The 60,948-nt window shown below is 44.7% G+C and overlaps 1 protein-coding gene across 1 annotated transcript; it reads right to left on the bottom strand.

The window, feature by feature from the left end:
- Nucleotides 1–1,264: 1,264 nt before the first annotated feature.
- SGCB (sarcoglycan beta) lies at nucleotides 1,265–37,999 on the bottom strand. Its single transcript, XM_077279783.1, has 6 exons — nucleotides 37,851–37,999; nucleotides 19,556–19,762; nucleotides 17,600–17,785; nucleotides 9,213–9,404; nucleotides 5,047–5,178; nucleotides 1,265–4,280 (listed from the first exon to the last, which is right to left on the bottom strand). The coding sequence occupies exons 1-6, from the start codon at nucleotides 37,965–37,967 to the stop codon at nucleotides 4,080–4,082; spliced, it is 1,035 nt and encodes a 344-aa protein (XP_077135898.1). The 5' UTR covers nucleotides 37,968–37,999; the 3' UTR covers nucleotides 1,265–4,079.
- Between the last annotated feature and the right edge of the window lie 22,949 nt (nucleotides 38,000–60,948).

The raw sequence follows: 60,948 nt of genomic DNA, 5'->3' as shown, positions 1-60,948 counted from the left end.
ACCATTAATTTAATCTTTTTTGTTTAACTACCGTATTTTTCGCTTTATAAGATATAAGTGCTAAAGCGTAGAGTTAAGGGAAGCATTGTAAGTAACATGAGCCATGTTTGAGAATAACATGTGAGGAGAAACTTTAGTCCTCAGGTATGGCGCTCTTCTAGCTGCCAGGGAACCCCAGGAATTCCACATCACTACTATCAGTCCCTAGGAAGTTCAGTTGATCTGTCACTGGTGTCGCTCTCTTCACTGTCACCATACCATCTTCGGTGCCATCTAAGTCATTTGCTAACTCCACATTTTTGGAATGACTTTATACCTCCTTCACCATGATGTTTTCGCCGACTCACAATCTTAAGTGATAGTGGGTCTCTTCATTTGTCCAGAAGGTGCGAGATCATGATTGCTAGCAGCCATCCATTTGTTCCATTCTTCTCACAAGAAAACTTTAAAATGTTTATTGATTGAACTGTTAAGAGGTAGCAGCTGACTGGTAAGCCCCCCTAGAATTACAGCAAGAAGGGTCTGCACTTCTTTTTTGTGGTTTCACGAACGTGTGCTCTAAACTGGTCAAGCACTAACCTTTTTTATAAGTCCTCCAGGAGGTTTGGACCACAGTCAACCCCCAATCCCATTCTCGTCCATCCTATTCTCATGAACATGCACAACTCCTCCTCATGGGACAGCTTCTTTTGGCACTTTTCAAAAAAGTAAAACATAATATTGGTGGCAGTTTTGTGCCATCACAACCGTGTAATGTTTTTTATTATGTCCTGAAGTTTTTACCATTATGGGTTTGGCACCATGTACATTGTCCTGTAGGATGGCACATCAAAGGTTAGAGAGACTTCGTCCATATTCCCAATCTTGCCCATTTCAAAATCATTTTTCCTTCTGCTGTCGAGTACAAACTTGTGGAAAGACAGGATCTTGGATTCATATAATTGCAGCGTTTTTTACGCAATTCTAGATTTGGTGCTCATAGAAAGGCCACATCTCCTCATGAATCTGTAGCACCATGATGGTGATCCAGGAAAGTCAGCAATGCGTTTAGCTTCGTATATGATCATTTTTATAGAAAAAAGAGAAGCCATTATTTCTGTGGAGTGTTATCCATTCTTTAACGTGCTTGTCTAACCATTGTGCACCACGCCCACGAAAACCGTCATCTTCCGGATTCCTCCACTCTTTTTTTTCTCAGCTGGAAGAGGCCCGAAGTGTCATTCCACTGCTCTGTTCTCATGCTCTTCAGCATATTTTATTACCTCCAGGGGACATAAACATACGATCGTTTGATGGCATTGCAAAAACACTGAAGAACATATGCAGTAAAGAGCATTATCTAAGCTGTCAGTGTCTGACGACAGCTAGACTATCAGACCCTGCCGCCAAGGTGCTGATGGGTGACAGAGGGAGCATTCTCCTTCTGTCAAAGTCCTCACATGCTGCTATCACACTTGTATGGAGCGAGGCTGGCCAGGAGTATGTATAACTCATAACTTAGACACCGGTGAATCCCTGCAGCACACAGTGTGTGTGCTGGGGGGGATTCATAAGTCTGCAGTCACACAGTGACAGCAGACTTATCGATTTGGACTAGACAACCCCTTTAAAAGAGATATTTCTATCAAATCTTCTTGGCTTTGTTTCCATTCCATGGTAGTGGTGTACAGAGACTAAATTATGATAATTCTGTCACTGTCGAATTACCTCTGAATTGAATACAATTGTATACCATTAAAAATAATCATTTTGCAGAGAAAACAATTAAAAGAAAATGTGTTACATTAATACAGAGGTACATGAGACACAACCAGACTTATATGGCAGTCATCATCTACTTTATATTGACGAGAATAGAGTATATCCTCTAAAACACATATTGTGTCCAGGTTATTCGGCCAGTTAACGAGCGCCATCAATGATACACAAGCTGATCGGCGTACGTTACTGGTCTCTCTGCGCAAACTGCCGATGATTAAGGGCTCATACTTGCGAGAAACTCGGATGAGTCTCGCACGGCAATACCCGGCACTCAGGAGCGGAGCATGCGGCTCCATGTATGGCTATGCGGCCGCACGCTCCGATCTGAGTGCCGGGTATTAACATGCGAGACTCATCTGAGTTTCTCGCAAGTGAGTATGAGCCCTTGTAGGTGCAGAATAACTGTTATTACCATTGATTACACAGGGTGATGTGCTGTTGACAATGACGTCACATAAATTACTCGATCACCCAATGAACGAGCATTTTTCTTGTTTGTCAGGTGATCATCGGTATGTTTATTAGGGCCGACAATCGGAAACAACTGTCCTTACGAACGCTTGTTCAACAATTATTGGTTCATCAAATTTGACAACTAGGCTAATGCAAAGAAACAATGATTAACAGCAACTGAAGATGTAAAGCTGGCCGTACAAAACATGACACACTAGATAAAAAAGTATTGGGACAGGTATTAATCATGAATTCCGTCCCATTACCACGGATGTATAAAACAAGGCTCCTTGCCATGCAGACTGCCTTTACTGACATCTGTGAAAGAATGGCTCTTGAGCAGAGGGCAGAAAAGCCAAAACTTCCTCTAGCGTTAATATCAGCAGAGAAACTGTGGACTGGACGCTTCACGGCATGAGTGTCCATAGCCAAGCAGCTGCAATGAATGCGAGCCTTACATCACCAAGCACAATGACAATGTGTTGTATGAAGTGGTGTAAAGCTGCCACCACTGGACTCTGGAGCAGAAGAAATGATAAACCACACTTCTCTATCTGATGGACAAGTGTGGGGGATTGGCAAATGCCAGAAGAACATTACCTGACTGCCTTGTGCCAACTATCAAGTTTGGTGGAGGAGGAATAATGTTATGTTTTATAAGTTGGCCATTTGAATGGACAAAAATTCCCACAAGTACACTAAAATCTTGTAGAAAGCCTTGCCAGTACAGTGGAAGCTGTTTAAGGGGGTACAACGCCATATTAACGCCTTTGGCTTTAGATGGGATGACCGTGTGTATGCACTGGGATCTCATATAGTGTATGCAGAACATTGGCAAATCCGGATGAATGTGGTGAGATCTGCTGATACCGTAATATCTGTGCTGAGCATACACATACAGCTAACATCAGATTCCACTGATAACAGCCTCGATCTGCCAGCCATCCTCAGATACACATCATGTCTATGGCCAGTGCAGGAGACTAGTAGTGCTATCCACACTATCCATACATGTCACATGAACTATGCCTACACCCATTTACAATGCAGAAATACAGAGAAATAATATGTTTACAATGATTGTGTACAGCATGTCTTTTTTTTTTTTTGCTGTAATGTTAAACCTGCCTTTCATCTGATCCTGATTGTTCTCTCCTGCGCATTCTGGAGGGGAAAAATACTGAAATTATGTCAAAAGCCTAAAAAGTAGATTTGTCCGGTAAATCAGAAAAACTAAAGCGCCGTACAGTTTTAGCTGACCGCTAATCCTCCCAACTTCATTTCCATTTTCTTGGAACACAATCATTGGGAATAATGAAGTTCAACATGTCCAATCCTATTTCCTCAACATGTGCCATCGTGGGAGAGTAAGGAGACCACCTCATGTATATGATCACCCTTAAGAGAGTTGGGTGGATCGATTTGTGGGACTCTTGTCCATCAGCCCATCCCAGTAATGGGGGCTCTGTGAGTCTCTTACCTTCCGAGAGCCCAGGCACAGCTTTTGATTAGCCTGGTTGGCGTTATGTCATCTGTGCATCAAAATCTAATGACGACGGAATTGTGAACCTCTCGTTCCGGGATCAGAGACTACTGACTTGGCCGATGAATCACGATGCGCCTAACTCTAACCTTTAGGTTAGCATTAACTATGCCGAATCACAATGTCATGGAAAACACATGCAATCCCTGCCTGTCAGACAGTAAATTCCTGGGACCTTATATCAGGATGTTATTTCAAATAGATGAAACCGATGACGTTGTTAAAAAAGGGTTACGATATAGAACGGAAACCCAAACAATCACACAAAACAAATACTGACAGAAGTAAAATACTGCATGAATTGATGGCTTGGTTTTGCGCTTTAAAATGTTGCACCGCAGGGGTTAACTGAGGTTTGGCAGCCCATGTTACGACTCTCCACCAGCACCCTAAATAGCGTCCCATCCGCACACATACACAGCTTGTACCGCTCTGTCCCATCATCGTACATCAGCTCCCCTGTGGAGGTAGGTAGCCGGGAAGGAGAGACCATCACGCTGCCATTCAGAACTATGCTGTTTTCCTGGTGGGAGAAAGACATGACAGGTTTTAGGTCCCCAGGCTTAATATTTAGTATTGGACATTAAAGGGCTGTTACCGACCGCCGGAGGAAGAGTTACGGAAACAGCTGCTGAAGCTAAACTAAACTTTTTCAGGAACTCCCATAGAAGTGAAAAGAACTTTGGCCGTTTTTGCTTACGAAAGCAAAAGAACCTTTTTGCATTTGCTAGATCCAATTTTCCCCTATTTTTGGTCTTATATTTGAAAGAAAAAAAGCTTTTCCTACCAATTAAACAGTAAAAAAAGTGCAGTAATTGGATGACGGAGGACATCTGCATGCTGTCCTATTTTTTCCAAGGAACCAATGTCTGGTTTGCAAATTGGATGAAAAACTAACGTCTCTGAACCACCCCACAGACTATAAGACGTAGTTGAAATACACAGATGTGTGAGTGAGGCCTAACACCCATTCACTTGTATGGGAGCTACAGAAACAGTATAGTGCAGAGATTCCTAGGAATGGCTGACATGGGAATAACCCGTTAACAAACCTTCATATAAACTGTCTCAGTAAAGTAACATTTCCAAGTTGCTCATACCCATCCAATACTCCAGATCCTGCAAATCATTTACAATTATTATCCATATTTTACTAGATGTAGCGACAATAAAATAACCCAGCACCACAAATGCAAAAAAAATATATAAAATCAAAATTGAGTATTACAAATGCATAACCCAGCAGAAGCACATTATTCGTAAATGAATGTAGAATTGCAAATACTTACTGCTTTTAGTACAATGTTTCCACCAGTCCGAAAATCTATAGTCTTTCCCATTATAAACACTCCTTCATTTCCACGGACAGTGATTTGCCCATCAACATTAATTTTAAGATCGCTGCTTGCGCTGCTGGTAATCTACGGTAAATAATAAAAATAATTAGAAAAACAAGAAATGTGAAATAGACCACAGTCCTGTGCACGTTATAGGTAGGTATGGAAAAAATACTTCACAGCAATCACACTACCAAAAATAGAAGTGTTATAGTTTATTTACATCAATTTACAAAATGCAAAGTGAATGAACAAAAGAAAAATCTAAATTAAAATCAATATTTGGTGTGATGTCCCTTTGCCTTCCAACAGCATCCATTTTTCTAGGTACACTTGCACACAGTCAAGGATTTTGTATTATAATACAAAACAGAATACAGAAAAAAATAGAACTGGAAGTAATGATATGGCCCTTGCAGTGCTCTGATCATAAAAGGAATCTGTCAGCAGGTTTTTGCTATGTAATGTGAAGCCAGCACTCTGTCGGGGTTAAACACAAATTTCAGCTATGCCTCTCTTATCAAACTAGGTTTGACCACCTGAAGCTTATCATTGGACACATCAACCCTGCCTCCTGGTCCAGCAACGCCCCCTCCTGCGATAGGCAGCTCACTGTCTATGGACATTGTATATACAGAGCCTGGTGTGGGCGGGATTTGCTTCCTCAGCTCTGCTTCATGCTAAATCTAAACACTCTGCTTGTGACAGAACTGCTGCACCCAGTAACCTGAGTGATACATCGTTGGATTCAGGGTCTCATTGCCTACATTATGCTGCTCTCACATGCTGACAGATTCCCTTTAAACGTCATTGAGTCTGTCTGGAAAGACATGAGACAGAAGGATTTGCACAAGCCCACATCCACAGAAGATCAGTGGTTAGTGCTCCAAGATGTTTGGAAAAACCTCCCTGCTGTGCCATTTCAAAAACTGCATGCAGAAGTGTACCCAGAAGAACTGATTCTGTCTGGAAGACAAAGGGTGATCACATCAAATATTGATTTTAGATTTCCTTTTAGTTCTTTCACTTTGCATGTTGTTAATTGATAAAGATAGCGTATTAACACTTCTATTTTTGAGAACATTCTTACTTTGCAGCTTTTTTTTCCTCCCACACCTAAAACTTTTGCACAGTACTACATATATACACACGCACACAGCTGTATATAAATCCTCATTGCAAAAAACTGTGTGCTGGAAGACGAGAGCATTACATATACTAAATGTTGTAAACTATTTATCTGTGCGCTCTGACTGTTGAGACTCCCCCAGGCACCGGATTCCCTCCTCCAATATACTACGGGTGAGACCACAAATGCCACTGGCTGCATGTTCAAACCTCTGTTCACCTGCAATGCCAGCCAATTTTGTCCTGAAATTGTGTGGCCGTTGGACCTCGTGACTGGTGGAATTTCAGCCTCATTCCTCACCATTACACAGAAATAGATAAAGGGGTTATTCGGTCTTAAGCTACAACTCACTTGTGAGTGAGTGGCCGTCATGTGACCCCAAGTATATGATTTATTTTCTCAAGGCTACATTCTGACTAGAAAATAATGATAATCGTTATTTTTATATAGTGCTAACATATTCCGCAGCGCTTTACAGGTTGCACACATTATCATCACTGTCCCTGATGGGGCTCACAATCTAAATTCCCTATCAGTATGTCTTTGGAATGTGGGAGGAAACCGGAGTGCCCGGAGGAAACCCATGCGAACACGGGGAGAACATACAAACTCCTTACAGATGTTGTCCAAGGTGGGATTAGAACCCAGGACCCCAGAGCTGCAAGGCTGCAGTGCTAACCACTGAGCCACCGTGCTGCCCTAGATGGGTGCGACCTCCCTCAATGCAAGCGTATTGAGCGAAGCGGGAGTCTCCGCCAGTGCTGCAGCTCAGATCTGAGAACCTCATACAGACAACTCGTGCATAGCCCATGAGCTCACTGACTGACTGTAGCACTGCTGACATAAGGAAAGCGCTGCAGACATGAGGAGCAGAGGCGGACACTCAGCGCTGGATCCAGGGAGGGTGAAAAAAGAAAACTTTGTTTAAAATGAGCTGCAGCAATGGAGACAAGGGTTTTCTGAAACTGGAAAATCCTGCATGTGGCATAATAGTACGCATGTCGGATTCCCCGTTTGGAGCGTGCTCCGGTGCTGAGCCTGCACCTTTCCAGGCACATGACAGCTGACATGTGCCCACAACAGCCGCAAGTGGAATCTAGTTAAATGTCACTGTCAATCTCTAACAGCGGCATTTAACTCGCGCTTTTAACTCGCGCTTACAGGAAGCGTGTCACTTATCCCGTCCATTGGTGATACCATCACATGATCGCGTGTCACCGATGGGTCGGCATGACAACCAGAGGTCTGCAGCAGACCTCTATGGTTGTCACTGCCAGGTCAGCACTCATAGCAAGTGAGAATTTCTGCTACACACAGGCGATCTGATCATCGGATATATTCAGTGAGGCCAATCCACAGCTTTTTTCCCCCCCACACCCCTGTGGCATAATAGTACGCACGTCGGATTCCCCATTTGGTGCGGGCTCCGGAGCTGAGCCTGCACCTTTCCAGGCACATGACAGCTGACATGTGCCCGCAACAGCCGCAAGTGGAATCTAGTTAAATGTCAATGTCAATCTCTAACAGCAGCATTTAACTCGAGCTTACAGGAAGCGTGTCACTTATCCCGTCCATCGGTGATCTCGTCACATGATCGCGGGTCACCGATGGGTGGGCATGACAACCAGAGGTCTGCAGCAGACCTCTGTGATTGTCACTACCAGGTCTGCACTCATAGCAACTGAGAATTTCTGCTACACACAGGCGATCTGATCATCGCATATATTCAGTGAGGCCAATCCACAGTTTTTAGCATAGAATTTGTGACAATTAAGAACATGCTGTGCATTTTGTAATACTACGGCGTGGTCTTTATTCCATGCAGGGTTCTTACAGAACTTGTGAACAAGGTATAATGTTCCTAATTACAACAGATTGCTGGTGACATGGTAGTGGATTCATTCACAATGTGGGCATAGAAGCCATGCCGAAAACCTGGAAGAATCTGCAGCATCTAACACATGGAAAAACATGGTACTTGTGTTATAACTAAAGACAGACATGAGATTCTGCACCTGTAAGAGCCATGGCAGGGGCATAAGAAAACCTGAGGGCAATGTACACTCACCGGCCACTTTATTAGGTACACCATGCTAGTAACGGGTTGGACCCCCTTTTGCCTTCAGAACTGCCTCAATTCTTCGTGGCATAGATTCAACAAGGTGCTGGAAGCATTCCTCAGAGAATTTGGTCCATATTGACATGATGGCATCACACAGTTGCCGCAGATTTGTCGGCTGCACATCCCAAAGATGCTCCATACAAGGCAGGATGGATCCATGCTTTCATGTTGTTTACGCCAAATTCTGACCCTACCATCCGAATGTCGCAGCAGAAATCGAGACTCATCAGACCAAGCAACGTTTTTCCAATCTTCTACTGTCCAATTTCGATGAGCTTGTACAAATTGTAGCCTCAGTTTCCTGTTCTTAGCTGAAAGGAGTGGTACCCGGTGTGGTCTTCTGCTGCTGTAGCCCATCTGCCTCAAAGTTCGACGCACTGTGCGTTCAGAGATGCTCTTAGGCCTACCTTGGTTGTAACGGGTGGCGATTTGAGTCACTGTTGCCTTTCTATCAGCTCGAACCAGTCTGCCCATTCTCCTCTGACCTCTGGCATCAACAAGGCATTTCCGCCCACAGAACTGCCGCTCACTGGATTTTTTTTCTTTTTCGGACCATTCTCTGTAAACCCTAGAGATGGTTGTGCGTGAAAATCCCAGTAGATCAGCAGTTTCTGAAATACTCAGACCAGCCCTTCTGGCACCAACAACCATGCCACGTTCAAAGGCACTCAAATCACCTTTCTTCCCCATACCGATGCTCGGTTTGAACTGCAGGAGATTGTCTTGACCATGTCTACATGCCTAAATGCACTGAGTTGCCGCCATGTGATTGGCTGATTAGAAATTAAGTGTTAACAAGAAGTTGGACAGGTGTACCTAATAAAGTGGCCGGTGAGTGTAGATGTATACTATGATTAAATATATTACCCTTTCTGTAGACGCTCTCTGCACATTCAGTGTTTTTACTCCTTTTGGCAAATGGAATTCATGTTTCTCGTAATCTGTGCTGAACAAAGTGTTCTGAGTCCGGGGGTCCACAAACTCCATGCCGACGTCACTGGTGATGGAGGTTTTGTTCTTGTCCACTTTCAACACAGTTGAACCTTGCTGCAGAATCACCTTTGAACCAAGATTAAGAATATATAACACAAGATCTGTAACTGGCGTTAAAAAGTACCTGTCATTTACATTTGTAGTTCATAATCAAAAGCATATAAGAAAATAAGGAACTTTGTAATAGATCTCAGAGAAATCTGCTGCTTTTTACTCATGGATAGTGGTTAGCGAACATGCTCGGACAACGTGTTATTGGAATATCTTGGGCGTGCTTGGATAATATGTTCAAGTCCTCGCGGCGGCATATTGCTGTCTAAAAGCATCAGGGACTCGAACATATTATCTGAGTAAAATATACGTTATCTGAGCAAGTTCGCTCATCACTACTCATGGATACATGAGATTTTCCTATTACTGAATAGATGACAGTTCCTGCTCCTAAGACTTGATGGAGAGGACAATAAGCAAGAGGCAGATACATTCTGCTGCAAGTTCTCCTGAAACAAGTGTAACTGTCATTTAAGGAGAACTTGCAGCAGAATGTCTGTATCTGCCTCTAGCTTATTATCCTCTCCATAGAGTCTTAGGAGCAGCAACTGTCATCATTCAGTAATAGGAAATTTGTATTCACTGAGTAAAGATTTTACCTATGAATTTAAATTGTAAGATTAGTCCATGAGTAAAAAGTAGGTTTGTCATATTTCACAATACATATATATTACAAAGTTCCACCTATTCACATGTAACACTAATAATGAAACAGGAAAAAAAGAGTTCACCAAATGAATAGAGTCAGATCTGTTTATATCATTCGATGTGCAACTCCAAAATGCTGACCGACCGTGAACTTCTTGCAATAGGGAGAAATTGGACACGGGCACCAATTGTAAAATTGCCAAAATGTTACATGATTATAGCCGATAAACTCTCGAGCCCTTAGTCAGAGAAACAGAATATTGCCAATACAAAGAAACTAGACAATCAATTGAAATATAATATTTCTAATGAACATGAACTCATTACAAATTTTTGTACATAAATAAGGCATCAATCACACAAAGCAGTGCTATTGAATGATCCGTGCAGGGACACACACCAGCAGGAGCGCTTATTACTTTGTACTGTGTGTGATCATACCTCCCAACCGTCCCGATTTCAGCGGGACAGTCCCGCTTTGGCACCGGGGTCCCGCTGTCCCGCTTCGGGCATTTAAAATCCCGAATTTGCGGCCGCCGGTGAAGCCCCGCCCACTTCCGGGACGTAGAGACGATTAGGACTAGTCCCGCACTCCGGGCGGGGTCAGTGACGTAAGCGGCCGGCATGATCACACTCTGCAGCCTTTGTTTAGTAAATCTGGGCCAGGAGATCGGGGAAGGAGGGACCAGCTGCGTGCGCGGCGCCGACTCCAGCCTGGTGTCTCCCCCACCACGCACCGCAACGCGCATGCGCGGGAATCTGTGGTACCCGATGCTGAGGCGCAGAGTCTGGTCCTTGTGTCACTCGGAGGCGGCAGCGGCGTGTGAGGGGGAGGGAGGCGGTCATCATTACCGGCACACACCGGCATGCATTGTGTATGGCGGATAAGGGGCGGCAGGGAGAAGCCTGCAAACCAGATAGTGCAGTGTGTCCATGCACCTCTCCATCCACAGGTAGCACTGTAACACCTCTAACAGTGCCAGCCAGCACCCTCCTAGTGCCAACCTGGCTGTGGGTGTGTGTGTGTGATGGCTGGGTGTGTGTGTGATGGCTGGGTGTGTGTGTGATGGCTGGGTGTGTGTGTGTGTGATGGCTGGGTGTGTGTGTGTGATGGCTGGGTGTGTGTGTGTGTGATGGCTGCGTGTGTGTGATGGCTGGGTGTGTGTGTGTGATGGCTGCGTGTGTGTGTGTGATGGCTGCGTGTGTGTGTGTGATGGCTGCGTGTGTGTGTGTGTGTGATGGCTGCGTGTGTGTGTGTGATGGCTGCGTGTGTGTGTGTGTGTGATGGCTGCGTGTGTGTGTGATGACTGCGTGTGTGTGTGTGTGATGGCTGCGTGTGTGTGTGATGACTGCGTGTGTGTGTGTGATGACTGCGTGTGTGTGTGATGGGTGTGTGTGTGAAGGCTGCGTATGTGATGCATTTGTGTCAAAGCTGCATGTGTTTGTGAGCTGCGTTTGTGATGCTGCGTGTGTATGTGTGATACTGTGTGTGTGATGCTGCATGTGTGTGAGCTGCGTGCGTGTGTGAGCTGTGTGTGTGCTGCGTGTGTGTGGGCCGTGTGTGTGAGCTGTGTGCGTGTGCATGTGTGTGAGCGTGTGTGTGTGAGCTGCGTGCCTGTATGTCATTATACAGTATGGAGAACTGTGGCCATTATACAGTATGGAGCATCATGTGCGGTCATTATACAGTATGCAGCATCATGTGCGGTCATTATACAGTATGGAGCATCATGTGTGGTCATTATACAGTATGAAGCATCATGTGCACCCAGCATACAGTATGGAGCATCATGTGTGGTCATCATACAGTATGGAGCATCATGTGCGGTCATTATACAGTATGGAGCGTCATGTGCGGCCATTATACGGTATGGAGCATCATGTGGGGCCATTATACGGTATGCATGCCGTCATTATACAGTATGGAGCGTCATGTGTGTTCATTATACAGTATGGAGCGTCATGTGTGGCAATTATACAGTATGGGGCATCATGTGCGGTCATTATACAGTATGGAGCGTCATGTGTGGCAATTATACAGTATGGGGCATCATGTGCGGTCATTATACAGTATGGAGCATCATGTGCGGTCATTATACAGTATGGAGCATCATGTGCGGCCATTATACAGTATGGAGCATCATGTGCAGTCATTATACAATATGGAGCATCATGTGCAGCCAGTATACAGTATGCAGCATCATGTGCGGTCAATATACAATACGGAGCATCATGTGCGGTCATTATACAGTATGGAGCATCATGTGCGGCCATTATACAGTATGGAGCATCATGTGCGGTCATTATACAGTATGGAGCATCATGTGCGGCCATTATACAGTATGGAGCATCATGTGCGGTCATTATACAGTATGGAGCGTCATGTGTGGCCATTATACAGTATGGGGCATCATGTGTGGTCATTATACGGTCTGGAGCATCATGTGCAGTCATTATACAGTATGGAGCATCATGTGTGGTCATCATACAGTATGGAGCATCATGTGCGGTCATTATACAGTATGGAGCGTCATGTGCGGCCATTATACGGTATGGAGCATCATGTGGGGCCATTATACGGTATGCATGCCGTCATTATACAGTATGGAGCGTCATGTGTGTTCATTATACAGTATGGAGCGTCATGTGTGGCAATTATACAGTATGGGGCATCATGTGCGGTCATTATACAGTATGGAGCGTCATGTGTGGCAATTATACAGTATGGGGCATCATGTGCGGTCATTATACAGTATGGAGCATCATGTGCGGTCATTATACAGTATGGAGCATCATGTGTGGCCATTATACAGTATGGAGCATCATGTGCAGTCATTATACAATATGGAGCATCATGTGCAGCCAGTATACAGTATGCAGCATCATGTGCGGTCAATATACAATACGGAGCATCATGTGCGGTCATTATACAGTATGGAGCATCATGTGCGGCCATTATACAGTATGGAGCATCATGTGCGGTCATTATACAGTATGGAGCATCATGTGCGGCCATTATACAGTATGGAGCATCATGTGCGGTCATTATACAGTATGGAGCGTCATGTGTGGCCATTATACAGTATGGGGCATCATGTGTGGTCATTATACGGTCTGGAGCATCATGTGCAGTCATTATACAGTATGGAGCATCATGTGCGGCCATTATACGGTATGGGGCATCATGTGCGGTCATTATACAGTATGGAGCATCATGTGCGGTCATTATACAGTATGGAGCATCATGTGCGGTCATTATACAGTATGGAGCATCATGTGCGGTCATTATACAGTATGGAGCATCATGTGCGGTCATTATACAGTATGGAGCGTCATGTGCGGCCATTATACAGTATGGAGCGTCATGTGTGGCCATTATACAGTATGGAGCGTCATGTGTGGCCATTATACAGTATGGAGCGTCATGTGTGGCCATTATACAGTATGGAGCGTCATGTGCGGTCATTATACAGTATGGAGCACTGTGTGGCCATATTTTTTTGTTTATAACTATTGTATATGAAACAGTGTGATCAGCAGTGCTAAATGGGTGTAGTTGGGACGTGGATATGGGTGTGACTAATTATGAATGGGTGTGGTCAGAGGCGTGGCCTAAAATTTGCCGCGGCGCGCTTTGCGCGCCGCTAACCTTGTCCCTCTTTCCCATCTTCAAAAGTTGGGAGGTATGGTGTGATGATTATTGTTATTTGTGAGGATTGATTGTTCCTTCACTCTTATAACACATTCACACGGTCAGTATTTTACATCAGTATTTATAAGCCAAAACCAGGAGTGGAACAATCAGAGGAAAAGTATAACAGAAACATATGCACCACTTCTGTATTTATCACCCACTCCTGGTTTTGGCTTACAAATACTACTGAACATGTGAACGTGGTCTTAAAGGGACACGGTCGGCACAGAATGACTGTTGATATGAAGTACAAGCTCTTGATGCACCATGGTGGGGCCAAACATTTATTTACACCTTCCCACCTGCTTGTTTTCGCTATCTCCACTTTCCCTCTTCTTTGATTTGACAGCTCCAGCTTCATAGAGCCAGAAAAGGAAGGTTATAGATGAAAAACAAGTAGGTGGCAAGGTGTACTTATTCGTTTGGCCCGCCATGATGCACCAAGCGCCTGTAACAGTAATTCTGTGCCGACAGTCCCTTAAATGAGGAACCTTTACCAAAATATATACGTAGTGTCTGCATATCCTATGGTCGGACCCAACCAGACAGCACGGATTACGCTTTTGGTGCTCTGGCAATAGACACACTATATTTATTCTATCTGTGGCGGGTTTTTGCACAGCCTTCTTCAATTTCTGACATGATATGCCTGTTTTGCACTTTATATTGTCTATACATGAATACAGGTCCTTCTCAAAAAATTAGCATATAGTGTTAAATTTCATTATTTACCATAATGTAATGATTACAATTAAACTTTCATATATTATAGATTCATTATCCACCAACTGAAATTTGTCAGGTCTTTTATTGTTTTAATACTGATGATTTTGGCCTACAACTCCTGATAACCCAAAAAACCTGTCTCAATAAATTAGCATATTTCACCCGTCCAATCAAATAAAAGTGTTTTTTAATAACAAACAAAAAAACCAACAAATAATAATGTTCAGTTATGCACTCAATACTTTGTCGGGAATCCTTTGGCAGAAATGACTGCTTCAATGCGGCGTGGCATGGAGGCCATCAGCCTGTGACACTGCTGAGATGTTATGGAGGCCCAGGATGCTTCAATAGCGGCCTTAAGCTCATCCAGAGTGTTGGGTCTTGCGTCTCAACTTTCTCTTCACAATATCCCACAGATTCTCTATGGGGTTCAGGTCAGGAGAGTTGGCAGGCCAATTGAGCACAGTAATACCATGGTCAGTAAACCATTTACCAGTGGTTTTGGCACTGTGAGCAGGTGCCAGGTCGTGCTGAAAAATGAAATCTTCATCTCCATAAAGCATTTCAGCCGATGGAAGCATGAAGTGCTCCAAAATCTCCTGATAGCTAGCTGCATTGACCCTGCCCTTGATGAAACACAGTGGACCAACACCAGCAGCTGACATGGCACCCCACACCATCACTGACTGTGGGTACTTGACACTGGACTTCAGGCATTTTGGCATTTCCTTCTCCCCAGTCTTCCTCCAGACTCTGGCACCTTGATTTCCGAATGACATGCAAAATTTGCTTTCATCAGAAAAAAGTACTTGGGACCACTTAGCAACAGTCCAGTGCTGCTTCTCTGTAGCCCAGGACAGGCGCTTCTGCCGCTGTTTATGGTTCAAAAGTGGCTTTACCTGGGGAATGCGGCACCTGTAGCCCATTTCCTGCACACGCCTTTCCACACCAGACTCAGTCCACTGCTTCCTCAGGTTCCCCAAGGTCTGGAATCGGTCCTTCTCCACAATCTTCCTCAGGGTCCGGTCACCTCTTCTCGTTGTACAGCGTTTTCTGCCACATTGTTTCCTTCCAACAGACTTACCATTGAGGTGCCTTGATACAGCACTCTGGGAACAGCCTATTTGTTGAGAAATTTCTTTCTGGGTCTTACCATCTTGCTTGAGGGTGTCAATGATGGCCTTCTTGACATCTGTCAGGTCGCTAGTCTTACCCATGATGGGGGTTTTGAGTAATGAACCAGGCAGGGAGTTTTTAAAAGCCTCAGGTATCTTTTGCATGTGTTTAGAGTTAATTAGTTGATTCAGAAGATTAGGGTAATAGGTCATTTAGAGAACCTTTTCTTGATATGCTAATTTATTGAGACAGGTTTTTTGGGTTATCAGGAGTTGTATGCCAAAATCATCAGTATTAAAACAATAAAAGACCTGACAAATTTCAGTTGGTGGATAATGAATCTATAATATATGAAAGTTTAATTGTAATCATTACATTATGGTAAATAATGAAATTTAACACTATATGCTAATTTTTTGAGAAGGACCTGTATATGCTAATCATGGCTCTCATGTTAGGATGATTTTTTGAGATTAATATCCTATACGTAGCCTGTATACTTCTGTCCTGTCCTGGGGTTCTTCAATTCTGCTTATTAGTTACCTTGTCCTATATGTGCTTTACCTTAATATGTCTTAAACAAAATGAAAAAAACCTACTCTAGACATTTTGGAATTAGAAACAAAACAACAAAGGGCATGAATCTGAAGAAAAGAATGATACCGTACTCCTATACTATTATTGCCAATAGGTTTGTCTACATGAGAAATATCATGAGGTGTCAATTGATTGTCTATTTATTTATATGTTTTGGTTATTTTATCGCTGCATGTGATGGCATATATTTTTTTGGGAAACATGTTCCCATGATACCTGGCAATATTCTATGATCTTGGGAGTTCCATTGCATCAGAGAGTTTCTTTATCATGTGACATTTTGAAACTTTCCTAATAAGACTGTATGGTGCCAGTATCCAATTTCTCTTTTTTGCATATTGTCATATGTAGGGTTTATGATATAAACATCATTACTATTGAAGCAAAAAGATCACTAGGACCCTGGTCCATTGGCCACATCGCTAGTCCGTGGCCCCGAGACCCTCCTCCTACTTTCCAGCATCCCCAATGCCTCCTCTGATTAGTAAGCCTGACCCAATGTCCCGTGTGCATCACACCAGTTATCTACTAATCAAAAGGGGCACCGATTATTCTGGCAAGTTGGATGTGGCTCTCACAGCTCTGGCCCAGAAGCCGCAGACTACCGATGTGGTCGCTGGACCAAAGTCATACAAGTCCTTGCTTAACTCTACCAAAAACCCATTCTGGGACGACATCTGCGTGTTACTGGGACAAATAATGAATGCAAACTGCACTTACACATGAATATATAAACAAAAGCATGCTGTAACACCGAGGCAGTAATGTCCATTAGTAATGCTGCCAGAAAAAAAAAGTTTAAAAACAACATAATTTAACAGGAATCTGTCACTAGGTTTTTGCTATGTAATCTAAGAACAGCATACTGTAGGGACAGAGAGCCTAATTCCAGTGATGGTCATTGATTCATTAATTACAGTGATGGGCTGCTTGCAGCAGTTTTGATAAAAAATCATTTTTTTCTGCTGCAGATTTACCAGTTCTCTGAATGCTGAGCTCTGTATAACCTCGCCCCAACACTGATTGGCAGCTTTCTGTGCACACCATGCATAGGCAGAAAGCTGCCAATCAGTGGTGAGGGGGCGGGGTTATACAGAGAAGAGGGACTACATGGCACAAGACACCTAGTCCTCTGGTAATAATCTTCTGCTGATAAAACACTGATTTTATTGAAACAACATCATGCAGTCCAGTAAGTGACATCACTGGAATCAGGGTCTCTGCCACTACATCATGGTGATCTCAGAGGACATAGTATAAAACCTGCTGACAGATTCCCTTTAAACTATAAACTGATTAGGGGGTTATGCGAATAAGATATCTCTGAATAGATGTCTCAGTTATGGCCAGAAGAATAGGAAACATTCTACAGCACAGTCAGTAGTGCTCACAGCGAGATCCCGACATAGGAGTTATACGTGTCACCTACAGGCTGATTGTTGCCTGTGATCACCAGATCTTCGTTGCGACGTCCTCCCACAGTGCTCTTGTATAACGGATGTATTATTCCCATGTCAGAAACTTGTTTAAACCGTAGTAATCTGCTGTCATGAAACTCCATGCTTTCACAGCCGCTAGGGCCAATACGAATGACAATCCATATTACCAATGTGATCTAGAAAAACACAAGAACAGTTCATTACACTAATCCTAAAGTAAGACGATCACCTCTAGGGGAGAACAGTCACTCGTGAAGGCACAACACAATGGGACAATTTATTATTGCATTTGCTGTCTAGTTTTCTGGTGTTTTTAACCTGTTTTTGACTTGTGCAGCTTCTCCTTTAAAATTGCACTATTTTTAAGTCTATTTTATAGGTGTTCGCTTGTTTTTCCTTTTATGTTCGTCAATGTGAGTATGGTTTTTGTTTTCCAGATGATTGTGAGTGATTAATCTAGAGAGACTTTTTTCTTAATGTGCCAACCTTTTTGAACAAATATACTCCAGTCCCAACCTGGAGTGATTTACGTACACCTGAATTTTTTTAGTGGCGAAACTTTTACCACATTTAGGGAAGCGTGCAACTTTTTTTTTCTCTAAAAAAAAGTCACAAGAAAGGTAAAATCCAAAAATTAATAGCATTTCTTATTTTGTGCTAAATTCATGAACCACGTGTGTCATTTTGAAGAATTTGGTGCAAAAAAATGCTAGCGCATACCACAAGATAAAACAAAAGAAGAGTGACGTAAAAAATAACGCAAAGGACGAATCGGCCCCAAAGGTCCTATGGATCCATATTATTACAGTACAGGAATGGACAAAAGTCCGATTAACACACAGAATTAGAAGCAATCAGTCCGGTCTGACATGATGAGATTGGTCTGACCTGCCTGTTTATACCTACAGATATATTTTTAGGGTAGAACTAATTCCTATCTACCTCACCCAAAATGACTGCCCAAAAATAATCCAACATTTCCTATAACGGATGAAGAGAACCAGAGAAAACACTGAAAAAAATCTACATGGCGGCAGCCCCAGAAAGTATCTAATTATTTTACATCCTAAAGTGCTACTAGTGCATATTTAAGGCAAAGATACTACATAGACCGGATGGCTACAGGTCATTCCAAACATGAATCCCACAGTGGGGTACCGATCAAAAACTCGGCATATGCCATGCTCAGCCCGGTTCAATAGCTCTTACCCATTCCACAGGTATACAGGGGTCACGGCCGAAGCCCCAACGCGCGTTTCGCGTCGGCTTCGTCAGGGGGCAGTCAGTTTATTATATTATTTCCTATAACTGTGTTGTCTTTCAGGTATCTGATTACCCAATTCAATCATTGTGATTGGCAGACACATTTTTATGCACGTCAGATTAGTTTTCTGGCAGATGTTATAAGATTTCAATCCAAAATATTGACTGTTTTCACATGACAATTCAAGGCAATGTGTCATTGAAAAATGAACAGTTATACTTTTCTGGCAATTGTGGAAAATATGAAAAATGAAATTTGTTTTCTTATTTTCTACTGTTTGACACTAAGGGGAGCAACATCTCACATTTGCCTAGAAACTAGTAATTCTAACTAGCAGTACGATTGCTGCAAATCAGTCTGGAACTGCTCCCGCTGGTGTGACACCACCGCTCCCCGCTGGTGTGACACCACCGCTCCCCGCTGGTGTGACACCACCGCTCCCCGCTGGTGTGACACCACCGCTCCCCGCTGGTGTGACACCACCGATCCCCGCTGGTGTGACACCACCGATCCCCGCTGGTGTGACACCACCGATCCCCGCTGGTGTGACACCACCGATCCCCGCTGGTGTTAGATATTGACAGCTGCATTTAAAATGTTAATAGCAGAAACCTGAGCTCAGCTTTTGTCAATTTCAGATATCATTCTTGACCCATCACCTGCCAGTGTTGCCTGCACTTACAATTAAATTAATGACAGCCAAGATAAACAGTAGGACGATCACACAAATGGCCAAGTTGCCCTTTCTGCCTCTCAGGCCGGTTTTATGCAGGCGATCTTCATCTATGGGGATGTATCCGGCTTTGAAGTTACTGTTATGCTCCTTATTCACATTTCTGCGCTCTACTGCCTTCTCCCGCATTGACTTCTTCACTGGTCCGTTGGAGCTCTAAGGTAAAAGACAAAAACATAGCATTTAATTGATTGTATTATGACACATATTTAATTCCCATTTTATAACCATTATATAATATTTTAAAATGCAAGTTTTGCATGTTAAAAACAAGTTAGTCTGATGGGCTATTGTAGATCTGAAGACTGTCACTCCAGCGCTGTACCCTGCCCAGCGTCACCTCCTCCTGCTTGACTGATGGCTCTTTTATCTGAAGTCACCAGCATAGACACCATGAGTCAAGCAAGAGGAGGCGGTGCTGCGCAAGGAATAGAGTTGGAGCGACGGAGGCTTCAGATCTACAAATTGTCTTTAAGCCTTACTGCTTTTCAATTGACATGCTAATTGTAACAGAGGAATGGACGGGCCGCCTAGAGATATTGCTGGGGGGTGGAATTCTGCTCATACATTTCATTTAAAGGAAGGATTTCTAAAGTGCTGCAATCTCTTAGATTAACAGTCTGTATCTGAGCTGTTGCCTGCGAATGGAAACCACTGGTCCCTTCTTGTAGCATAAAATATCTAAAGAAAATGGAAAACTTTATTGCCATTCTCGTTCTATAGCATACGTCTATATACACTCAGCAAACTCTGCCTGGACAAAAGAGAATGGTAGTGTCTAATTTGCAATTCATTATTACATTTCCATGAGGATAGGCTTTATTCACAATCAGGATCTGTATGCCAAAACCAGGAGTGTCTCCAAAACACAGAACAGGTGTCAGTCTTTCAAGTCAGTTTTTCTCTAAAGGTACCGTTACACTAAACGACTTACCAACGATCACGACCAGCGATACGACCTGGCCGTGATCGTTGGTAAGTCGTTGTGTGGTCGCTGGGGAGCTGTCACACAGACCGCTCTCTCCAGCGACCAACGATCAGGGAAACGACTTTAGCATCGTTGAAACTGTCTTCAACGATGCCGAAGTCCCCCTGCAGCACCCGGGTAACCAGGGTAAACATCGGGTTACTAAGTGCAGGGCCGCGCTTAGTAACCAGATATTTACCCTGGTTACCATTGTAAGAGTTAAAAAAAAAAAAAAAAAAAACAGTACATACTCACATTCTGATGTCTGTCACGTCCCCCGGCGTCCACAGGGTTACGCGCTGCTGCTCAGAGCTTCCTGCACTGAATGTGTCAGCGCTTGTGCTCTGCTTTACTGCAGGCGCTGACACATTCAGTGCAGGAAGCTCTGAGCAGCAGCGCGTAACCCTGTGGACGCCGGGGGACGTGACAGACATCAGAATGTGAGTATGTACTGTTTTTTTTTTTTACTTTTACAATGGTAACCAGGGTAAATATTGGGTTACTAAGTGCGGCCCTGCACTTAGTAACCCCCGATATTTACCCTGGTTACAAGTGAACACATCGCTGGATCGGCGTCACACACGCCGATCCAGCGATGGACAGCGGGTGATCAGCGACGAAACAAAGTTCTGGACTTCTAGCTCCGACCAGCGATATCACAGCGGGATCCAGATCGCTGCTGCGTGTCAAACACAACGAGATCGCTATCCAGGACGCTGCAACGTCACGGATCGTCGTCGTTCTCGCTGCAAAGTCGCTTAGTGTGAAGGTACCTTAAGGTGCACTCCTAATTTAGCATACAAACACTGACATGTGAATAAGCCCTTATGCACAGTTCTGAAAAAGGAAATCTAGGATTGAATGTCACATGGAAGGAGAAAGTGACTACTGAAGCCACTGTGTCCGCAGAGGTGACAGGTCCCTTTTGGACGACCGTTTGTGCCTTCTAACTCGTTTTTCAGGGGCAATCTTCCTGTATAAATAGTCTTAAGCACCTGCTTATACTAACTACCTGTTACTTGCCAGACCGCCATCAGAGTGGTCTGACTGCAACATGACTCTGTCCCAAGCAAGCCAACACCATGGCAATGCGACAATACAGGAAGATTCTTATACTACCGCCCAGTAAAGTTCTGAAAGCGTCTTCCTTGTATCATATATGTGAAATAATATTCTGGATATTAACCCCTTCACCCCGGGAGCCTGTATTCACCTTATGACCAGGGCAAATTTTTCAATTCTGACCAGCGTCACTTTATGAGGTAATAACTCTAAAACGCTTCAAAGGATCCCACGGATTCTGAGAATGTTTTCTCATGACACATTGTACTTCATGATAGTAGAAAAATTTAATCAATATCACTTTTGTGGAAAAAAAACCAAAAATTTGGAAAATTTTGCAATTTTCAAATTTGTTATTATTGTCCTCTAACCAGAGCATTACCGTATAACACACAAAATAATTAATAAATAACATTTCCCACATGTCTACATTGGCAAAATTTTGGAAACAATTTTTTTTGTCACGAAGATAGAAGGGTTAAAAAAATTTCTCATTTTTACTACAACATTTACAATACCATTTCTTTAGGGTCCACATCACATTTGAAGTAACTTATATGGCAAAAAATACCCAAAAGGGACACCATTCTAAAAACTGCACCCCTCAAGGTGCTCAAAACCACATTCAAGAAGTTTATTAACCCTTCAGGTGCTTCACAGGAACCGAACCAATGTGGAAGGAAAAAATGAACAGCTTTTTCACAAAAACTACTTTAGACCCAATTTTTTTTTATTTTCACAAGGGTAACAGGAGAAAATGAACTTCAACATTTGTTGTGCAATTTCTCCCGAGTATGCCAATACTCCATATGTGGGGGAAAACCACTGTTTGGGCACACAGCAGGACTTGGAAGGGAAGGAGCGACTTTTCACTTTTTGAATGTAAAATTTGCTGGCATAATTAGCGGACACAATGTCATGTTTGGAGAGCCCCTGATGTGACTGAACAGTGGAAACCTCCCCTGACCTTATCTAGATGTGTGGTCAGCACACTGGACCCCCAGATGCTTCATAGAAGTTTATAACATAGAGATGTGACAATTAAAACTTTTTTCAGAAAAATTATCTTATAGCTCCAATTTTTTTATTTTCACAAGAGTAACAGGAGAACATTAACCCAAAAATATGTTGTGCAATTTCTCCTGAGTACGCAGAAATCCAATATGTGGAGGAAAACTACTGTTTGACTGCATGGCAGGGCTCGGAAGGGAAGGAGTGACATTTTGTAATGCAGACTTTTATGGAATGGTCTGCAGGCGTATTGTCGCGTTTGGAGAGCCCCTGTTCTGCCTAAACCCCCCACAAGTGACCCCATTTTGTAAAATAGACCTCCCAAGGAATTTATTTAGATGTGTGATGAGCACCAGGGGCTTCACAGGAAATTATAATGCTGAGTTGTGAAAATAAAAAAATAAAAAATTTTTCCACAAAAATGTTATTTTAGCCCCAAATGTTATATTTTCACAATGGTAATAGGAGAAAATGGACCTCAAAATCGGATGTGCAATTTCTTCTGAGTATGCCGATACCACATATGTGGAGGAAAACTACTGTTTGGGCGCATGGCAGGACTCAGAAGGTAAGGAGTGATGTTTTAGAAGGCAGACTTTGATGGAATAGTCTGCGGGCATCGTGTGATGTTTGGAGAGCCTCTGATGTGCCTAAACAGTGGAAACCCTATAGTGACCCTATATTGGAATTGATCTAAGTGTTCTCCTAGAATGTGAATTATTTAATGTGGTGGCATACGTTGAGTTTTGTACAGTGCATCAGGTTGGCTTACACGAGTTATGTAGTGTATGTCAAGTTGGCATAAGTGAGTTGTGTAAGTCCGAAATAAATGTATTAGTCCATGGATGAGTGGTAGATTCTGAAACAGTCTTTCATACACAGATCAGGTTTGTCAGGTCTGGTGTCACACTGATAAATGGTGTCATTTTGTATCTTCCTTCTGTAACAAAATTTACACCTTTTTTGCAACCTTCCTCTCTTCAGTTTGAGAACTCACCGGGAAATGTTGCCCTGGTACAACAAGGGCACCCTCAGTTCAGGAAATACTGGGGCCCGCTCCTTCCTGACTGCCAAATATTAAGGCCTTGATCATTACTTCCTGGAACTGAAGGAGGGTCTCAGTCTGGCCTGCACATTGTGATACCACGAACACATTGTCCATTGCCAACTGTACGATGTGCAGTCAGCTTCTTGACTTTTCTAATGTATGGCTAGAGGACTTGATCAGAGATCAACTCCCCCCATGTTCCAGTTGTACTCCAGTGCAGTTTGATTTGTGGACCGGTGTAGAGGTACCTTGTACAGAGGTTGGGGTGCTGCCATCACCATGTATGCTGGTCAAGAAAAGGACATCCCTCTTGTCCTTGACCACCAGCATGTTATCGCTACACTGGGGTCAGCTCTCCCCCTTTCTGAGCAGCTGCCCAATTAGAATTAGAGGGAGGCCTCTCTGATTTTTGCGGACAGTACATGTGGCGGTAGCTCGCGCAGAGAGGGACTTGAACAGTGGGATGCTGGTATGAAAGTTATCTACATTGAGGTGATAGCCTTGATCCAGCAGTGGGTGCACCAAATCCCACTCACTCCCAGGGCAGGGGGCATTCAGGGGGTTGAATGTGGGTGTCCTTCCCTTCAAAAAGCCTAAACTTGTGGCTGATACTCTGAAGTACTCTTGCACAGTTTGTACAGCTTAATTCCGTACCTGGCCCTCTTACTGGGCAGGTTTGAGCCTTCCTTTGAAATGTATTAGAGACTCATCCACGCAGATGTTCCTTTCGGGAATGTACACCTCAGTAAACTTGTTGTTCAAGTAGACCGTCCAAACTTTGAAAAGTCTGTCAAAATTGGGATAATCACGAGGACAGTGCATTATCACTGTAATGCAAAAATTTGTGGATGGCCTCAAAGAGTGTCCAGGGCATAGCCATGCAGAACAGTGGAGTGTTATACAAAACGTCAACACTACAATATTGCCGAATTTCTGGCTTCTTCACTATCCCCATGTGAAAAACCAGGCTCCAAAACATAATTTCTATGGCGTTAACAGGGGTCCAGTTGGCAAATGATGAAGTGGGATAAAAATTGCTGTGAATACAAATTTATATGCGACACCATGAGATTTACAAAATCCTCAGAGAAAGGGGCTTTGAAAAAGTCAATTTCTGAGAGACCGGTGGTGTGAAACTGGATTCCTGATTGCGCCATAAAATCAGGAATCTGTGGCTCATAATTTTTGGGAGGCGAGATCCATACAGGGTCAGAAATGGTGGGCACTGGTTCAGTTTCTGTCCTGGGGCATCAGCGTGGCAGTTCGGTATCACTAGAGGAGGAGGAAAAATAAAAGAAGGTTGGGTTCTCTCGCTCACTGTCAGAGTCAAAGGCAAGGAAATCGTATGCCTACTCCGGGGTTTGGGAAAAGCGGGACATCATTTTTTTTTATGTATGCGGTGTTTGTGTGTGTGCCAAATTTTATTTAGGTGTGGGTGTCAGTGCTTGGTATAAACTTATTTTTTTTTTATTTAGAAGAGAAAAAAGAAAGAAAGAATATAGAAACAAAAATCTAAAAATTTGGTAAAATAAACACTTACTACATGGACGTCAGTAAAAAACAAACTACTGAGCGCCAGCAACGGACAATTCAGTAAAAAATACTGTAGTAGTCGCTGATTACTACAGTATATTTTTACTGTCCCTAATCTAAGTTTTTTTAAATTCTTTTTTCACTTAAAAAATAAATAAATCAACAACCGGAGGCTGATCACTGATGTGTTTCAGCGATCTTCGATCAACGGCTGTAAAACACATGGACGGATTTGGTACAAAAACGAGATAAAAAAAATAGACAGGAAAAGAAAAAAGGGAATTAGACCTACCGGTAATTCGGTTTCCAGGTAGTCCCTCAGGACAGCACCATGGAGGTCATCCTTCCTTGACCTATAGCGAGACAGGATCATAGGGGGAAGAATTGGACCTGCCGCACGATCCCCCTAATCCCATTGCACAGGATGACGGTTGGCTGAGGAACCTCTCAAAGAGGAGTCGTCCACGGTCCAACTGACCAGGAAAACGGAAGGTTGAGACCCCCAAACTCTGAGTCCATCTGGTACAGCACTGATAGCTGAGGGACCTCTATCCAGTGAGGTGTCGGCCATGGACCACTTGACAGGGGGAAGAGAATCCACAGGCTATCTTCGCTCTAGGAGCAACCTCTCATACAACCGTCCCTGTAGGGACAGGAAAAACACTGGAGGGTGGAGGTGGGAGGGTCCTTTTAACCTCTCTATGATCCTGTCCCGCTATAGGTCAAGGAAGGATGTCCTCCATGGTGCTGTCCTGAGGGACGTAATGGAAAAGTCCTTGCCAAAAGCAGGCACAGATGCTAATCAGTGGTGTGTTCCTGATCAGCGGCTTGGCAGCTGTAGGACGCACACACGGGGTGGTGCAAAGGAGGGGGAAATAAGGACAAAAAACTCTGGGTGCCTGAGTGCAGATCAGCGCTCGGTGGCAGCAAGATGCACTCATGCAGGTGGTGCAAAGGGGTGAGTGGGGAACAGACAGGGACAAAAAAAAAAAAAAGGCGTACCAAACAGCAAGCACGGACATTGATCACTGAGTTGGGTCACTAATCAGCGCTCGGCAGCTGCAGGACGCACAAAAAATAAAAACAAATGTCTGAAACACTGAAAACACCATCATTGACTGTTCAGAATTGAACAGCCATTTGTAGCGATCATAGTTGTGTGGAGAGAGCGCCGCCACCTCCCGGGACAGAGACTCCATGTGCTCTGCTGTGAGAAAGAGCAGGCACCATCATGCGATCACCATGCACTTAGTTACGGTGATCGCATGAATGACAAGATGTGTACATCCACTGCATTGGTCTAGAAGTCCTTCCCTACTACGATGTATATATACAGCAAATGTCGTGAAGGGTTTAACCCCTTAATCCCATATGACGTACTATCCCGTCAAGGTGACCTGGGACTTAATTCCCAGTGACGGGATAGTACATCATATGTGATCGGCCGCGCTCACGGGGGGAGCACGGCTGAGTGTCAGCTGACTATCGCAGCTGATATTCGCCACTATGTGCCAGGAGCTGCCACGGACCGCCCCCGGCACATTAACCCCCCGGCACACTGCGATCAAACATGATCGCAGTGTTCTGGAGGTATAGGGAAGCATCGCGCAGGGAGGGGGCTCCCTGCGGGCTTCCCTGAGACCCCCGGAGCAACTCAATGTAATCACGTTGCTCCGAGGGTCTCTTACCTCCTCCTCCCTGCAGCAGGCCCGGATCCAAGACGGCCGCGGCATCCGGGTCCTGCAGGGAGGTGGCTTCACTGCGCCTGCTCAGAGCAGGCGCAGGGAAGCATCCAGGAGCTGTGCACGTCAGATCGCCGATCTGACACAGTGCACAGCAAAGTGTCAGATCGGCGATCTTACACTATAACATCATGAACCCCCCCTGGGGCAATGTTATAGTGTAAAAAAAAAAAAAAAATCCAAAAAAAAATGCAAAAAAAAAAAAATATTGTTCCTATAAATACATTTCTTTATCTAAATACAAAAAACAAACAATAAAAGTACACATATTTAGTATCGCCGCGTCCGTAGCGACCTGACCTATAAAACTGTCCCACTAGTTAACCCCTTCAGTGAACACCGTAAAAAAAAAAAAAAAAAAACGAGGCAAAAAACGCTTTATTATCATACCGCCAAATAAAAAGTGGAATAACATGCGATCAAAAAGACGGATATAAATAACCATGGTACCGCTGAAAACGTCATCTTGTCCCGCAAAAAACGAGCCGCCATATAGCGTCATCAAAGAAAAAATAAAAAAGTTATAGTCCTCAGAATAAAGCGATGCAAAAATAATTATTTTTTCTATAAAATAGTTTTTATCGTATAAAAGCACCAAAACATAAAAAAATGATATAAATGAGGTATAGCTGTAATCGTACTGACCCGAAGAATAAAACTGCTTTATCCATTTTACCAAACGCGGAACCGTATAAACGCTTCCCCCAAAAGAAATTCATGAATAGCTGGTTTTCGGTCATTCTGCCTCACAAAAATCGGAATAAAAAGCCATCAAAAAATGTCACGTGCCCGAAAATGTTACAAATAAAAACGTCAACTCGTCATGCAAAAAACAAGACCTCACATGACTCTGTGGACCAAAATATGGAAAAATTATAGCTCTCAAAATGTGGTAACACAAAAAATATTATTTGCAATAAAAAGCGTCTTTCAGTGTGTGACGGCTGACAATCATAAAAATCCGCTAAAAAACCTGCTATAAAAGTAAATCAAACCCCCCCCTTCATCAACCCCTTAGTTAGCGAAAAATTAAAAAATTAAAAAAAATGTATTTATTTCCATTTTCCCATTAGGGCTAGGGTTAGGGCTAGGGTTAGGGTTAGGGCTAGGGTTAGGGCTAAGGCTGGAGCTAAAGTTAGGGTTAGGGTTGGGGCTAAAGTTAGGGTTTGGATTACATTTACGGTTGGGATTAGGGTTGGGATTAGAGTTAGGGGTGTGGTTAGGGTTACCGTTGGGATTAGGGGTGTGTTTGGATTAGGGTTTCAGGTAGAATTGGGGGGTTTCCACTGTTTAGGCACATCAGGGGCTCTCCAAACGCGACATGGCGTCCGATCTCAATTCCAGCCAATTCTGCGTTGAAAAAGTAAAACAGTGCTCCTTCCCTTCCGAGCTCTCCCGTGCGCCCAAACAGGGGTTTACCCCAACATATGGGGTATCAGCGTACTCGGGACAAATTGGACAACAACTTTTGGGGTCCAAGTTCCTTGGGAAAATAAAAATTTGGGGGACTAAAAATCATTTTGTGGGAAAAAAAAGATTTTTTATTTTCACGGCTCTGCGTTGTAAACTGTAGTGAAACACTTGGGGATTCAAAGTTCTCACAACACATCTAGATAAGTTCCTTGGGAGGTCTAGTTTCCAATATGGGGTCACTTGTGGGGGGGTTTGTACTGTTTGGGTACATCAGGGGCTCTGCAAATGCAACGTGACGCCTGCAGACCAATCCATCTAAGTCTGCATTCCAAATGGCGTTCCTTCCCTTCCGAGCTCTGCCATGCGCCCAAACAGTGGTTCCCCCCACATACGGGGTATCAGCGTACTCAGGACAAATTGGACAACTACTTTTGGGGTCCAATTTATCCTGTTACGCTTGGGAAAATACAAAACTGGGGGCTAAAAAATCATTTTTGTGAAAAAATATATATATATTTTCACAGCTCTGCGTTATAAACTGTAGTGAAACACTTGGGGGTTCAAACCTCTCAAAACACATCTAGTTAAGTTCCTTAGGGGGTCTACTTTCCAAAATGGTGTCACTTGTGGGGGGGTTTCAATGTTTAGGCACATCAGCGGCTCTCCAAACGCAACATGGCGTCCCATCTCAATTCCAGTCAATTTTGCATTGAAAAGTAAAATGGCGCTCCTTTCCTTCCGAGCTCTGCCATGTGCCCAAACAGTGATTTACCCCCACATATGGGGTATCAGCGTACTCAGGACAAATTGTACAACAACTTTTGGGGTCCATTTTCTCCTGTTACCCTTGGTAAAATAAGACAAATTGGAGCTGAAATAAATTTTGTGTGAAATAAAAGTTAAATGTTCATTTTTATTTAAACATTCCAAAAATTCCTGTGAAACACCTGAAGGGTTAAATAAACTTCTTGAATGTGGTTTTGAGCACCTTGAGGGGTGCAGATTTTAGAATGGTGTCACACTTGGGTATTTGCTATCATATAGACCCCTCAAAATGACTTCAAATGAGATGTGGTCCCTAAAAAAAAATGGTATTGTAAAAATGAGAAATTGCTGGTCAACTTTTAACCCTTATAACTCCCTAACAGAAAAACATTTTGGTTCCAAAATTGTGCTGATGTAAAGTAGACATGTGGGAAATGTTACTTATTAAGTATTTTGGGTGACATATCTCTGTGATTTAAGGGCATAAAAATTCAAAGTTGGAAAATTGCGAAATTTTCAACATTTTTGCCACATTTCCGTTTTTTTCACAAATAAACGCAAGTTATATCGAAGAAATTTTACCACTATCATGAAGTACAATATGTCACGAGAAAACAATGTCAGAATCGCTAAGATCTGTTGAAGCGTTCCAGAGTTATAACCTCATAAAGGGACAGTGGTCAGAATTGTAAAAATTGGCCCGGTCATTAACGTGCAAACCACCCTCGGGGCTTAAGGGGTTAAAGATACAAATTTGACATTTGTGCAAAATGGTAAAAAAATGGCCATCATTTGCTGCTTCCTTGTGCACAAACCTAATACAACAGGTCTAAAAAGCAGCGATCACCAAAGAATATATCTCACCAATGGGGCAGCAACTTACATGCACTTTATGAACCCCTATGGTTACTTTGCTTTATGGAGACTGTAATAATAACTTTACTTTATGCCCCTTCACCCCCATGACCTGGCCAAATTTTACAATTTTAATCAGTCACTTTATATGGTAATAACTCTGGAATGCTTCAATGGGTCCCAGTGATTCTGAGATTGTTTTTCCATGATTGTTTTTTATGTTCATTTGTGAAAATATCGGGATTTTGGTGAAAACTTCGCAATTTTCAAACTATCATTCTTTATATAATTAAACCAGAGAGTTATGTCAAATAAAATAGTTTAGAAATATTATTTCAAACATTTCTCATTTATATCAGCATCATTTTTCAAACATAACTTTTTTGATAGGCAGTTAGGAGGGTTAAAAATTGATAATCAATTTCTCATTTTCCAACAAAATGTACAAAACCATTGTTTTTAGGGACCACCTCACATTTGAAGTGACAGAAAATAACCAAAAGTGACACTATTCTAAAAACTGCACTCAAAGTGCGCAAAACCACATTCAAGTTTATTAATCCTTCAGGTGCTTCACAGGAATTACAGCAATGTTCATTTAGCCTCAAATTTTGCATTTTTACAAAGATAACAGAGGAAAATTAACATTAGAATTTGTTGTGCAATTTCTCCTGAGTACACAAATACCCTGTTATGTGGTGGAAAACTACGGTCAGGGTGCATGGCAGGGCTTGGAAGGAAAGGAGCACCGTTTTACGTTTGGAGCGCAAAATTGGCTGGAATTAGGGGACGCCATGTCACGTTTGGAAAGCACCTGATGAGCCTAAACAGTGGAACCCCCCCCCCCACAAGTGACCCCATTTTGGAAACTACATCACTCAAGTAATTTATCTAGATGTGTGGTGAGCACCTTGAACCATAGGTGTTTCCCATCATTTTATAGCCTTGAGTTGGGAGAATGGAAAAATATTTTTTCCCCAAAAAATGTTGCTTTAGCCCCAAATATTTAATTTTCACAAAGGTAATAGGGGAAAATGGACCATACAATTTGTTGTGCAATTTCTCCTGAGTATGCTGATAGTCCATATGTGGGGGAAAACTACTTTTGAGGCACAGTGGAAAGGGTGCCATGTCACACTCGCAGAGCCCCTGAAATGCCAGAACAGCAGATCCCCCATAAGCTACCATATTTTACAAACTACACCCCTCAATGAATTAATCTAGGGGTGCAGCGACCATATTGACACCACAGGTGTGTCACAGAATTTATAACATTGGGCTGTGAATAAAAAATAACTACATTTTTACCACAAAAATTTTGTTTCAGATTTTACATTGTCACATGGGGAAATGGGTAAAACTGGAACAAAAATTTGCCCCACAATTTCTGCTGATTATGGCAATACCCCAAATGTAGCTGTACAGTACTGCTTAGCCACACGGTGAGACTTGGGTGGGACAGAACGCTATTTGACTGTTGGAGAACAAATTATCGTAGAATAGTTTGAGGACTCTATATACAGAGCTCCTAAGTGCCAGAAGAGCAGAATACCCCCTCAAGTGACCCCATTTTTGAAATTATACCCCTTTAGGCATTTATCTACAGATGTGTTTTCTAGAATTCAGCAGCAGTGACTGTGGCTGAGTGAAAAATGCAAATCTGACAATGTAGTGCTCTGTATGCTGTGGTGCCCAACTTGTGCCGAGACACGCACCCGTAATTTAGCTGGCCTCTCATTGATAGAGAAATGCCAAATACGTGAACGCTAATTTTTTTTTTTGGGGGGAAGGGGCTTTTCCAGAGCCTTTGTGGTACTAGTAACGTGGAGGCCCCTATATTTCCGATAATAGACCTCAGTGAGGACTTGCTATTTTTGTGAATTGAGTTGAAGCTTCTATTGGGGACATTTTACATAACATTTATGATCAGATTTATCTGGTGCTCTACGCTGAGCGCTTACATTGGGGTTTACAATGTGCACAAGACTGTGGTCAACCACGCCTAAAAAGAAGGACACTGCCGGATCACAGGTTCTATGGCGTCCACAGTGACTCCATCTGCCTCATTATGGGAAATCTTCCGCCAGGGATTCCGTCTGAATCACATATTTCAGAGATTTACACAGAAACCCCGATGTAAGCGCTCAGAGCAGGGTAAATGTGTGCCGAGCCTAAGGCCGGCGTCACACTGGCGAGTTTTACGGACGTAAGAGCGCAGAAACTACGTCCGTAAAACTCGCATTACATACGGCACAATTATTCTCAATGGGGCTGCTCCTATTAGCCGTATATTACGGTTCAGTATTATACGGCGTTCTACGGCCGTACAAAATCGCAGCATGCTGCGTTTGTCAGCGTATTGCGCTAATAATACGCCAATGAAAGTCTATGGGGGCGAGAAAAATACGGATTCCACATGGACCTGCAGTGTGACTTGCGAGAAATACGCAGCGGTGTTAGTGAAAAGTCGGTAATTCAATTGCCGGCTTTTTCCTTCTCCTTCACAAACCCGACATGATATGAGACATGGTTTACATACAGTAAACCATCTCATATCCCCATTTTTTTTGCATATTCCACACTACTAATGTTAGTAGTGTGTATGTGCAAAATCTGTGCACTGTAGCTGCTAAAATAAAGGGTTAAATGGCGGAAAAAATTGGCGTGGGCTCCCGCGCAATTTTCTCCGCCAGAGTGGTAAAGCCAGTGACTGAGGGTAGATATTAATAGCCAGGAGAGGGTCCATGGTTATTGGCCCCCCCGTGGCTAGAAACATCTGCCCCCAGCCACCCCAGAAAAGGCACATACAATATACATACCTTCTGATGTCAGATCACGTCCCACGATGTAATCCATCTGAAGGGGTTAACTAATATTACAGGCAGGAGCCCTGCTAAATGCAGCTGTGCTCCGTGCCTGTAATCCCCCGGCGAATGAATGAAATGTAGGTCAATGACCTACATTTCCTTCAGTCGCGGTGATGCGCCCCCTGGTGGATGTCCTCATATGACCTGGAGCGTGGGAAAAAGTTCCCAGGCTGCAGTTCATGAGAACATCCACCAGAGGGCGCATCACCGCGACTCAATGTAAGTACAGATCACTGCTTTCCTTTACAGGCACCAGCGAGTGGTTTATCGCAGCTGTGCCTGTAATATTAGTTAACCCCTTCAGATGGATTACTTCGTGGGACGTGATCTGACATCAGAAGGTATGTATCTTGTGCGTTTATTATTTTGACAAGCGAGGGCCTGGAAATGGATTGCGAGAACAATAAATTATTACAACAACCGCTGTGTTTATTTCATTAAAATCCTTTTTAATCATGTGTGTGTGTGTTTTTTAACCCTTTCCAACAATTGGATTAATAATGGATAGGTGTCATAATTGACGCCTCTCCATTATTAATCTGGCTTAATGTCACCTTCCAATAGCAAGGTGGCATTAACCCTTCATTACCCCATATCCCACCGCTACAGGGAGTGGGAAGAGAGTGGCCAAGTGCCAGAATAGGCGCATCTTCCAGATGTGCCTTTTCTGGGGTGGCTGGGGGCAGATGTTTGTAGCCACGGGGGGGCCAATAACCATGGACCCTCTCCTGGCTATTAATATCTGCCCTCAGTCACTGGCTTTACCATTCTGGCGGAGAAAATTGCGCGGGAGCCCACGCCAATTTTTTCCGCCATTTAACCCTTTATTTCAGCAGCTACAGCGCTGAAATTTTGCACATACACACTACTAACATTAGTAGTGTGGAATATGCAAAAAAAAAGGGGATATGAGATGGTTTACTGTATGTAAACCATGTCTCATATCATGTCGGGTTTGGGAAGGAGAAATGAAAAGCCGGCAATTGAATTACCGGCTGTTCACAGATATCGCGCTGAATGAAATCTAAATACAGAATATATATATATGTGTCTCAATGACATATATATATATATATATATATATATATATATATATATATATATATATACTGTATATATGTTTTAATGAACATTTGAGCACATAAATCCATTAGATGTCGGTTTTGCAAGCCTGCGCGAAAATCTCGCAGTACGGATGCCATACGGATTACATACGGAGGATGCCATGCGCAAAATACGCTGACACACCCTGCCTACGGATCACTATTTTGGGAACATTTCACCGTATTTCGGCCGTATTACGGCCGTAAAATACGGACCGTATTGTCTTACGCCGAGTGTGACGCCGGCCTTACTGTGAGTTTTGGGAGGCAGGATGAACAAATTAACAGCAGGTGAAGAATTGGTTTCATCTTTTACGCCGTTTCTCCTGCAGTATAAACAGAGCCGTATTTAGAGTTTCTGCTGCCCTAGGCACTTTTTGTGCTGCCTCCCCCATTGGTGAGCATGACACTATCGGCAGTGACACTTGGCAAAAATCGCTGATGTGAAAGTAGTCTTTTGCAGCAGATCTGGCAGTTTTTCCGTATCTGCCGCGTAAGAGATCACTTACGGCAACACTGTTTGGCCTCATTCATTCCCTATGGGATTTGCGGACATTTGCGGCACTTGCTGTGATCCGGCAAATGCGGTACCATACCTCCCAACTTGCAAAGGAGGTGTAAGAGAGATAAAGTTTGCGCATAGGGTGCCGCGGCAAATTTTAGGCCATACCTCTAACCACACCTATTTCACAACTAGTCACACCCATATCCACGTCCCAACCACACCCATTTAGCACTGCTGATCACACAATAATTATACACAAAAAAAAATGGCCACACATGATGCTCCATACTGTATAACGGCCACACATGATGCTCCATACTGAATAACGGCCACACATAATGCTCCATACTGTATAACGGCCACACATAATGCTCCATACTGTATAACGGCCACACATGATGCTCCATACTGTATATCGGCCACACATGGTGATCAATACTGTATAATGGCCACACATGATGCTCAATACTGTATAATGACCCCACATATGATGCTCCATACTGTATAATGGCCCACCCTCCCTCCCTGTATGCATGGCTCATTTCCCCCTCCCTGTATGCATGGCTCATTTCCCCCTCCCTGTATGCATGGCTCAGCTCACCCCCTCCCTGTATGCATGGCTCATCTCCCCCCCCCCTCCCTGTATGCATGGCTCATCTCCCCCCCCTCCCTGTATGCATGGCTCATCTCCCCCCCTCCCTGTATGCATGGCTCATCTCCACCCCCCCATCCTGTATGCATGGCTCATTGGCTCCCTGCTCCCATCTTGCATGGCTCATCTCTCCCCTCCTCCCTGTATGCATGGCACATCGGCTCCCCGCTCCCATCTTGCATGGCTCATCTCTCCCCTCCCTCCCTGTATGCATGGCTCATCGGCTCCCCGCTCCCATCTTTCATGGCTCACTTCTCCATCCCCCTCCTGTATGCATGGCTCATCAGCTCCCCACTTCCATCTTGTATGGCTCATCTGTCCCCCCCCCCCCTTCCTCCCTGTATGCATGGCTCATCGGCTCCCCGCTCCCATCTTGCATGGCTCATCTCTCCCCCCCCTCCTGCATGCATGGCTCATCAGCTCCCGTTCCCATCTTGCATGGCTCATCTCTTCCCCCTCCCTGTATGCATGGCTCATCGGCTCCCCGCTCCCATCTTGCATGGCTCGGCTCCCCGTCCTCCCTGGCTGGCATACTCACCTTTTCCACATGGCGCCGAACATTACTCCAGCTCTGTCCCAGCGCAGCACGTTCTCCCTGAGTGAGCGGTCACGTGGTACCGCTCATTAAGGTCATGAATATGCGTGCATGCATTTTTTTTGCCTGCGTTTGTGTTCATGCTCGTGTGTTCGATATTTCCAGGAAGGCGTGTCTCAATGGGCATGTTCCTGGACATGCGCTGTCCGAAGTACGCATGCGTTTCCTGTGCATATTTGACGAATTTCTGATGCCTCCAAAAATGCAACATGTTGCGCTCACCACGTCCAGCCGCACACCGCAAAAAAAACACATGCGTAAGCAAAAGCATGCAAACACATGTCCATGCGTGCACCATGTTAAATATATGTATGCATGACGCAAGCGGATGTATGCGGATCAAACGCTGTGCGCACAGATGCAAATGTGAAACCAGCTTAACATGTTCATCCTTTGTTTTTGCCATCATTTTCCCCCATTGAAATCAAAATGACTTTTGCATGAAAACCAGTGTGGGAATATACTGAACTTGGCGTTTCAGGAGAGCCGCAAAAAAGGTGAATTCTGCAGCTCCTCCGCGGATCCCGGTGATGCACAGGCGCAAAGTCTGCAGCTGCGGAAAGTTGTCATAACTTTTCCAATGCACATTGTGTAACTTGTGATGTGTGGTGAAACATCCTATAGGTTTGTGGCGCCATCGATGCCTGCAGGTGCTGGCCTCACTAATGACGGACATGGCGGTGACCCTGTGACTCCATACACACTGGGAATGTGGCAGCCAGCAGGAGACATGTGCACAGTGCTAGCTATACCTGGCAGTGACATGCGCACAGTGCTAGCTATACCTGGCAGTGACATGCGCACAGTGCTAGCTATACCTGGCAGTGACATGCGCACAGTGCTAGCTATACCTGGCAGTGACATGCGCACAGTGCTAGCTATACCTGGCAGTGACATGCGCACAGTGCTAGCTATACCTGGCAGTGACATGCGCACAGTGCTAGCTATACCTGGCAGTGACATGCGCACAGTGCTAGCTATACCTGGCAGTGACATGCGCACAGTGCTAGCTATACCTGGCAGTGACATGCGCACAGTGCTAGCTATACCTGGCAGTGACATGCGCACAGTGCTAGCTATACCTGGCAGTGACATGCGCACAGTGCTAGCTATACCTGGCAGTGACATGCGCACAGTGCTAGCTATACCTGGCAGTGACATGCGCACAGTGCTAGCTATACCTGGCAGTGACATGCGCACAGTGCTAGCTATACCTGGCAGTGACATGCGCACAGTGCTAGCTATACCTGGCAGTGACATGCTCACAGTGCTAGCTATACCTGGCAGTGACATGCTCACAGTGCTAGCTATACCTGGCAGTGACATGCGCACAGTGCTAGCTATACCTGGCAGTGACATGCGCACAGTGCTAGCTATACCTGGCAGTGACATGCGCACAGTGCTAGCTATACCTGGCAGTGACATGCGCACAGTGCTAGCTATACCTGGCAGTGACATGCGCACAGTGCTAGCTATACCTGGCAGTGACATGCGCACAGTGCTAGCTATACCTGGCAGTGACATGCGCACAGTGCTAGCTATACCTGGCAGTGACATGCGCACAGTGCTAGCTATACCTGGCAGTGACATGCGCACAGTGCTAGCTATACCTGGCAGTGACATGCGCACAGTGCTAGCTATACCTGGCAGTGACATGCTCACAGTGCTAGCTATACCTGGCAGTGACATGCTCACAGTGCTAGCTATACCTGGCAGTGACATGCGCACAGTGCTAGCTATACCTGGCAGTGACATGCGCACAGTGCTAGCTATACCTGGCAGTGACATGCGCACAGTGCTAGCTATACCTGGCAGTGACATGCGCACAGTGCTAGCTATACCTGGCAGTGACATGCGCACAGTGCTAGCTATACCTGGCAGTGACATGCGCACAGTGCTAGCTATACCTGGCAGTGACATGCGCACAGTGCTAGCTATACCTGGCAGTGACATGTCCAGGGCAGTGATGCTGATCCCCAGCAGCCCCATCGTCCCCAGCAGGCACTACTCTCCTATCAGCCTGTATGCAGCCTGTCTCCCCAGATTGCTCATGGCTGTGCTCTGCAGCCGTGCACAGCAGCTCTCCCCCGGACTGTCACACCGGCGCGTAGTCAGCTCGCACAAACCTGCTCGGCCGCCGCCATCTTCCACTGCTCTAGTCTGCCTGTAGAACACAGAGGAGGTCCCGGACTGTACCACCAGCATATCGGGGGGGGGTTCACACAGACGTATGAAAATGTCATCTGTAGGATCTATAGGATACAGGACACTTTGCAAAATTAAATAAAAACAATTAGTAATGAAGGATTAACATTCAGGTGTAGACAAAATTCCGTTTTTCTTTACTGCTCTGCCCCCTCCTCAGTACGCCATGGTATGCGCCTGTGGTCCATAGGAATGTGGCGGTGGAGGAGCCGCTCGCACGGTGACACCGGACTATTCCGGGCGCTGTGTATAAATAGCGAGGCGTGTGTGAGAATCACTGTGGGGTCGCACAGCACGCGTGTCCGGGAGCCGCTGTGCCAGCTGCTGGCCCCACTGCTCTACTAGTATAAAAACAATAATGGCCGAATCGCAGACAAGTCGCGTGCGACCTGCTCTGAAGTGTCATGCGACCTGTAAACCCCTCTAGGGCAGGTTCACACCAGCGTGTAAAAATCATTCCGGGTCATCCAGAGAAATGTCTTTTTCTCACTTGAAGCTGTGGGCTTTATTCTCCTGTCATCGCACACACAGCTCAGTGCGTGATGGCAGGAGCTGCCAGGGAGAAGCTGCTGGGAAGCGACGGTCCGGGGTAAGTATCTGCAGCGGGGTGATTGCAGCCGGTGCATACTAAAACCCTATGTGCCAAATTCACCTATACCTATGCCTATGGTAGATATTTTAGTCGTATTCATCTATACCTATGCCTATTTTAGATTTTTTTTACCGTTTCATTTTCTTAATTTAGTTTTCCTTTCCACTTCACTCTATTTGAAGCAGAGTAACCAATTTATTTACTTATGTATTTATTTTGACATAAAGTTGCTATACATGAATGTAGGGGTTCACTTTTTTGGAAACGGAATAACGGTTTTAAAGGGCACCTGTCACCCCGTTTTTTCGGTATGAGATAAAAATACTGTTAAATAGGGCCTGAGCTGAGCATTACAATAGTGTATTTTGTGGACCCCGATTCCCCACCTATGCTGCCGAAATACGTTACCAAAGTAGTCGTTTTCGCCTGTCAATCAGGCTGGTCTGGTCAAAAGGGCGTGTTGTCTTCCCCCAGATTTTGCGTAGTTTTCCGTTGCTGGCGTAGTGGTGTGCGCATGCCCAAGGTCCCGAATCTCTGCCAGGGGATTTAAAAGAGCGCGCTGTTTGTTATTTCATTGGTGATCGGTGGGCGCGGCCATCTTCCTTTGGCCGCGCGTGCGCAGAAGCGGCGCTCTGCTGGCCTCGGCTTCAGGAAAATGGCCGCCGCGATATCCATCTGCGCACGCGCGGCATTTTCCTGAAGCCGCAGCCAGCAGAGCACCGCTTCTGCGCACGCGCGGCCAAAGGAAGATGGCCGCGCCCACCGATCGCCAATGAAATAACAAACAGCGCGCTCTTTTAAATCCCCTGGCAGAGGATTCGGGACCTTGGACATGCGCACACCACTACGCCACCAACGGAAAACTACGCAAAATCTGGGGGAAGACAACACGCCCTTTTGACCAGACCAGCCTGATTGACAGGCGAAAACGACTACTTTGGTAACGTATTTCGGCAGCATAGGTGGGGAATCGGGGTCCACAAAATACACTATTGTAATGCTCAGCTCAGGCCCTATTTAACAGTATTTTTATCTCATACCGAAAAAACGGGGTGACAGGTTCCCTTTAAGCTCCGTTTTTTTTATTGGAATAAGTTCATATCAGTCCAACAAGGTTACCTTCCAAGTTTCATTAAGATCTTTTTAGGGATTCAGTCTTTATGCGCCATATTCTGCCATACCTATGCCTACTGTGTTATCATGGTTGGAAACGGAATAACGGTTTTAAGCTCCGTTTTTTTTTATTGGAATAAGTTCATAATAGTCCAACAAGGTTATCTTCCAAGTTTCATTAAGATCTTTTTAGGGATTCAGTCTTTATGCGGCATATTCTGCCATACCTATGCCTAGTGTGATATCATGGTTGGAAACGGAATAACGGTTTTAAGCTCCGTTTTTTTTATTAAAATAAGTTCATATTAGTCCAACAAGGTTACCTTCCAAGTTTCGTTAAGATCTTTTTAGGGATTCAGTCTTTATGCGCCGCCATATTCTTCCATACCTATGCCTACTGTGTTATCATGGTTGGAAACGGAATAACGGTTTTAAGCTCCGTTTTTTTTATTTGAATAAGTTCATATTAGTCCAACAAGGTTACCTTCCAAGTTTCGTTAAGATCTTTTTAGGGATTCAGTCTTTATGCGCCGCCATAGTCTTCCATACCTATGCCTGGTGTGTTATCATGGTTGGAAACGGTGCGTATTTCTCGCAAGTCACACTGCTGGTCCGTGTGTAATCTGTATTTTTCTCACCCCCATAGACTTTCATTGGCGTATTTTTTTTGCGCAATACGGTGACAAACGCAGCATGCTGTGATTTTCTACGGCCGTAGAAGACCGTATAATATACGGATCAGTAAAATATGGCTGATAGGAGCTGGGGCATAGACAAGCATTGTACCATATGCAATCCGTATTTTCAGCACCTCTCATACGTCCGTAAAACACGCTAGTGTGAGGCCGGCCTAAGGCAAAATTTTTCGATAAAGATCTACTTAGGGATTCACTGTTTATTTGAAATGTAAAGTTATTATATAGGAATGTATGAATTAACATTGTTGAAAACAGAATTACATTTTTAAGCTCTGTTTTTCTTGCTGGAAAAAGTTCATATTAATGACAAACTTATTTTCAAAGTTGCATCAAGATCTTCTTAGGGATTCAGTGTTTATTTAAAATTTAAAGTTACTATATAGAAATGTATGGGTTTGCCTTGTTGAAAACGCAATTAAAGTTTAACCTCCGCTAATTTATTTTTAAATAGAGTGAAGTGGAAAGGAAAAATACATTAAAAAAATACAACTTTAGAAAAAAAAATACCATAGGCATAGGTATGGCAGAATATGGCGGCGCATAAAGACTGAATCCCTAAAAAGATCTTAATGAAACTTGGAAGATAACCTTGTTGGACTAATATGAACTTATTCCAATAAAAAAAACGGAGCTTAAAACCGTTATTCCGTTTCCAACCATGATAACACAGTAGGCATAGGTATGGAAGACTATGGCGGCGCATAAAGACTGAATCCCTAAAAAGATCTTAATGAAACTGGGAAAGTAACTTTCTGTCACTAATATGAACTTATTCCAATAAAAAAAACGGAGCTTAAAACGGTTATTCGTAATACTTACCAAAGTGATGATGGGAGAGCCTGGTGTTGCAGCTTGACTTCTGTAAGATATGCCCCAGCTAGCATGTCCACTTACTCTGCATTCTCTGGTTGCTAGGGTACTGGATGTGTGAGAGGAGGGTTTATATACTATCTCAAGGTAGACAATATTAACATTAGCTTCTAGCCTATAGGTACCGTCACATTAAGCGGCGCTGCAGCGATATAGACAACGATGCCGATCGCTGCAGCGTCGCTGTCTCGTCGTTGTGTGGTTGCTGGAGAGCTGTCACGCAGACAGCTCTCCAGCGACCAACGATGCCGAAGTCCCCGGGTAACCAGGGTAAACATCGGGTTACTAAGCGCAGGGCCGCGCTTAGTAACCCGATGTTTACCCTGGTTACCAGTGTAAATGTTAAAAAAACCAAACATTACATACTTACATTCCGGTGTCTGTCGCGTCCTCCGGCGTCCGCTTCCCTGCACTGTGTAAGCGCCAGCCCTAAAGCAGAGCGGTGACGTCACCGCTGTGCTCTGCTTTACGGCCGGCCTGCGCTGACACAGTGCAGGGAAGCGGACGCCGGGGGACCCGACAGACACCGGAATGTAAGTATGTAGTGTTTGGTTTTTTTTACATTTACAATGGTAACCAGGGTAAATATCGGGTTACTAAGCGAGGCCCTGCGCTTAGTAACCCGATGTTTACCCTGGTTACCAGTGAAGACATCGCTGAATCCGCGTCAAACACACCGATCCAGCGATGTCAGCGGGTGATCCAGCGATGAAATAAGGTGCTGGCCTTCTAGCTCCGACCAACGATGGCACAGCAGGATTCTGATCGCTGCTGCGTGTCAAACACAACGATATCGCTATCCAGGACGCTGCAACGTCACGAATCGCTATCCTTATCGTTGTTAAGTTGTTCAGTGTGAAGGTGCCTTTATCTCACACAAAACATCACCCTCCCTCTCTCAGTTCAGGTACACAGAGAAGGGAGTTGTAAGGCTATGTGCACACGTTCAGTATTTATCGCGTTTTTTTCGCTATAAAAACGTGAAAAAAAACGCTTACATATGGTTCCCAATCGTTTCTATGTAATCCGCAAAACTTGTGCAAATGTTGCGATTTTTTCCGCGAAAAAACGAATCGCGGAAAAAAAACAACATGTTCATTAATTTTGCGGAATCGCTGATTTCCCGCACACTGTACAAAATCTACCATAGGCATAGGTACAGACAAAAATGACTAAAAAATCTACCATAGGCATAGGTAAAATCTACCATAGGCATAGGTATAGACAAATATGACACATAGGGTTTTAGTATTTTCCATTGCAGCCTGTACTTAGTATTACCGTGCAGGCTGCAATCACTGCTCACTTCCGGCCTGTTCAGAGCACAGCAGGGAGAGCGGCACACTGCTCTGCCATGAACAGGATTCAGCACTTCCTGGGAGAGAAGGGAAGGTAAGTACATGTTGTTTTTTTATTATTATGCACCTACCACTGCTATCTGCCCCTATATATACCACCTACCACTGCTACCTGCCTCTATATACCACGTACCACTGCTACCTGCCCCTATATATACCACCTTATCACTGCTACCTGCCCCTATATATACCACCTACCACTGCTACCTGCCCCTATATATACCACCTACCACTGCTACCTGCCCCTATATATACCACCTACCACTGCTACCTGCCTCTATATACCACGTACCACTGCTACCTGCCCCTATATATACCACCTTATCACTGCTACCTGCCCCTATATATACCACCTACCACTGCTACCTGCCCCTATATATACCACCTACCACTGCTACCTGCCCCTATATACCACTGCTACCTGCCTCTATATACCACCTACCACTGCTACCTGCCCCTATATATACCACCTACCACTGCTACCTGCCCCTATATATACCACCTACCACTGCGACCTGCCCCTATATATACCACCTACCACTGCTACCTGCCCCTATATACCACTGCTACCTGCCTCTATATACCACGTACCACTGCGACCTGCCCCTATATATACCACCTACCACTGCTACCTGCCCCTATATATACCATCTTATCACTGCTACCTGCCCCTATATATACCACCTACCACTGCTACCTGCCTCTATATACCACCTACCACTGCTACCTGCCCCTATATACCACTGCTACCTGCCTCTATATACCACGTACCACTGCGAACTGCCCCTATATATACCACCTACCACTGCTACCTGCCCCTATATATACCACCTTATCACTGCTACCTGCCCCTATATATACCACCTACCACTGCTACCTGCCTCTATATACCACCTACCACTGCTACCTGCCCCTATATACCACTGCTAACTGCCCCTATATATACCACCTACCACTGCTACCTGCCTCTATATACCACGTACCACTGCTACCTGCCCCTATATATACCACCTACCACTGCTATCTGCCCCTATATATACCACCAACCACTGCTACCTGCCTCTATACCACCTACGACTGCTACCTGCCCCTATATACCACTGCTACCTGCCTCTATATGCCACCTACCACTGCTACCTGACCCTATATATACCACCTACCACTGCTACCTGCCCCATATATACCACTGCTACCTGCCTCTATATGCCACCTACCACTGCTACCTGCCCCTATATATACCACCTACCACTGCTACCAGCCCCTATATACCACTGCTACCTGCCTCTATATATACCACCAACCACTGCTACCTGCCTCTATATACCACTGTTACCTGCCTCTATATATACCACCTACCACTGCTACCTGCCCCTATATATATACCACTGCCACCTGCCCCTATATATATACCACTGCTACCTGCCCCTATATATACCACCTACCACTGCTACCTGCCCCTATATATACCACCTACCACTGCTACCTGGCCCTATATACCACTGCTACCTGCCTCTATATATACCACCTACCACTGCTACCTGCCCCTATATACCACTGCTAACTGCCCCTATATATACCACCTACCACTGCTACCTGCCTCTATATACCACGTACCACTGCTACCTGCCCCTATATATACCACCTACCACTGCTATCTGCCCCTATATATACCACCAACCACTGCTACCTGCCTCTATACCACCTACCACTGCTACCTGCCCCTATATACCACTGCTACCTGCCTCTATATGCCACCTACCACTGCTACCTGACCCTATATATACCACCTACCACTGCTACCTGCCCCATATATACCACTGCTACCTGCCTCTATATGCCACCTACCACTGCTACCTGCCCCTATATATACCACCTACCACTGCTACCAGCCCCTATATACCACTGCTACCTGCCTCTATATATACCACCAACCACTGCTACCTGCCTCTATATACCACTGTTACCTGCCTCTATATATACCACCTACCACGGCTACCTGCCCCTATATATATACCACTGCCACCTGCCCCTATATATATACCACTGCTACCTGCCCCTATATATACCACCTACCACTGCTACCTGCCCCTATATATACCACCTACCACTGCTACCTGGCCCTATATACCACTGCTACCTGCTCCTATATATACCACCTACCACTGCTAACTGCCCCTATACATACCACGTACCACTGCTACCTGCCTCTATATACCACGTACCACTGCGACCTGCCCCTATATATGCCACCTACCACTGCTACCTGCCCCTATATATGCCACCTACCACTGCTACCTGCCCCTATATATACCACCTACCACTGCTACCTGCCCCTATATACCACTGCTACCTGCCTCTATATACCACGTACCACTGCGACCTGCCCCTATATATACCACCTACCACTGCTACCTGCCCCTATATATACCATCTTATCACTGCTACCTGCCCCTATATATACCACCTACCACTGCTACCTGCCTCTATATACCACCTACCACTGCTACCTGCCCCTATATACCACTGCTACCTGCCTCTATATACCACGTACCACTGCGACCTGCCCCTATATATACCACCTACCACTGCTACCTGCCCCTATATATACCACCTTATCACTGCTACCTGCCCCTATATATACCACCCACCACTGCTACCTGCCTCTATATACCACCTACCACTGCTACCTGCCCCTATATACCACTGCTACCTGCCTCTATATACCACGTACCACTGCGAACTGCCCCTATATATACCACCTACCACTGCTACCTGCCCCTATATATACCACCTTATCACTGCTACCTGCCCCTATATATACCACCTACCACTGCTACCTGCCTCTATATACCACCTACCACTGCTACCTGCCCCTATATACCACTGCTAACTGCCCCTATATATACCACCTACCACTGCTACCTGCCTCTATATACCACGTACCACTGCTACCTGCCCCTATATATACCACCTACCACTGCTATCTGCCCCTATATATACCACCAACCACTGCTACCTGCCTCTATACCACCTACGACTGCTACCTGCCCCTATATACCACTGCTACCTGCCTCTATATGCCACCTACCACTGCTACCTGACCCTATATATACCACCTACCACTGCTACCTGCCCCATATATACCACTGCTACCTGCCTCTATATGCCACCTACCACTGCTACCTGCCCCTATATATACCACCTACCACTGCTACCAGCCCCTATATACCACTGCTACCTGCCTCTATATATACCACCAACCACTGCTACCTGCCTCTATATACCACTGTTACCTGCCTCTATATATACCACCTACCACTGCTACCTGCCCCTATATATATACCACTGCCACCTGCCCCTATATATATACCACTGCTACCTGCCCCTATATATACCACCTACCACTGCTACCTGCCCCTATATATACCACCTACCACTGCTACCTGGCCCTATATACCACTGCTACCTGCCTCTATATATACCACCTACCACTGCTACCTGCCCCTATATACCACTGCTAACTGCCCCTATATATACCACCTACCACTGCTACCTGCCTCTATATACCACGTACCACTGCTACCTGCCCCTATATATACCACCTACCACTGCTATCTGCCCCTATATATACCACCAACCACTGCTACCTGCCTCTATACCACCTACCACTGCTACCTGCCCCTATATACCACTGCTACCTGCCTCTATATGCCACCTACCACTGCTACCTGCCCCTATATATACCACCTACCACTGCTACCAGCCCCTATATACCACTGCTACCTGCCTCTATATATACCACCAACCACTGCTACCTGCCTCTATATACCACTGTTACCTGCCTCTATATATACCACCTACCACGGCTACCTGCCCCTATATATATACCACTGCCACCTGCCCCTATATATATACCACTGCTACCTGCCCCTATATATACCACCTACCACTGCTACCTGCCCCTATATATACCACCTACCACTGCTACCTGGCCCTATATACCACTGCTACCTGCTCCTATATATACCACCTACCACTGCTAACTGCCCCTATACATACCACGTACCACTGCTACTTGCCTCTATATACCACGTACCACTGCGACCTGCCCCTATATATGCCACCTACCACTGCTACCTGCCCCTATATATGCCACCTACCACTGCTACCTGCCCCTATATATACCACCTACCACTGCTACCTGCCCCTATATATATCACGTTGTGCGTGAAAATCCCAGTAGATCAGCAGTTTCTGAAATACTCAGACCAGCCCTTCTGGCACCAACAACCATGCCACGTTCAAAGGCACTCAAATCACCTTTCTTCCCCATACTGATGCTCGGTTTGAACTGCAGGAGATTGTCTTGACCATGTCTACATGCCCAAATGCACTGAGTTGCCGCCATGTGATTGGCTGATTAGAAATTAAGTGTTAACAAGAAGTTGGACAGGTGTACCTAATAAAGTGGCCGGTGAGTGTATATCTATGATACAGGAGAAAATTCCAGAACCACCAGTCATTCAACCGTATGAGGAGCCGTACTTGATGTGTCTGGAGACCTGGAGTTTCATCACTCCACAATGGGAGAAAGGGGACACCGCCTAGCCAGCCCGATCAGCCATACCGCCTAGCCAGCCCGATCAGCCATACCGCCTAGCCAGCCAGATCAGCCATACCGCCTAGCCAGCTCAATCAGCCATACCGCCTAGCCAGCCAGATCAAACTAACCCTAGCGATCAATGGGGTGACAGATGTTGCAGCCAGATCTCCCTCACGTCCGGTACTTGCCACCTTCACCTTTATGTGTACGGCCTGGAGAGGTCGCATTAGGCTTCTCCATACCAAATATGACACAATGTACAAATTCTGGTACAATTTGCTGTTATGTGTCGGCATTAACCTTCTAAGCCCAAGGGAAGGGCAGTCCTCCAGCCATCGTTCCCTAGAGGTTTCCACCATGGGGTTTTTCCTCTCCTGAGTGCTGAAGGACGATTCTTCGTGTCGGAGGTTGTGCCATTTTCAGTGTCTCTTTCATAGTAATTGGCTGATTCTAAATTTGAGACACTGAAAGAAATAATAATAATGAGAATTGGAATAAAATTCGGTCAATTTATCATCCAATAAAAGTGTTTGGTGTGTTTCTTTCACAATCTTGGGTTGGGGAGATTTTCTTGGGAATCAGGATCCAGCATCTATGATCAAGCCATGAAGCCAGAAATGGAGTCGGAGCAATTTTAACCCTGTGCTGGAAGACAAGACGGAGCAGAGATGACAACGTGTTACTGCACAATTAGCACAAGTTCTCACTCTTCCTTGCATTCAGATAATGGGGAGACTCAGAGCCGGACTGGGACTAAAACGCAGCCCTGGCACACACAATTCACTAGCCCACATACAATAAGTGTCCTCAACCCGAATAATAGAACACTGACAGGTCGTGCAGAATTTTGCTTTACTTGTTACACACCTTGCTTAAATATGTTGTCCACTAGTCAGACAACCCCTTCTCAATCCGAATGGTTTCCCTTTTAAATTAATCAGCACAGACATCAACTCATGTGGGGGAAGCACCACAACTGCAATAACAGAATGAGCAAGTGAGCAAACCACCAAAGGCACAGTCCGTATCCACTTTTACCATACACAATCCAAAGCCTATTCCATAAGGCAGGGTATAAATGGATATGCCAAGACCTCAGTGTAAATAATGGGCATGAAATACTTCATAACCTTGATCCAATCCCACAAAGTATAAAATGTAAAGGACCCCTTTAAAGGTCGCTCAACTTACCCATGGTAATATCTGTCAGTGTGTGCTCCACAGCAGCCCCGACGTGCGTTTCGCGTGGCCTTCTTCCGGGGGCTGTGTATGTGTGTCATTAACGAATGCTTATATGCCAAAGGCACAGCTGTTCCCACTGCTAATTCACGTAGGCGGAGCGTGCGCACATTAACATGACAGACGTCATACATGTCGTCACGGCCGTAAATCGCCACCCGCGCATGCGCACTAAAGTGTGGATACCAGACGGTGTACCAATAGGTATGACATATATACGCGCCGCTTGTAGAAATCTCCCCGGCAATAGATGGCGCATGTGCACCGTGTAGCAGGCCCCAAATGACACATCCTCGCAAGCCGCACACATGTCTCAGCGGGTGAAGGGGACATTACGGAGGCCCGCAAGAATGTATCAGGATTCCAGCCACAGTGAACATGCGCACATGCCGGGAAGGTCAAGTTAGAAAAAAAGTATGGAGAAAGAAACCCCTATGGGGTCCAGAAGAATAGTGCAAAAACTATATATGTATATCAAAGGAGAGAAAAACATCCCATACCTATAAGCCTAACTAAAGTGATAAGTGCAAAAAGTGACAAGTGCAAAGAGCAATTATAAGCAAACTAGATGGTAGCCCGATTGTAACGCATCGGGTATTCTAGAATATGTATGTAGTTTATTCATGAATATTTTAGAATAATACATTGAATACACAGGATTGCGCCTGTCGCTGATTGTTCGCGGCTGGCCATGTAGTATATAACAGCCCACGTAATAAATAGCACAGCCAACTAGTATATTTCACAGCCACATAGTGTATAGCACAGCCACGTTGTATACAGCACAGCCACGTAGTATATAGCACAGCCACGTAGTATATAGCACAGCCAACAGAGTATATAGCACAGCCACGTAGTATAACACAGCCCACAGAGTATATAGCACAGCCACGTAGTATATAGCACAGCCCACGGAATGTATAACAGCCCACATAGCATATAACACAGCCACGTAGTTTATAACAGCGCACGTAGCATATAACACAGTTCACGTAGTATATAACAGCCCACACACGCAGTATGTAACACAGCCCACGTAGTGTATAACACAGGCCACGTAGTGTATAACACAGGCCACGTAGTGTATAACACAGGCCACGTAGTGTATAACACAGGCCACGTAGTGTAAAACACAGCCCACATAGTATATTGCACAGCCCACGTACTATATAGCACAGCCCACGCAGTATATTGCACAGCCCACGTAGTAGTTTGCACAGCCCACGTAGTATATTGCACAGCCCACGTAGTATATAGCACAGTCCACATAGTATATTGCACAGCCCACGTAGTATATTGCACAGCCCACGTAATATATTGCACAGCCCACGTAGTATATTACACAGCCCACGCAGTACATTGCACAGCCCACGCAGTACATTGCACAGCCCACGTAGTATATTGCACAGCCCACGTAGTATATTGCACAGCCCACACAGTATATAGCAATGTGGGCATCATATCCCTGTAAAAAAAAAAGAATTAAAATAAAAAATAGTTATATACTCACCTTCCGTTGGCCCCGGATCCAGGCGAAGCGGTTACCGACGCTCCTCGCGCGCTCCGGTCCCAAGAGTGCATTGCAGTCTCGCGAGATGATGACGTAGCGGTCTCGCGAGACCGCTACGTCATCATCTCGCGAGACTGCAATGCATGGAGGTATATACAAGCCACAAAATATGTGGACTATAAAACAGTGATAGATAATAGAAAGTGACATTTATTTTTATTATTATTGCCTCTTTGGGGCAGGGAAACGCAAATGGGGATTTTATCCATGCGGTGATTGCATGTCGTAATCACATTAGGGCCGTTTCCTTTCTCTCCTCAGATGGTCTGAGGAATTTCAAAATCACAGACTATATATCATGTAGTACTACGTTTGTGATATATTTGGTCAGATGTACATGCAACCTCTTTTATGTCGGATTAACCTCACGGGAAATTTGGGTACGTACCCGTGAGACATCTTGGCAGCTGTGGAGGTAGAGGACTCTGCCCTTTTAAAGACTATTCCCCGCCACTTCAAGTTATATCATTGATGCAACACAAAAGATCTTCAGGTAATTGGGATTGACCGAGTGAGGTGTGGCATTAGGGGTGGTGATATGAAGCGTACCCTGGCTCAATTAGAATGCCGTTGGATTACCACAATAGGCACTATGGTCCCAGTGGGTCTCAATGAACAGTTGAGCTTTTCGGCATTTCTCTGAAGTTGAATGTATTTTTGGTCTTTTTAGGTCGGTTCTTTTTTGGCTTTGGTTTTTAATTTTGTGTGTCTTTATTGTTCTTTTATGTAGTTACTCACGTCATTGTGTTATGCCATCTGCTGGTCGATTTTCTGTATGCATTGGTCCTTGGGAGTAGCTGCCCTGCTTTGGAGGAGTCCTGGAAAGAGGGTCCATGGAGAACTTGGAATTTTCCCGTATTGGGGTTCGGGAATTTCACTAATTGAATTTGGAAGAAACAAAAGGAATAAAAAGAGAGAAAAAAAGAAAAAAAAGAGAAAAAAAAAAAAAGATAAATGTCACTTTCTATTATCTGGATTATAGTTTAGTAGTGGAGCGCCAGGAGGTAGACCCAGAGAGGGGAGAGGGAAGAAAAGGTGCAGAGTCCCCCTCAGCTTCCAGCCAAGCACCTCCAGTGGAGGACGCGATAGCAGGGAAAATGAAGATCGGTCTCAGGAGCGCAGAAAGAAGACTCGAACACCAGGTTGTATTTGAACCACAACGCGTTTCAACGGATAACACCGTCTTCATCAGGTGGGCAGTTTATTAGTGGTGACAAAGAGGCAGTATTTAACCCCTTTCTGACATCGGACGTACTATCCCGTCGAGGTGGGGTGGGCCCGTATGACCACCAACGGGATAGTACGTCCAGCGCGATCGGCCGCGTTCACGGGGGGAGCGCGGCCGATCGTGGCCAGGTGTCAGCTGACTATCGCAGCTGACATCCGGCACTATGTGCCAGGAGCGGTCACGGACCGCCCCCGGCACATTAACCCCCGGCACACTGCGATCAAACATGATCGCAGTCTTCCGGCGGTATAGGGAAGCATCGCGCAGGGAGGGGGCTCTCTGCGTGCTTCCCTGAGACCCCCGGAGCAACTCGATGTCATCGCGTTGCTCCGAGGGTCTCTTACCTCCTCCTCCCTGCAGCAGGCCCGGATCCAAGATGGCCGCGGCATCCGGGTCCTGCAGGGAGGTGGCTTCACTGCGCCTGCTCAGAGCAGGCGCCGGGAAGCCTCCAGGAGCTGTGCACGTCAGATCGCCGATCTGACACAGTGCACAGCAAAGTGTCAGATCGGCGATCTTTCACTATAACATCATGCCCGCCCCTGGGGCAATGTTATAAAGGTAAAAAAAAAAAAAAATCACGTGTAAAAAAAAAAAAAACATCCCCCAAAAAATGCAAAAAAAAAAAAATATATATATTGTTCCTATAAATACATTTCATTATCTAAATAAAAAAAAACAATAAAAGTACACATATTTAGTATCGCCGCGTCCGTAGCGACCTGACCTATAAAACTGTCCCACTAGTTAACCCCTTCAGTGAACACCGTAAAAAAAAAAAAAAAACGAGGCAAAAAACAATGCTTTATTATCATACCGCCAAATAAAAAGTGGAATAACACGCGATCAAAAAGACGGATATAAATAATCATGGTACCGCTGAAAACGTAATCTTGTCCCGCAAAAAACGAGCCACCATACAGCGTCATCAAAGAAAAAATAAAAAAGTTATAGTCATCAGAATAAAGCCATGCAAAAATAATTATTTTTTCTATAAAATAGTTTTTATCGTATAAAAGCACCAAAACATAAAAAAGATGATATAAATGAGGTATCGCTGTAATCGTACTGACCCGAAGAATAAAACTGCTTTATTCATTTTACTAAACGCGGAATGGTATAAACGCCTCCCCCAAAAGAAATTCATGAATAGCTGGTTTTTGGTCATTCTGCCTCACAAAAATCGGAATAAAAAGCGAACAAAAAATGTCCCGTGCCCGAAAATGTTACAAATAAAAACGTCAACTCGTCCCGCAAAAAAACAAGACCTCACATGACTCTGTGGACCAAAATATGGAAAAATTATAGCTCTCAAAATGTGGTAACGCAAAAAATATTTTTTGCAATAAAAAGCGTCTTTCAGTGTGTGACGGCTGCCAATCATAAAAATCCGCTAAAAAACCCGCTATAAAAGTAAATCAAACCCCCTTCATCACCCCCTTAGTTAGCGAAAAATTTAAAAAATGTATTTATTTCCATTTTCCCATTAGGGTGAGGGTTAGGGCTAGGGTTAGATCTAGGGTTAAGGCTACAGTTAAGGCCCCGTCTCACATAGCGATTTACCAACGATCACGACCAGCGATACGACCTGGCCGTGATCGTTGGTAAGTCGTTGTGTGGTCGCTGGGGAGCTGTCACACAGACAGCTCTCTCCAGCGACCATCGATCAGGGGAACGACTTCGGCATCGTTGAAACTGTCTTCAACGATGCCGAAGTCCCCCTGCAGCACCCGGGTAACCAGGGTAAACATCGGGTTACTAAGCGCAGGGCCGCGCTTAGTAACCCGATGTTTACCCTGGTTACCAGCGTAAATGTAAAAAAAACCAAACCGTACATACTCACCATCTGATGTCCGTCAGGTCCCTTGCCGTCTGCTTCCTGCTCTGACAGTGCCGCCGTACAGTGAGAGCAGAGCGCAGCGGTAACGTCACCGCTGTGATCTGCTCTCACTTTACGGCCGGCAGTCAGTGAGTGAGAGCAGGAAGCAGACGCCGGGGGACCTGACGGACATCAGATGGTGAGTATGTACGGTTTGTTTTTTTTTACATTTACGCTGGTAACCAGGGTAAACATCGGGTTACTAAGCGCGGCCCTGCGCTTAGTAACCCGATGTTTACCCTGGTTACCAGTGAAGACATCGCTGGATCGGTGTCACACACACCGATTCAGCGATGTCAGCGGGACCTCAACGACCAAAAAAAGGTCCAGGCCATTCCGACATGACCAGCGATCTCGCAGCAGGGGCCTGATCGCTGGTACGTGTCACACATAGCGAGATCGCTACTGAGGTCGCTGTTGCGTCACAAAACTTGTGACTCAGCAGCGATATCGCTAGCGATCTCGCTATGTGAGACGGGGCCTTTAGGGTTGGGGCTAAAGTTAGGGTTTGGATTACATTTACGGTTGGGATTAGAGTTAGGGGTGTGTCAGGGTTAGGGGTGTGGTTAGGGTTACATTTGGAATTAGGGTTAGGGATGTGTTTGGATTAGGGTTTCAGTTATAATTAGGGGGTTTCCACTGTTTAGGCACATCAGGGGCTCTCCAAACGCGACATGGCGTCCGATCTCAATTCCAGCCAATTCTGCGTTGAAAAAGTAAAACAGTGCTCCTTCCCTTCCGAGCTCTCACATGTGCCCAAACAGGGGTTTACCCCAACATATGGGGTATCAGCATACTCAGAACACATTGGACAACAACTTTTTGGGTCCAATTTCTCCTGTTACCCTTGGGAAAATACAAAACTGGGGGCTAAAAAATTAGTTTTGTGGGAAAAAAAAGATTTTTTATTTTCACGGCTCTGCGTTATAAACTGTAGTGAAATACTTGGGGGTTCAAAGTGCTCACAACACATCTAGATAAGTTCCTTGGGGGGTCTAGTTTCCAATATGGGGTCACTTGTGTGGGGTTTCTACTGTTTAGGTACATTAGGGGCTCTGCAAACGCAATGTGACACCTGCAGACCAATCCATCTAAGTCTGCATTCCAAATGACGCTCCTTCCCTTCTGAGCTCTACCATGCGCTCAAACGGTGGTTCCCCCCCACATATGGGGTATCAGCGTACTCAGGACAAATTGGACAACAACTTTTGGGGTCTAATTTCAACTGTTACCCTTGGAAAAATACAAAACTGGGGGCTAAAAAATAATTTTTGTGGAAAAAAAATAATTTTTATTTTCACGGCTCTGCGTTATGAACTGTAGTGAAACACTTGGGGGTTCAAACCTCTCACAACACATACATATGAGTTCCTTAGGGGGTCTACTTTCCAAAATGGTGTCACTTGTGGGGGGTTTCACTGTTTAGGCACATCAGGGGCTCTCCAAATGCAACATGGCGTCCCATCTCAATTCCTGTCAATTTTGCATTGAAAAGTCAAACGGCGCTCCTTCCCTTCCGATCTCTACCATGCGCCCAAACAGTGGTTTACCCCCACATATGGGGTATCAGCGTACTCAGGACAAATTGGACAACAACTTTTGGGGTCCAATTTCTTCTCTTACCCTTGGGAAAATAAAAAATTGGGGGCGAAAAGATCATTTTTGTGAAAAAATATGATTTTTTATTTTTACGGCTCTGCATTATAAACTTCTGTGAATCACTTAATGGGTCAAAGTGCTCACCACACATCTAGATAAGTTCCTTAGGGGGTCTACTTTCCAAAATGGTGTCAGTTGTGGGGGTTTCAATGTTTAGTCACATTAGTGGCTTTCCAAACGCAACATGGCGTCCCATCTCAATTCCAGTCAATTTTGCATTGAAAAGTCAAATGGCGCTCCTTCGCTTCTGAGCTCTGCCATGTGCCCAAACAGTGGTTTACTCCCACATATGGGGTATCGGCGTACTCAGGACAAATTGTACAACAACTTTTGGGGTCCACTTTCTCCTGTTACCCTTGGTAAAATAAAACAAATTGGAGCTGAAATACATTTTTTGTGAAAAAAAGTTAAATGTTCATTTTTATTTAAACATTCCAAAAATTCCTGTGAAACACCTGAAGGGTTAATAAACTTCTTGAATGTGGTTTTGAGCACCTTGAGGGGTGCAGTTTTTAGAATGGTGTCACACTTGGTTATTTTCTATCATATAGACCCCTCAAAATGACTTCAAATGAGATGTGGTCCCTAAAAAAAATGGTGTTGTAAAAATGAGAAATTGCTGGTCAACTTTTAACCCTTATAACTCCCTAAAAAAAAAAAATTTGGTTCCAAAATTGTGTTGATGTAAAGTAGACATGTGGGAAATGTTACATATTAAGTATTTTATGTGACATATCTCTGTGATTTAATTGCATAAAAATTCAAAGTTGGAAAATTGCTAAATTTTCAAAATTTTTGCCAAATTTCCGTTTTTTTCACAAATAAACGCAGGTAATATCAAAGAAATTTTATCACTATCATGAAGTACAATATGTCACGAGAAAACATTGTCAGAATCACCGGGATCCACTGAAGCGTTCCAGAGTTATAACCTCATAAAGGGACAGTGGTCAGAATTGTAAAAATTGGCCCGGTCATTAAAGGCCCCGTCTCACATAGCGAGATCGCTAGCGAGATCGCTGCTGAGTCACTAGTTTTGTGACGCAACAGCGACCTCAGTAGCGATCTCGCTATGTGTGACACGTACCAGCGATCAGGCCCCTGCTGCGAGATCGCTGGTCGTGTCGGAACGGCCTGGGCCGTTTTTTGATCGTTGAGGTCCCGCTGACATCGCTGAATCGGTGTGTGTGACACCGATCCAGCGATGTCTTCACTGGTAACCAGGGTAAACATCGGGTTACTAAGCGCAGGGCCGCGCTTAGTAACCCGATGTTTACCCTGGTTACCAGCGTAAATGTAAAAAAAAACAAACAGTACATACTCACCATCTGATGTCCGTCAGGTCCCTTGCCGTCTGCTTCCCACACTGACTGAGCGCCGCAAAGTGAAAGTACAGCACAGCGGTGACGTCACCGCTGCGCTCTGCTCTCACTGTACGGCGGCACTCAGTCAGAGCAGGAAGCAGACGGCAAGGGACCTGACGGACATCAGATGGTGAGTATGTACTGTTTGTTTTTTTTGGTAACCAGGGTAAACATCGGGTTACTAAGCGCGGCCCTGCGCTTAGTAACCCGATGTTTACCCTGGTTACCCGGGTGCTGCAGGGGGACTTTGGCATCGTTGAAGACAGTTTCAACGATGCCGAAGTCGTTCCCCTGATCGTTGGTCGCTGGAGAGAGCTGTCTGTGTGACAGCTCCCCAGCGACCACACAGCGACAAAACAGCGACGCTGCAGTGATCAGCATCGTTGTCTGTATCGCTGCAGCGTCGCTGTGTGTGACGGGGCCTTTACGTGCAAACCACCCTTGGGGGTAAAGGGGTTAAATAAACAACAACCAGTCGCAAAGCTATTACAATTACATATGCTAATGTGTAGGTATAATAGATCATTAAAAATAGCCTGTGCACGGTGACACATACGCAGAGCATTTAAGAGACAGCAGAGCAAACGCAGCGGGGGGCTATCACATCATACAAACATAATAAAACCAACCTAGGATAAAAATAAACAAAACAGCTAAATTAATTATAAAAAATAAGCATGAAAAAAAACAAAAAAAAAACAAAAAACTAATTATACGCACACACACACACACACACACACACACACACACACACACACACACACACACACACACACACACACACACACACATATACATATATATATAAACAAACATACATACACATATACACATGCAAAAAAATAAGGAGAAAATCCCTTACCCAGAAGGATTGTATCGACAGCATCAAAGCGAAAGCCACAGAGTCATCCTCCCCTAAGATGTCATTGAGTAGGTGCAGTTTTATCACCACCTTTAATCAATCCCATGGAATTGTTAGGAAACTACTGTCAAAATATTGGTTTATTCTTTTCGGGGGTGACAGTACTTTTGAAACATATACCTCCTCACCCTATAACAATTTTCCATAAGAATCGAACCTTAGGCAATAGGATTGCACCCAGTAATACTACATTAGCTCCATTATACCTAGGTCCTCAGTTACCTTCGAACTATGGTTGCTTTGCATGCAGGAATCCTAAGTGCCTTTGCTGTGCTTCCATAGTAAATGGAGCACGGGAATTTAAATCAAATACAACAGGCGCCCTTTTTAAAATTCACTCATCTGTTAATTGTCAGTCTACTTACGTAGTCTACCTGATCGAGTGCGGTTGGGGTCTACAATATGTGGGCCGCACCATACAAACGATGCACGCCAGATTGAATAAACATCGACAGAACATAAAAAATGGTTTCTTATTACAGTCTGTCCAAACACTTCTTGCTAATGCACCAAAAAAATTGGAAATCTTTGAAATTAATAATCATTGATCACATATCCGATAACGTGGCAGATCGGTTCAGTAGCCTAATAAAAAAAGAGAGTTTCTGGATATTCAAACTGGGTACGTTGGCCCCTGAAGGATTGAATCTAAGGCTAGGTTCACATTGCGTTAAGGCAATCCGTTTAGCGCTAGCGGATTGCGCTAACGCAATGTTTTTTAAGGGGCCACGTTAGGGGTCTCGTTAACGTCCCCGCTCTCGCAGATCCCCAATCTGCGAGAGCGGGGAACGGACCTCGGGCGCGCCGCGGATGCTGCAAGCAACGTCCGAGGCGCGCTACAAAAGAACGGCACATCGCTAGCGCGAGCCGAAAAAAGGCACGCGCTTGCGATGCGCTAGAGGGAAACTTCACATTGCTGTCAATGGGCACGCTGACGGACCCATTGCACGGCGTTAATTGCGACATTTTCGCCGTGCAACGCTGTCCGTTAGCGTGCACACATTAACGCAATGTGAACCTATTATGATTGATAAAGTGACAAGCTAGATATGGTTCTCTTCTTATTTTTTTGCATGTGTATACATGTATGTATGTATATATATATGTGTGTGTGTGTGTGTGTGTATGTATAATTTGCTTTTGTTTTTTCTTGCTTATTTTTTATGATTAATTTTGCTGTTTTGTTTATTTTTTTTATCCTAGGTTAGTTTTATTATGTTTGTATGATGTGATAGCCCCCTGCTGCGTTTGCTCTGCTGTCTCTTAAATGCTCTGCGTATGTGTCACCGTGCACAGGCTATTTTTAATTATCTATTATACCTACACATTAGCATATGTAATTGTAATAGCTTTGCGACTGGTTGACGTTTATTTAAATACTGCCTCTTTGTCACCACTAATAACCTGCCCACCTGATGAAGACGGTGTTATCCGTTGAAACGCGTTGTGGTTCAATGGTTCAAATACAACCTGGTGTTCGAGTCTTCTTTCTGCGCTCCTGAGACTGATCTTCATTTTCCCTACTTTCTATTATCTATCACTGTTTTATAGTCCACATATTTTGTGGCTTGTATATACCTTGTACTACCATGATTACACTATGTTATTGTCTTTTATGTTGTTATTTGCTTATAATTGCTCTTTGCACTTGTCACTTTTTGCACTTATCACTTTAGTTAGGCTTATAGGTATGGGATGTTTTTATCTCCTTTGATATACATATATAGTTTTTGCACTATTCTTCTGGACCCCATAGGGGTTTCTTTCTCCATACATTTTTTCTAACTTGACCTTCCCAACATGTGCGCATGTTCACTGTGGCTAGAATCCTGATACATTCTCTTGGGCCTCCGTAATGTCCAACGGGTGATATGACGTCATGGGTATTCCCCCTTCACCCGCTGAGACATGTGTGCGGCTTGCGAGGATGTGTCATTTGGGGCCTGCTATACGGTGCACATGCGCCATCTATTGCCGGGGAGATTGCTACAAGCGGCGCGTATATGTCATACCTTCTTGGTACGCCATCTGGTATCCACACTTTAGTGCGCATGCGCGGGTGACGATTTACGGCCGTGACGACATGTATGACGTCTGTCATGTTAATGTGCGCACGCTCCGCCTACGTGAATTAGCAGTGGGAACAGCTGTGCCTTTGGCATATAAGCATTCGTTAATGACACATATACACAGCCCCCGGAAGAAGGCCACGCGAAACGCGCGTCGGGGCTGCTGTGGAGCACACACTGACAGATATTACCATGGGTAAGTTGAGCGACCTTTAAAGGGGTCCTTTACATTTTATACTTTGCGGGATTGGATCAAGATTATGAAGTATTTCATGCTCATTATTTACACTGAGGTCTTGGCATATCCATTTATACCCTGCCTTATGGAATAGGCTTTGTATTGTGTATGGTAACAGTGGATACGGACTGTGCCTTTGGTGGTTTGCTCACTTGCTCATTCTGTTATTGCAGTTGTGGTGCTTCCCCCACATGAGTTTATGTCTGTGCTTTTCATGTCTGTTGTTACACTGGTTATTACCATTATGATGACTATGTATTTATTAATAAAATATCTATTTTGTTAAAATTGGTTTGGACATATACTCCTTCGGTTCTGTGTAGGATTTATAGCACTACAAAAAGTGTAGCCTAAACCTAACTGACAACTGGGCGTCGCTATTCCCCTTCTCCCAGGGATGTGTTGTTACAGTCTGATATTGTGAGAGATAATGGTACACTGCCAGACTGTTAATAGATGAATAGAGACAATTTATTAAATTAAAGCCGCATTCACACATCTGTGTGTCGCAGTTCGAGTACAGACGTCATTCACAAACTGGCCACAGTTATTTTGACCCAAAATTAAAAACCTCATAAGTGACGCACCGCCTTGTGAGATGCAGGGCCTAGTATCCCGGAGGATGGTTCAGTCACGGTGACTCCGATGGCTCTAACAATCCCTAGGTTCGGTGGCAATCATAAAGGGGAGACGACGGATATATGAGACTGTGAGTTATGTTGATGCCCGCAAAGTATGAGGCTGCAGACGAAAGAAGCATACACCGGGGTCTCGTGCAAACTTGAAAGATGAACTTTACTGAATATTTGTGACAATCCTTATATTTTTCAATATAACAGTCATGGGTAGCCGATAACATTTTTCTTACAATTGCGACTGTCAAAGCCTTTTCTCGGTCCCGGCCTTGGGAGGATGGTGGTAACTTTTCATTTAACTAAGGCCGGGGTCACACATGCGTGTTTTACGGACGTAAGAGCGCAGAAACTACGTCCGTAAAACTCGCATTACATACGGCACAATGAATCTCAATGGGTCTAGTCCTATCAGGCGTATATTACGGATCCGCAATATACGGCGTTGTACGGGCGCAGAAAATCGCAGCATGCTGCGTTTGTCAGCGTATTGCGCAAAAAAATCGCCAATGAAAGTCTATGGGGGCGAGAAAAATACGGATTCCACACGGACCAGCAGTGTGACTTGCGAGAAATACGCAGCGGTGTTAGTGAAAAGTCGGTAATTCAATTGCCGGCTTTTCATTTCTCCTGCACAAACCCGACAGGATATGAGACATGGTTTACATACAGTAAACCATCTCATATCCCCTTTTTTTTTGCATATTCCACACTACTAATGTTAGTAGTGTGTATGTGCAAAATTTCAGCGCTGTAGCTGCTAAAATAAAGGGTTAAATGGCGGAAAAAATTGGCGTGGGCTCCCGCGCAATTTTCTCCGCCAGAATGGTAAAGCCAGTGACTGAGGGCAGATATTAATAGCCAGGAGAGGGTCCATGGTTATTGGCCCCCCCGTGGCTAAAAACATCTGCCCCCAGCCACCCCAGAAAAGGCACATCTGGAAGATGCGCCTATTCTGGCACTTGGCCACTCTCTTCCCACTCCCTGT

Source organism: Ranitomeya variabilis, chromosome 1 (assembly GCF_051348905.1).
Source record: "Ranitomeya variabilis isolate aRanVar5 chromosome 1, aRanVar5.hap1, whole genome shotgun sequence".
Classification (NCBI taxonomy): domain Eukaryota; kingdom Metazoa; phylum Chordata; class Amphibia; order Anura; family Dendrobatidae; genus Ranitomeya; species Ranitomeya variabilis.
The sequence above is the reverse complement of the archived record's forward strand: the minus strand, read 5'-3'. Positions and strand labels throughout refer to the sequence as shown.

Coding starts and splice junctions, on each gene's coding strand:
- SGCB (XM_077279783.1), bottom strand. CDS start 37,967: ATGACATTTTCATACGTCTGTGTGAACCCCCCCCCGATATGCTGGTGG. Junction 5,179..9,212: donor AGAGAGCGTCTACAGAAAGG/GTAATATATTTA, acceptor TATTTACCGTAG/ATTACCAGCAGCGCAAGCAG. Junction 4,281..5,046: donor GAAACATTGTACTAAAAGCA/GTAAGTATTTGC, acceptor TTCTCCCACCAG/GAAAACAGCATAGTTCTGAA.